General features: G+C 36.7%; 1 protein-coding gene across 3 annotated transcripts; it reads left to right on the top strand.

The window, feature by feature from the left end:
- The first annotated feature begins 37,089 nt into the window (after nt 1-37,089).
- LOC149837826 (DNA polymerase II subunit B4-like) lies at nt 37,090-69,723 on the top strand. Of its 3 annotated transcripts, XM_090006211.1 has the most exons (4): nt 37,104-37,305; nt 37,382-37,500; nt 68,807-68,874; nt 69,399-69,723. In XM_090006211.1, the coding sequence occupies exons 1-4, from the start codon at nt 37,148-37,150 to the stop codon at nt 69,447-69,449; spliced, it is 396 nt and encodes a 131-aa protein (XP_089862337.1). In that variant the 5' UTR covers nt 37,104-37,147; the 3' UTR covers nt 69,450-69,723. The 3 variants fall into 3 exon arrangements, with proteins under 3 accessions (XP_089862336.1, XP_089862337.1, XP_089862338.1); XM_090006210.1 differs by lacking the exon at nt 68,807-68,874 and having other exon boundaries at nt 37,090-37,305; XM_090006212.1 differs by lacking the exons at nt 68,807-68,874; nt 69,399-69,723 and adding an exon at nt 49,213-49,612.
- Nucleotides 69,724-72,089: the final 2,366 nt, after the last annotated feature.

Below are 72,089 nucleotides of genomic sequence, written 5' to 3'. Positions count from 1 at the left end.
TTTTTCTCTTTTTCCAAATTTTTAATTTTTCCACACTTTTACTTTCTTTTTGTTGAGCACTATATCAAATTTTTAGTTTTCGTGACCTATGTAATGAGATTTAGGTCAGTGACTCCCAGGTCAGACGACCTTAAAACACCAGATACAAAGTATCCCTCGGACTTGATTGCTTGAGTCACTAAACCTTCCATTTTTATAGTTTTATGTATAGCTTGGTTCTTGTCATGTGCAATTGCTAGTATTACAACACTAGTATGGGCTGCCTCCCATAAAGCGCTAAGTTTTATTTACTCAGCCAGATAGATCTTTGGTTTCCCTTCATCATTCATGAGATCAACGGATGCGAAGTCATGCTCAATCAGGAGGTCTAAGAAAAATGGTTTCATCTATGACCCTATCCACAACATTTTCTCTAACTCTACCTCTCTGGACCTTGCATTGGCTTTCTAGTTTGCTAAGAACGAGCTTAGTTTCCACGTGAAGACTATTCTCACATGATGGTGAGACATAAATCGAATTTCTCTTCATGCAAGCATCGAATGGTGGATCAGATTGCTTCCATTTAACGTCTGTCACATGGAAGCATTCGTCATTTTCTCTTGCTCTCGTGGCAACATAAAAAATGTTTATCAACAGTCGCTTATTTTCAAAAGAAACATCCATCTTTCCAGTACGACAATCAATACGAGTGTTAGCAGTGGCCAAGAATGGTCTGCCAAGAATGATGGGGGTCTGGTGAGTGACATCAGTGCCCTTCATATACAGAACGAGAAAATCAACAGGAAAATAAAAGTCCTCGACCTTGACTAATGTGTCTTCCAAGATTTCTCGAGGGAGCTTGTAGACATGTCGGCCAACTGTAAGATGGTCATTGTAGGCTTTAAATTCCCAATCTCAAAAGTGTCATAAAGGGAACCCGGAAATGTATTCACACTTGCCCCAAGATCAAGCAATGCATGCTCGATGGTCATGTTCCCCTATGACACAAGAGATGATCGATGCCCTAGGATCCTTCAGTTTAGGTGGGAATTGGTGTCAAAACACAAAGCTCACCTGCTCAGTCAAGAAGATCTTGGGTAGCAATCTTGACTTTCTTTTTTATGTACAAAGTTCCTTCAGAAACTTTGCACATGCAGACACTTATTGGATGTCATCCAGCAGGGGGGGTTTATGTGAACATGCTTGAATATTTCAAGCATTTCGTGCATTCTAGCCCCCTACTTGCCAAAATAATTCAATTTTTTTAAAGCCTGAGGAAAAGGGGTTGTAAGAATATACTAAGGAGAAGGCATAGGTCGTGGGCCCTGTTCGCTTTCTTTGGCCTAGTGGGAGAGATCGACTAGTCAATAGGTCTGTCATTGGGCTCTTCAGTCTTCTTCTGACTAAGGTGAAGTTTATCCCCACTTTGAAGGGTCATAACAGAGTTGGTCTACTCTTGATGAGACTATGTGAGATGCAGGCCATGGTGCATGGGTTTTTTACCCAACGGGTTGACAACAGGCTGACTAGAAAGGCTTCCTTCATTGTGCCTGCTCAAGACCTCAACCAAATGTCCCATCCGAGTCTCTAGCTTTACTATTGACTGTGTATGGGAACTAAGGTTGACCTTGATGTCTACAAAGGCCTCAAAAAGCTTCTCTTGAAAGGTCTAGCTTGGTGTGGGATCTTGGGGAGAAGGCAAGTTAAGTTGGGGAAGTGTTTGTGAGAATATGGAGCGTGGGTAACCTTGTGGGAAGTTACTCGGTCTAGCCTGCATCTAGGAAGGCATATGAGATGGGGCTTGTGGATTGCTCCACACAAAGTTGGGGTGGTTTCGCCATCCCGAGTTATAGATGGGTGCATACGGATCATGCACCGGTCTGGCAAAACTTTGGGCAGCATTCACTTGCTCCTCAACAAATTCAGGATAGAGTGGCATTGCCGGATAGTTAGAAACATAATATGTCGGGCTAGCGCATAGCTGACACACTTTCTCCATGTAATTTAATGAAGTTGGGTTGGCCAGTAATTGATCAACTTTTTGGGTCAACTGGTTCACTTTGATTTGCAATTCATGTTAGGACCCAACTTCAAAAATCCTTCCCTTTTTAGGTCCACCAGGAACAAATGTGGCCCTATCAAGTCGCGAGGACAGGGCATGGTGCATAGAATTTTCACACAATATTTTGAATAGGGCTCATGCCTCATCCTCGCTCTTGAGCATGAACATGCCCCCACATAAAGAATCAATTATTTGCCTGTCTTTCTTAGTCAGGTCATCATAAAAGTACTGCACCAGTTGCCAACAGGGCACCTGGTGGTGGGGACACTTTCGAAGAAGATTTTTCATCCTCTCCTAAGTCTCATGAAAATTTTCCCCCTCAATCTGTGAAAAGCTGGTGATGACTTTTTTATACTGATTTGTCTTACCAATCACAAAGTATTTCTTGAGAAACTCTCTCTACATGTATTCCCAAGTGGTAATTTAAGTTGTATCTAAGGCCTTCAGCCAATGCTTGGCTTTGTCCTTAAGGGAGAATGGGAACAACATCAACCTCAATGCGTCATACTCGAAATTGTTTATCCACACCGTAGAGCAAATCTCGAGGAACTCATTGATATGACGGTAAGGGTCTTCATTGCTAAGGCCATAGAAGTATGGTAACATTTAGATTATACTGGCCTTGATCTCAAACTCATTGGCTCATACAACAGGTCTAGTGATGCAGGAGGCAGGAGTGCATTCATTGGGAATAAAATACTCACTCAGGGGACGGGTCAATTGTTGATCCTTAGCCATGGGGTCGAATCGACGGGCTCTCCTAATAATAGACTTGGGGTCCTCAACTGACTCAACAAGCTTGGGGTCAAGTGAGTGTTGCCCTTGCATACACCTCAGGGTAGACCGGTGTAGCAACCATCCTAAAGCAGGGCTTTTTACCTACCTAATGTGCAAACATGATCAAACCACAAAGTGAGTAAAATAATATAAAGTAGAAAAACAGTAAACACGCACCACACACTTACACCCAAATAGATATTTTACAGAAAAGCAAACTATGGGCACGATACCAATCGTGCACAGTCAAAAGCAAACTAGCAGTCCTAGTTAATGACAGAAAAAATAAACTAACAATCCTAAATATTATGCAAAAAAAAACTAACAATCCTAAATAAAACACGAACACATAGAGGCAATAAAGTGAATACTCGTTTCTTTCGTCGTTCCCCGGCAATGGCGCCAAAAATTTGGTGTAAGTTTTATAAAATAGATTTTTAAAACAATATTTTTAATAAAAACAGTGTGAAAGTCAGACACCAAAAACTAAAAACTGGCTCGCACGAGTGGTGGAGTCTGGGTCGATCTCAGGGAACGGGAGAAACACTTTGTATTCCATAGAAAACTAATCTACTTTTTATTGCCTTAAAAAATAATATAATTAATTAATTAACTAAGAGTGCGGCCCTATGCGGAGGGCTTAAACAAATAAAAATAATTAAGTGTCCTTATTACAAACCCAAAATGAATAAATGAATAAATCCTAAGCTAAAAAAAAAAGAAAAGGGTCTTCAATGCTTAAGCTTCTAGTCCCTTTTGATGCCTCTGCTTTATTTGATATTTTTTTGCTTATTGTTATTGGCCCTTCGCAGAGGGCTTCCTGAAAGACGCTCTGAAGGGCTTGAAGGGCCTTTTCAGGACCTCAGAGGGCTCTTTGAGGGTACTTTCGAGGGCTCACCGCATGTTTAACTGCTTCCCTGCAAAACAAAAACACAAAACACAGAGAAACTAAGCAAAAATCTAATGTTAGTTTAGGCAAAAATCATAAAACAAGAATCTAATTAACCTATAGCAAGTAATTACATGTAACAAACTACTTTACTAAAAGACAAAACAACAAAACTAACTAACTAACAATCAAGAGACTAACTAATGTAACAACCTATTTACAATCTAACTAATAACACGAGAAAATACACTAACCGAATATCAAGAATCAGCTAAAACTAATATATTAACTAAAATAACTAGCTAACAACTTATTGTACAAAATTTAAAGTTGACTAAAAAAATTAATTAACAAGCAATCAAGAATAAAGCTAATCGGCTATTCAAGATTCAAAAGATTAACAAGAAGCTAACTAACTACTAACTAATTTTTAACCTTAATTAATTAACAATACTAATGTGTTGTACGGACGTTTACAAACTACTTTAACAAATTAAATAAGAGACAAATAACAAACATTAAACAATAAAAACTAACCTATATAATTCATCATGAATAAAAAATAATGAATAGCAACAACCTGCTATTACTAATCTAACACAATTGAATCTATTGGCAAGATAAAAAAAAATAAAACCAACTAAAACTAATACACTAACATGAATTAATTTAATTCAAACTACCTAATAAATTCTGGAAATAACTAAACTAAACTTATTCTATCTATTCTAATTAAATAGCTATGCATTAAAAGGAAACAAGAAACCGATTAATAATTTAACAAACTATTCTAACCAAAATCTAAACTAATGAATGGTTGCTGGAAGTAATAATTAATTATGACAAATTCAGAAATATAATAAAGAAATTGCTATGCTATCTAATATAACTAATTGGCAATGAATTAAAATAAACAAGAATCGGCAACTATGTATTAATTAACGACTGTGTAAAACAAACATCAAAAAATTCTGAACTAAAACCAAGTAACGTGAATCAAGTTAAAACTAAACTAAATGACTGAATTAAAAACTAGCGTTAAACTATAAAAACTATGATTAATCTAAAACAGCAAAATAAAAAATTAACTATTCAAGAACACGATAATTACACTAAGACTAAATCGACCAATTTATTTTAATCTAAACTAATTTTTAATCAATCTAATTAACCTAATGACATCAAACTAACTATCAGACTAATCTAATTAACAACATTATCATGACTGAATTTAACAAATAAACAAAATACTAACTATTCCTAAATTGGCTAACATGTAATATTCTATTTAATTAAATCTAAACAAATACCGAATTTTAAAACCTAATCTAAACTGAGTCTAACCTAGATCTGACATGAACTGAATTAAAAATCACTAGAAAAAAAATACTCTATGCTAAATCTATCGATTTGAATAAAATAATATTATTCTATGCAAAAATCAAGAAAATCGGCTAAACTAAATTAAGCTATCTTTTTTTTGTATTTTTAGATGATAAAAATAAAACTCAACTCAACTATACACAATGAATATGCAATGAATAAATGAAACTATATGCAATGATATGATGTATGTATTTTATAAAGAAAATAAAACTAATATAACTATGAAACTACGGAGAGACGGGGGAGAAGAAATGTACCTTCTGATCCGTTTCTGACAGAGGGGTTGAGAAGAAGAAAGTGGTCTTACCTTTGAGCTGCACTTGCCTCCGTCGAGAGGGGGTAAGAAGAATCGGTGCCATAAAAAGGTATGAAGCAAGACGAAAATGGAGGAGAAAGGAAGAGAACGAGGGAGAACCGATTGGGAATGAGGAGGAAGAAGAGAAGAGAAGAGAAGAGAAGAGGAAGAAGAGGCTTGCATTTTCTCAAGAGGGAAAAACATGTTTCATGGCTGAAACAATACTATTTATACTAGAAAATTAGGTTTACACATTTTTTTCAAAAAACTAATTAAATTTTCAAAAATTTCAAAATAATACTTCTAAAAAAACATGTTTCACAAAAAGGGCTCTTCTAAACCAAATAAAATACTAACTAGACACTCATAAACTAATTAGTCTAATAATTAAAAAGTTTTAAATAAAACTAAACACTGAAAAATATAGGGTAGAGATTGAAATATGTGATTTTTCTTTTATTTTTAATTTCAAAGCAACTTCTTAAAAACACTGGTAAAAATGAGTTTTTAATGCAAATTTTCACTGGATCATGCATAAAATAGTATAAATAAAATGCAAAAATTATTCATGATCAAGTACCATAGCCATCTCGATGGCCTGGTTGAGGTTCTGAATTTGACCCGTCAAAACTTGAGACCTCAGCCCAAGTCGCAACCCATGCATGTACTTCTTTGCAGGAGCCTCCTCAATAGTGTTAGGGCAATACTTTTCCAAGTGTTGAAACCGAGTGGTATACTCAGTCACCTTCCTGTTGAAGATCTAAGAACTCATGCATCTTGTGATCTATAGCAAACTGCGGGAAGTAGGTGTCCAAGAACACATCAGAAAATTGCACCCAAGTAAGCGCATGTCGCTGCGCTGGTGTAAAGCGCACCTCTCAAACCGGCTCCCACCAACTCTTGGCATCACTCTGAAGATGGTAGGTGTCAAAGGCAACCTGCCTCTCTGCAGGAACCTAGAGGATGTCAAAGATCTCGCCAATGGCACAAATCCATTCCTCGGCTGCGTCAGGGTCCTCCTTCTCAGTAAAGGCTGGAGGACTCAGTTTCATGAAACACTTATAAGATACTCCATGGTTCGCAGCATTTGGTGCCCTATTTCCATCAGGGTGATGATTGTTCTCACTGCCATTGAGCCCATTATTCGCGAGGTTTTGGCAAGTAGCGATCAATGTGGTGAGGGTTTTCAAGAGAAAATCCCTCTGTGCAGTCCATCCTGCAGGCTATCTTATGCCATCTATAAGAAATTTAATTTGATATGAATTTATATGTTCGCACAAACAATTTTTTTCTACTAATATCCCTATTTGGCATCTAAGTTCAGAATTTGCACAAATCATAAAAATTTAAACATTTCAGGAATAATTTTATAGCAATACATAAAAATAAAACGGAACACACTCAACAGGTGATGTATGTCAGTTGGACGAGTTTAAGCCAAATTTTCTCTTCTGCTTTGATACAAAGTTGTAACACCCCAAAATTTTTATCCCAAAAATCAAGTAAAATTTTTTTTAATTGTTTTATAAATTGTAGTGAAAATTTGAACGGGATAAAAGCTTTGGCGTATTACAGATCTATCACATCCTTTTCAAATAAACTTTAAATTTAAAATTGAAAATTCACAAATAAATAAATATCCATTACAAACTTTGGATTAAACAATATCAAAGTCTTCGAGCACTTGTGAATGCTCGTAATCCAAAACACAATCCAAAAAGGGAAAAGAACTAGCTCGGTTCCCGCTACAACCTCCTGCCATCAGGTGGTCCATTATTCGCTACCTAAAAAATATTTAATAATAACAGGGTCAAACTAATAAGTCCTCAGTGGGAAAGTGTTATTCAATACACATAAATTAAAATATGCATGCAAACGATTATTCCACTACTCACACGTCCAAACATCAATTAACATGCTAAGGATACATACGATGCAATGCTTTATAAGACTTTCAATCATTTATTTACATAACTCTTTCAATCAAAAGCAATCACTTAACCATAAACATTTAAATATGCATGAGCAGTTAAAAATGCACGCACTTACCATTGCGAAGTTTGAAGTGTATGCATGAGTGACTTTTTATCTTTAATTAGGTTTTTTTTTTAAATGATGCATGTTATGCCTAACTAAATGCACAATCACTTTAGGTTTAAGTTCTTAGTCTTGTAGGTACTAACACAGGCTTAAACTTAGATCAGAGCCATGATGTGGGGGTGTTTTCATACAATTGTGGCTTTGGTCTGGCCAGACATCTTTTACCAGTTGTACAGGTCAGGGACGAGCGTATCGAGAGAGCGCTCCCAACACCGTCATTCTGATGCATCAGTTTTTCACTTATAAGTTTTTATCTTCTATGCTACAATCTAATATAGAGGGTTTCTTTATCTTCGTGGTTGGGAAGGAGCAAATTTTTGTGCTCAAAACAGTGTCAACGAAGCCAAAAGTACCACTTCCCTCTCCTTGCAAGCATCGTATTTTAGTGACACATGATTACACTTTTCAAATTCATTAATTCCATGCAACACATACATATAAATCTAATTTAAGGATTTAGCCTCTTTCGGTCTCATGAATGCACATTCTTAAAATTGCATACTTGTATCATTGCATAATGATTTTCTTACATTTTTTGCTTAAGCATACATTCGTCATAAGGCATTGATCATAACAATTAGATGCATCCAACCATTCATATTATCATGCATATGTCATTCGTTTCAATATCAATATTCATAAACAATTAAACCATTTGTATTCGATCACAAATCAAACTCTTTTCGTCTAGTTCATTAGCGAATGGCAACAAAGGCCAATTAGTGCATGAGCACTTCATTCAATTCATACCTCATATTAGGCATTCAATCCTACATAAAAATTATCTTAATAATTCATATGCAGTGTTATACAATTCACAAAATAATACTCAAAAGCCTTAGAGACATCGCAAGTATTTGCTAACCGGGCCTTTGGCCAGTTTAGAACCTGTTAGACCTTAATTAAGTCCAAATGTTACAACTGTCACAGAGAAGTGTATATTCTACAAATAGAGCTGAAATTTTGAAACATTGCAAAAATTCCATCAGATTTTTTATGTCACAAAGCGTTCATCAAAATTTCTTCGTATGAGGGAGATATAACCGATTTAGTGAATGCCTATACTTTTTTTGTTCCAACTATCACAGTTTTGAGCTCAATCCGATAACAGATCTCAAAATTTCATAGATTGTATAAAATTTTGTTAGCTTTCCAATGCAATAAACTGTTCATAAAAATTTCTCTGGACGAGGGAGATACGAATGATTTACCGGTCGGTGTTAGGCCAAAAATATGTAATAGCGGATAATATGCATTCGGGTAAGCAAAAATAGGTCACCCAAATTCATATTTCCAAAAGTTTTCAACAACAAACCACTCAATATCATGTCAAAACCCCCAATATATGATTTTTACATAATTTATCATAGACAAATCCCATTTTCGCAACCGTTAGGCAGAAAAATCAATCTGTCTTCCCGAATAGTATTTTCTCATAAATATTTTTGATGTTTTCTCAATTTCAAGCATAGAGGTATAATTTTTTTCCATGACAAAAATAACAAAATCTTAACTAATAGCATGCAACATTCATGAGAACATTCAATCAAGAAATCTAATTAAATTTTTTGCAAGAAACAACATATGACCCTATTGTATCTTGAAAACAGTTTTTTTTTCTGAAAAACTCATAACACCCAACATATATTAAAATTTTGTTCATTTTTGTTTCAAGTAAAATGTTTCTTCTAGGGATTGAACCGATTTTCCTCTGAGAAAATCATATCAAACCCCTCTTCACAAACTCAATTCAAGATTTACGAAGACAATTTATTCGAACAAATCTAATACTTCGAATCCGGGCTAATCAGCTAAGCCCGATTTGCCCGTATTCGAACTCAATAGTCATTTCATATATTTTTTATAGGGTTTAAATCATGGTTTTCTTCACATGTATATGCATGTGTACGACTCTAATTCAGAGTGTATGCACACATATTGGTTACTGAAATCCAATTTTTAAATAGGTTCTAAGAAAACTGATTTTTGCAAAAACTAATTTTTGAGAGGGGTTTTCTTCATAAAACCCTCTCTATTCTAATTTTGATGAACCCAACACCGAATCTTCGCATGGGAGGTTTGATATAAGGTTCACCTAATTAAAAATTAGAATAAACTCATGCCTACAAGTTTCGATCTATGTGTAAAGAATTGTGAAAACACTCCTCTTAGCATAAAAATAAAATCTTCCCAAGCGAACCAGTCTGTCCGCTTTGTGTGGTAGCTATGGCTAGAGGCTCAGCCCTCTCCTCTAACATATGTAGGTTCACCCCTTGGTTGTGCAAGAGAAAAACCACAAAAAAGATAGAAGAAAAGAAGAAGAAAGAGGAGGAAAGAAGGGGAATTGAGAGAAAGAACAAAGAAATTTCAAAAAAGTCTAAATAGGGCTAAATAGAGGGGGTGTGATCCCCTCCACCCTTTTTGTAGTTGTGGGGACTAGATCAAGGGGCTGAGGCTAATCTGAGCCCTTGATCTAACCCCTTCTAACTTTCCTTTCTTCTAATTTTCTCAAGTTCATTTTTTTCCTTTTTTTCATTTTTCTTATAATTTTTTTTTTCTATCTAATGACTTAGGTCGGTACTATATTATGTATTGTATATAATGTATATAGTGTATAGCTTAAAATAAAAAAAACCCAAATGTTGGTCGACACCCCTATATGGGACCTTACCTTTCCATAATGCTTATTGTCAAACTTGTTTGTCAAGCAAGTTTGACTTAGTCATTTGTTTTTGTTTTTGTTTTCTTTTCTCACTTTCCTTTTCTCTTTTCCTTTCTTCCTTCCTTCTTAATATCCAACCCATCCTAGAAAGTTCTAGGATAGCCCCCCCCCCCCCCTTGGGGGGGGAGGCCTTCCCATAGGTAAATAGCAAGTTTTGACTTGCTTCTTAAAATATGTTTTTTGGTAACTTTTAAAATCTTTCAATTTAAAGCTTTAATTTAACTTTTTTTTAAGTAAACAAAGAGGTGCCACATAGGATGGGATGGCCCACCTATGAACCTCTATCATTTTATGCAATGTGGTTAAATTCAAATTTTCATTCCACCCTTTTTCTTATTTTATAAATTGGTTTTATTTAGTATTTGGATTTCAAATTTTTTAAAACTATATTTTATGTTTAAATGAAATGACTCTAAATATAATCCAAATTATTTTCAAATGCATATGAAATTCTTTTAAACACTAATTTGTCTAGCTTATTTAAATTTTTTTTCAAAAAATGTTATTTTCTAAAAAATGCATTTCAGAAATGATTTCTACTAGGATCGACAGGACCCATTATCATTTTGAGTATTATGATTTTTCTAAGTCCTAATCTAAGACCCCATCACACGTATTATTATCATCCAAATTTTCATTTATAAGCATGTTCACGAAGATTTACGAAAATTTTCTCAAAAAATCACGAGCATTACACCGATAATGTCCCACGCGTTGCTCCCCCGACCTTTATTCTCGTCTTATTACCAACGTCAATTAAGAAAGCAGAGCAACCTAAAGTGAAGCGACGAATAATGGAACACAAGGAGGTGGTGTCATACAAGTGCAGTGTATGTCAATAACTTGGCCATAACATGCGAAAACATGATTAAGATGTTGTGTGAGTATTTGATGCATTTTGAAAGTAGTCAATGACATGCTTCTTTACAGTTTAAATAATGTTTTTTCAATTAAATGCTTTATTTTCCATTGTATGCAAAGTATAATGATTGCTATTTATGTAATAACCATGAATTTTACCAGAAAAATAAACTTAAAATTTATGTCATTAAGCTGATACAGGGACATTTTGTTGGTGTTTATTCGTACTTGGATCTCGGACATCCTATTTGGATATTCAATATTCCAATTAATTTTTTTTTTATTTGGATCCATAATAGTGGTCTAGATCCATGTATGGTAATTTGGATCCATAGCTCCAAATCAGAGTATGATAAAAACTTCGGACCCTTAGATCTGAATCTCTTAAATGGTTTATGAACAAAACGGATTTTGGATCCAGTATAATTATATAAACTCCAGGATAAAGTAATCGGATCCATAATTATTCAAGTTGGATCCTTCTCTGGAATTTTTAAATATTAGTGTAAATAGAAGAAGATTCAGATCTGTGGATGGATCCGAATAGGCACAAAACTTGGAATCAAGATGGCGAAAAGGTCGCGGGTCGCAACCGATCCAAAGTCGCACATACATGTGCGTTAAAATGAAAGCACAATAAAAAAAAAGAACATAAGGTTAAAAGAGAGGATTAAAATGAAAGCACAATAAAAAAAAAAGAACATAAGGTTAAAAGAGAGGATTATGCAAACCCAAAAAAGGGTTTGCTTTTGAGTTAAACGAGAGAGGGTTTTCACGTAGCCACTGGAGAATTGGGGTAACTGACCCCCCCAACTTCCCCACGATTTCCTCCCTGACTCTCTCTCTCACTGACCCTCCTACTCACCATAAGACACTCACCCCCTTCCTCTCGTTATCCCTTTCCTCTCGTTAATACCTTCTCTCCCTTTTTCATTCTCTCTTCACTCTGCCCTGGTTTTCTCTCTCTCACGCTTGTTCCTTCTCTGACCATCTTGCGCCCACCGTGGAAGCATCGGCATGGGAAAGTTTCGATCACCAATAACTTTCGGTCGTCGGCAGTCATGGCTCCACCGAAAAAGGTAGGATTCTGCACCTTTTCTTGTTGGGTATAGATTGAGTTCGGTGGTGTATCTTGGGTCGGTCAAGAAAGAAACCCCGATCTTTGCATGTTCCAAGCTTCTAAGGGGATTCTTTTGATCTCTACAAAAGGGACAGATTTCGACTGCAATGAGGGTCGAAAAAAAAATAAAAAAGGGATTCTTCTGATTTTGGGTTCTAGAAAGCGGAGGGAGAGTTTGATTTTCCTTTTTTATATTTGCGCTTTTCCTGTTCCTAAACAAAGCCTAAGGCTCGACCATTGTAGTTTGTTCAACACACTGGTTTAACATCCTTGCTTGTTTTCAAACAAAGCCTAGGCTCAATGTTGTGGCCTGTACGACACGGTCTGGTTCAATGTCCCTGCTTTTAGTCTTTGGACCAGTTCATTGAATAGCCATACCAACTCTTTGCTAAGATGCTCAAGAAAACGAGGTTGGCTCCCATTGGGGTTAAATTTGACATGTTTATTGACTGATATTGACCCTTCTATGATGCTCAAATCTAAATCTGTGTTGTGTGGTTGTGTTAGATAATTTTTTTTTTATTTTGTTTGTTTATATGCATCGACAGTTAGAATCTATTGTTGAATTCAATTGCTAAATTGGCAATTAGTATTCCTTCTAATTTTGTACATTTGAAGGAGTTATCCAAATTTGAGAAAAATTTGTTGAATGTGATTTCATCGATTGGAAACTATCAGTTCTACATTCTTAATACAAAACTAATTTGTTTCACTGTATTTTTGCATTAGTAGAAATCATGGTCTTCATGAAGTGGGTGATACTTAAGTTGATGTCGTAACATTCTCTCCTTGTAACTAGAAAATGTATATAAAACTGAGTTTGATGTCCAAACATGCTCATTCCTTGCCACTAGGAAATGCATATTCAGAATAGAGCTCAACACACTTCCTAAATGTCTTATAACATTTTGTGCCATCTCCACAAGTGGTAGATGTAGGAAGGCCAACTATTCATACAGATATAGAGGGAACAGTAAAACTTTAGAATCTTATTCTCAAAGTACATATAAGATAATTCATTGAAAAAAAATTAGCATAAATACATATCATTCAGATTATCAATTCCAACTGGCATATGGACAGAAAGTTGTACAATCTGCAGATCTCTCACAACTACAACTCTGCCATGGATTCTTCGTCCCTAGTGGACTCTTCATAAGATGCATATGGTTCAATAATGGCTTCATAGACTTTAATCCCCTTTAGATAAACCTCCTGGCTAAGGAACTGCAATTGCATCAAAGATGAATTGGCATCAGGACTACAATATCTGGCGGACTGAAGCTAGAATGAGTCCACATGCAAATATGCATTAAGATAAACCAGAGATACATTATCCAAAGCCAAATATGATAACGTGAACATAGTCATACCTCATTGTGGTCATGCAGCAGTATTGGAGTGTTTGCCATGGGAGAGAAACCAATAGCTGGTATTCCCCTCACGCGAAAATAACGAGCATCTGTTGCTGCTGGAAATATCTCAGGTTTGGTGAGTTTTCCGTCAACCTTCTTCACAGCTCTATCCAGTAGCATCCACCATGGGTTGGAACTGTCTGTTTTAGTAATTGCAGGATTCCCAAACTTGTCATGAACTGGAGTTTTCTGCTTGAATTGTCTGAGCTAAGAAAATATGATTAGCACTATCATACACCTAACTTTAAAGTTTATATCATCCTTTTTCCAAGACTGAGTAGCTAGTTTGCATTTTATGCAACTACCAATCCAACAACCGCAGAAGGTTAGCAGCACACAGAAGTATTCCAGAACATAATATCAACTTGACCACTAGAATTTATAGGTTTAGGCATCACGGGTGTTTATGAAAAAAAATATATATGGCATTGTAATTTTGTTTGAAATAGAGTTTTTTGCATGTTATGTTCGTGCCTATATAAATTGTAACGAGTATGCTAATCTTTTGTTGCTGAATATAAAGTGCTTGTACAGAAAAAAATTCTTTCACAGAATATGTCTTAATCTAATTAGCTTTTTTTGAATAAAGTAATATTTGGTTCAACTTTATCTCTCATGTCGTTTGAAGGTAAATTGTGGTACAGAGTTTAATAAACTGTGTGCTTGTTAAAGAATCGGTTCTGAAAATTTATGCTCAAGTAGTATTGGTTAATACTCACATGTTTAAGTTACCTCAAATTTCAGAAATGCTAATACTTAGACTACCATGTCCTAAGTAGTTTTGAAGTTGCAATATTCAGGCCATACATGTTCTAATTGGTCTCTATGGCTTAATCATTGTAAGTTCTATAATGGAAATGATAATTGTTCATAGAACAACATTCCAGCCATAGAACTTGTGCAGTAGTACACTTATAATTTAATTTAATAAGGGTTATGCATTTAGCAAGAAGTCACTATATACCAGCATACTTGAAACTTTTATTTATTCCTGGATGGTAAATTGGGATAAGATCATTTAAACAATATTTAGAACAATTAGGTATCACAGTGAGTGGAGATACTAGAGTGACATTTTTATGTTCTTTCAACGTTCTGAGATTGTGATGAACTAAAATTCTGAAATGTGTAGATATGAGATAATTGAACTCATATTGTGATTGTTACATGAGAATTATGCATGTTACTATTATTATTGTTGCATAATAAGCTTTACTTGATTAATTTTAATTGTTGCATAATACGCTTTACTTGATTAATTTTAATTGTTGCATAATCTGCTTATCTGCTTAGATATATGTCAGTTATTTTTGTTGCATAGTCTGCATTATGTGCATCTGTATATGCTGTAAATCACACTTGACACCCACATCACATACTAGATTCATGATATACCTACATTAAAAGTTATAGATTTCCTACTTAGATAGTTATAGTCTAATTCCTATAATTTTTACCATTTTCAGGTAAAGAGTAAAGTTATGAGCGACTGCGGGATGAGGCATCAGATCGAGATTTTGGATTTACTGTTCCAGGGATCGCTTGGGTTTATTGTAATCCAATTGTTCATATCATTTAAAAACTCTGGCGTTCATTTTCATTGATAATGAAATGAAATAGATATTTTGGGTTTTCTCTCCAGTGTAATGTTCCGAAATACTTAACCCTATATTGGTTGTTGTTTCCGTTGTTATAAAAAGAAAAAAAATGTAAAAAAAAATCACATAAATTTGGGTTAAAATTTTGGGACGTTACAGTTATGGTATCAGAGCCTGGGAATACTAAATCAAAGATCACGGTCGTGCCACACCCTGCAAGCGCTCTGTAAGTATATTTTGACATACTCTTTAAATTTTATGTTGTACTATTGTGTAATTATGTATATGAAAACCTAAAAAATTTCCAGGGACTACACTGGATCGACTTGATGATGAGATCCAAGTTAACCTATATTTATTAAAAAGTTAATGTGAACATCTAGATATGAGCAACTAGATTTAAAGATATGTGATGATACGCTCACTTGAGTTGGATAGAGAAGCTCATGTGGCATGGGAGTAGGTTGAGGACACTTAGTAGTTGAGGGTCAGTTGAAGTTTGGTGTAGAGTTCCGGAAAGGTAATGTCGCTATGCTTGAGGATGTGGTTTTCCCAAGCTAGTTTGTGTCAACTCTTGTGAGAATTGAAGACCTTGGCCTAAACCCAGTGACTACTTGCGTATCTTACCTTCTCGAAGACGATTGATGAATCATAATGATGATCGAAACTGTTACACAAAGCATGTTGAAAACGATGTTGTTTTGATAAGAATCGTTTGACGAGACTCTGAGTTAGTGTTTTCCCTTTTCCAACTTTGTTGGTGATGTTAGTGACCCTATCATTGATGAAGGGTGCCTTTCTGGATAATCTTTCGGACAGAAGGCGAAAGCCTTGTCTATATCAGTTGAACATTTGAGTTCCTCGTTGGAGGATGTTGTAGATCCCTCAGTTGTTCTTAGTGATGAGAACATTCAGATATACACTTAGCAAGTGGTTTTGGTGTTGTCGGTGATGGTAGTCGACTCCTGAGAGGGTCATAGTTGGGGACTACATAACACCGGACTTCAGGGTGTTATTGCTTTTGAGAGAGCATTGTGGGAATTCTTGTTTCCCAACCACAGTCGAAAGGGATTGTGGTGAGTTGAGTTGGCTCAGGTGGTGATTCTTGGTAGTGTCAGCGTTGTCATTAGCATGGTGATGCTCTAATGATTCTATTAGAGTGGTGATTCTCTCACAATGCCGCTAGGGTGGTGATTCTCTAACAATGCCATTAGAGTGGTGATTCTCTAATGAAGGTTGTTAGAGTGGTGATTCTCTAGCAATGTCGTTAGAGTGGTGATTCTCTGACGATGCCGTTAGGGTGGTGATTCCCTAATGATGCCATTAGAGTGGTGATTCCCTAATGAAGATTGTTAGAGTGGTGATTCTCCAGCAATGCCGTTAGAGTGGTGATTCTCTGACGATGCCGCTAGGGTGGTGATTCCCTAATGATGCCATTAGAGTGGTGATTCTCTAATGAAGGTTGTTGCAGTGGTGACTCTCCAGTAATGCCGTTAGAGTGGTGATTCTCTGACGATGCCGTTAGGGTGGTGATTCCCTAACGATGCCATTAGAGTGGTGATTCTCTAATGAAGGTTGTTGGAGTGGTGACTCTCCATCAATGCCGTTAGAGTGGTGATTTTTTGACGATGCCGTTAGGATGGTGATTCCCTATCCGATGTCATTAGAGTGGTAATTCTCTAATGAAGGTTGTTGGAGTGGTGACTCTCCAGCAATGCCGTTAGGGTGGTGATTCTCTAACGATGCCATTAGGGTGTTGATTCCCTAATGATGTCGTTGAAGTGGTGATTCTTTGATAATGTCGTTAGAGTGGTGATTCTCTAACGATGTCATTAGGGTAATGATTCCCTAATGATGCTATTGAAGTGGTGATTCTTCGACGATGCCATTAAGGTGGTGATTCCCTAATGATGTTGTTAAAGTGGTGATTCTTCGACAATGCCGTTAGAGTGGTGATTCTCTAACGATGTCATTAGGGTGATGATTCCCTAATGATGTTGTTGAAGTGGTGATTCTTCGACGATGCCATTAGGGTGGTGATTCTCTAATGATGTTGTTGAAGTGGTGATTCTTCGACAATGTTGTTAGGGTGGTGATTCTCTAACGATGTCATTAGAGTGGTGAGTCTCTAATAAAGTGATGGAAGTGGTGAGGCTTCAACGAGACAGTTAGGGTAGTGAGTCTCTAACGATGTCATTCGAGTGGTGGCTCTTTATCTCGATGTCGGGGTGGTGATTCTCTGTATGGTGTGTTAGAGTTGTGATTCTCTAACGAAGGTCGTCTTAAATGGTGATCTTTTGACGATAGTGGCCTTATGTGGTGTCGCTTGGGGTTGTTCAAAGAAAATGTATATAGATTGTGTTACTGCATAATTAAATTGTGATGTGGCATTTGCTTGAATTATGCGTAGTGTGCCTGATGACTTTTGAAAGATTGCTATGATTACTTAGTGAGCATGGTTGTAACGCCTATTGATTAATTATTAAATTATTACATCTTTTTGTCCTGATAGATGGCATGGGAGGCCAGGTGCAACGATATCATGGACATTGTGAACAACCTTGCTGAGGTTGTGCAACAACAGTTGGTTATGATGCAACAAGTGGGTGGGAACCTCCAACAGGTGGCCTAAGATAGGCAGAACATAGGCACAGTCACCTACAAGTACTTTATGGAAATGGATCCTTCTGCTTTTAAGGGCAAGACGAACCCTGAAGCTGCGGAGACATGGATACGCGAGATAGAACATATTTTTCGTGTTCTAAATGTTTCAGAGGAGCACAAGGTGAACTTCGGTACTTATCATTTGAAGGACCACGCTGAGAAGTGGTGGGATACAATCTATGTGGTTAAGTTCCAAAACAGGAACGTTACTTGGAACGAGTTTGTGGAGGTTTTTAACTCTGCATACTTCCCTAAGCATGAACGTAGTAAGAAGATCCAAGAATTTCTAGACCTACAACAAGGGACAACAACTCTGGCAGACTACATCACTAAGTTTCGTTGTCTAGAACGATATTGCCCAAATGTATACACCATGGAAGATGATCGAGCAATGAAGTTTGCTCATGGATTGAAGCCAGCTCTGAGGACTAAGGTGTTTACTCGAGGACCAAAATCACTCGGTGAGGCCAGTGAAGTAGGCGACCCTCTTGGAAGAAGACTGGGTCAAAGAGAAAATGAACCAGTGGAATAAATTTGAGCAACAGACCAAGGTTTATGTGAGTACTAATGAGAAGAATCCTAGTGAAAAAGAGTTCACACCAGCTACTGAAAAGCAAAAGCGCCAGAAAGGCTACCAGGATCGCCCGCAACGAAGGCAATCACAACAACCAAATGTTCAGCAAAAGTGTCGATGATGCAATGAAGATCATCCCTTCGGAGTTTGCCCTCTCTATACAGACAAGTGTTTCAAATGTGAGCAACCAGGACATATTGCTAAGTTTTGCCCAAAGAAGTCTACCGGAGATTTATTTTAAGCTGACACGATCCCTTGAAAGAGAAAATATCTCAGTCTATTTGTTTAGTCCATGTAACGAATTTCGAGGACGAAATTTCTTTTTAGGGGGAAAGGATGTAATAACCATGAATTTTACCAAATAAATAAACTTTAAATTTATGTCATTAAGCTAATACAGGGATATTTTATTGGTGTTTATTCCTACTTGGATCTTTAATATTCCAATTAGAAATTTTTTTATTTGGATCCATAATAGTGGTCTAGATCCATGTATGGTAATTTGGATCCATAGCTCCAAATCAGAGTATGATGAAAACTTCAGACCCTTAGATCTGAATCTCTTAAATGGTTTATGAACAAAACGGATCCTAGATCCAGTATAATTATGTAAACTCTAGGATAAAGTAATCAGATCCATAATTATTCAAGTTGGATCCTTCTTTGGAATTTTTAAATATTAGTGTAAATAGAAGAAGATCCGGATATGCGGATGGATCCGGATAGGCACAAAACTTGGAATCAAGATGGTGTATGGGTCGCGGATCACAGCCAATCCAAAGTTGCACATACATGTGTGTTAAAATGAAAGCACGATAAAAAAAAAAGAACATAAGGTTAAAAGAGAGGATTATGCAAACCCTAAAAAGGGTTTCCTCTTGAGTTAAACGAGAGAGGGTTTTCACGCAGCCGCTAGAGAATTGGGGTAACCGACCCCCAACTTCCCCATGATTTCCTCCTTGATCCTCTCTTACACTGACCCTCACGCTCACCATAAGACCCTCATCCCCTTCCTCTCGTTATCCCTTTCCTCTGGTTAATACCTTCTCTCCCTTTTTCGTTCTCTCTTCACTCTGCCCTGGTTTTCGCTCTCTCATGCTCGTTCCCTCTCTGACCATCTTGCGCTCACCGTGGAAGCATCGACATGGGAAAGTTCTGATCACCAATAGCTTTCGGTGGTCGGCAGTCATGGCTCCACCGAAAAAGGTAGGATTTTGCACCTTTTCTTGTTGGGTATAGATTGAGTTTGGTGGTGTATCTTGGGTCGGTCAAGAAAGAAACCCCGATATTTGCATGTTCCAAGCTTCTAAGGGGATTCTTTTGATCTCTACAAAAGGGCCAGATTTCGACTGCAATGAGGGTCGAAAAAAAATATATAAAAGGGATTCTTCTGATTTTGGGTTCTAGAAAGTGGAGGGAGAGTTTGATTTTTTTTTTTTATATTTGCGCTTTTCCTGTTCCTAAACAAAGCCAAAGGCTCGACCATTGTAGCTTGTTTAACACGCTGGTTTAACGTCCTTGCTTGTTTCCAAACAAAGCCTAGGCTCAATGTTGTGGCCTGTACGACACGGTCTGGTTCAATGTCCCTGCTTTTAGTCTTTGGACCTGTTCATTGAATAGCCATACCAACTGTTTGCTACAATGCTCAAGAAAATGAGGTTGACTCCCATTGGGGTTAAATTTGACATGTTTATTGACTGATATTGACCCTTCTATGATGCTCAAATCTAAATCTGTGTTGTGTGGTTGTGTTAGACAAAAAAAAATTATTTTGTTTGTTTATATGCATCGACAGTTAGAATCTATTATTGAATTCAATTGCTAAATTGGCAATTAGTATTCCTTTTAATTTTGTACATTTGAAGGAGTTATCCAAATTTGAGAAAAATCTGTTGAATGTGATTTCAGCGATTGGAAACTATCAGTTCTACATTCTTAATACAAAACTAATTTGTTTCACTGTATTTTTGCATTAGTAGAAATCATGGTCTTCATGAAGTGGGTGATACTTAAGTTGATGTCGTAACATTCTCTCCTTGTAACTAGAAAATGTATATAAAACTGAGTTTGATGTCCAAACATGCTCATTCCTTGCAACTAGGAAATGCATATTCAGAATAGAGCTCAACACACTTCCTGAATGTCTTATAACATCTTGTGCCATCTCCACAAGTGGTAGATGTAGGAAGGCCAACTATTCATACAGATATAGAGGGAACAGTAAAACTTTAGAATCTTATTCTCAAAGTACATATAAGATAATTCATTAAAAAAAATCAGCATAAATACATACCATTCAGATTATCAATTCCAACTGGCATATGGACAGAAAGTTGTACAATCTGCAGATCTCTCACAACTACAACTCTGCCATGGATTCTTCGTCCCTAGTGGACTCTTCATAAGATGCATATGGTTCAATAATGGCTTCATAGACTTTAATCCCCTTTAGATAAACCTCCTGGCTAAGGAACTGCAATTGCATCAAAGATGAATTGGCATCAGGCCTACAATATCTGGCGGACTGAAGCTAGAATGAGTCCACATGCAAATATGCATTAAGATAAACCAGAGATACATTATCCAAAGCCAAAGATGATAACGTGAACATAGTCATACCTCATTGTGGTCATGCAGCAGTATTGGAGTGTTTGCCATGGGAGATAAACCAATAGCTGGTATTCCCCTCACGCGAAAATAACGAGCATCTGTTGCTGCTGGAAATATCTCAGGTTTGGTGAGTTTTCCGTCAACCTTCTTCACAGCTCTATCCAGTAGCATCCACCATGGGTTGGAACTGTCTGTTTTAGTAATTGCAGGATTCCCAAACTTGTCATGAACTGGAGTTTTCTGCTTGAATTGTCTGAGCTAAGAAAATATGATTAGCACTATCATACACCTAACTTTAAAGTTTATATCATCCTTTTTCCAAGACTGAGTAGCTAGTTTGCATTTTATGCAACTACCAATCCAACAGCCGCAGAAGGTTAGCAGCACACAGAAGTATTCCAGAACATAATATCAACTTGACCACTAGAATTTATAGGTTTAGGCATCATGGGTGTTTATGAAAAAAAATATATATGGCATTGTAATTTTATTTGAAATAGAGTTTTTTGCATGTTATGTTCGTGCCTATATAAATTGTAACGATTATGCTAATCTTTTGTTGTTGAATATAAAGTGCTTGTACAGAAAAAAAATTCTTTCACAGAATATGTCTTAATCTAATTAGCTTTTCCTGACTAAAGTAATATTTGGTTCAACTTTATCTCTTATGTCGTTTGAAGGTAAATTGTGGTACAGTGTTTAATAAACTGTGTGCTTGATAAAGAATCGGTTCTGAAAATTTATGCTCAAGTAGTATTGGTTAATACTCACATGTTTAAGTTACCTCAAATTTCAGAAATGCTAATACTTAGACTACCATGCCCTAAGTAGTTCTGAAGTTGCAATATTCAGGCCATACATGTTCTAATTGGTCTCTATGGCTTAATCAATGTAAGTTCTATAATAGAAATGGTAATTGTTCATAGAACAACATTCCAGCCATAGAACCTGTGCAGTAGTACACTTGCAATTTAATTTAATAAGGGTTATGCATTTAGCAAGAGGTCACTATATACCAGTATACTTGAAAATTTTATTTATTCCTGGATGGTAAATCGGGATAAGATAATTTAAACAATATTTGGAACAATTAGGTATCACAGTGAGTGGAGATACTAGAGTGAAATTTTTATGTTCTTTTAACGTTCTGAGCTTGTGATGAACTGAAATTCTGAAATGTGTAGATATGAGATAATTGAACTCATATTGTTATTGTTACATGAGAATTATGCATGTTATTGTTATTATTGTTGCATAATATGCTTTACTTGATTAATTTTAATTATTGCATAATCTGCTTATCTACTTAGATTTATGTCAGTTATTGTTGTTGCATAGTCTGCATTATGTGCATCTGTATATGTTGTAAATCACACTTGACACCCACATCACATACTTGATTCATGATATACCTGCATTAAAAGTTACAGATTTCCTACTTAGACAGTTGTAGTCTAATTCCTATAATCTTTACCATTTTCAGGTAATGAGTAGAGTTATGAGCGTTGCGGAATGAGGCATCGGATCGAGATTTTGGATTTACTATTCCAGGGATCGCTTGGGTTTATTATAATTCAATTGTTCATATCATTTAAAAACTCTGACTTTCATTTTCATTGATAATGAAATGAAATAGATGTTTTGGGTTTTCTCTTCACTGTAATGTTCTGAAATACTTAACCCTATATTGGTTCTTGTTTTCGTTGTTATAAAAAGAAAAAAAATGTAAAAAAAAATCACATAAATTTGGGTTAAAATTTCAGAGCGTTACAATTTAAATCATAGCTAGCTCACAATGTCTAAACGTAATGCAAGCAAATGAGTCAACGACTAGTCATCTGATACAATTATAAGAGTTGACACTAAAGTGGTTGTTTTGATAATGCCAAAATATAGTGAAGTGCTGCTATTTTCTGAGGAAACTTTGTTGGTCAGTGAAGTATGTTACAAGTTTTTTTTAGGTGTGTTTATTTGTTCTAATCATATGGGGATTATTTTGAAAATAAGATGAGTATATTTACCTATTTGATACAACACCTAGAAGATTCATAGTGGGACTTAGTTGTTTTCACAGCAAAAAAATGACGACACGACCTGTCGAAGACCATTTATATGACTTTGTATTTCTTTGTGAGTCTATAAAGCAATATTTCTCTTCTAATAGAAACTAATCGATAAACATTAAAATTCACAACGAATGCTCGAGACTCCCCTACATCGAGATGAGGAATACACATGCTTGGAGCCCGTGTGTTGTATTCTATGAATGTGATAAGGTATACACTTACATAATATAAAATTTGAACTACATAACTACCTTAAAATCAATTTATGTTGTAAATCTTGATTCTTGTAAACTAGGATAATTATCACTAGGTTCTTTGTGAGATGAATATAGAAGCAAATGAGTTAATGTTGTACGATTCGATGGGAACTACAAAATACATTGATAAAAATATCGTAAACATGGTATGTAATGTTATTACATATTCAATCGTATACTTCTTTTGTTCAAGTACTCATTTAGTTTAATGTTGTGTTGTAGGTTCATTTTTTAGTAGGATGAATTGGTTACGATATTTATGCAAAATGGTTGACCAGTGTTATACAAGACATTCTTAAGCAATCAGATTGGTAATACATATTTGTTAACTTATTTTATACATATTTGTTCACTTGGTATATGAATGTTACAGGTATGATTATAGAATATATATCATTTTGTATATACAATACTTGGGATTAGGCGAACCATTAAACTTCACACAAGTATACTATGTTGTTGATCATGTTTTTTTTTTATATGATATTTGTCGCACGTATACTGAGTGACCTTTTTTTCGGAACATGTAATTGTAGTTAATCATCGAATGATAAAGTTATATAAACGTTAAAGGAAGATCATTAGTGATGAGTGAAAGAAAATGAGAATTGAGCTTGCAACAACCTCCATCTCTGCACGGGTTTTGATTTTAACCTCCATCCCTGTTTCATGTACTCCATCCCCGGTTCAAATAGGGCAAGGCGAGGCGGTAACCCATTTTTCCTTGGTCCATTGTCATCCCTAAAGAAGGATTGGGTACAGTGCGGGGCAATGCAGAGATCGGGCGAGAGAAAGCATAAGTCTATCCCCGCCTTCATCCCTGCACGGGTTTTGGTTTTAACCTCCATCCCTGATTCAAATGGGGTTAGGCATGGTGGGGCCCCATTTCCCGTAGGTCCACTGCCATCCCTAGTTAGGCCAAGGAGTGCCTTCCCATCACCAACAGCACATTGGCAGCTCGCCAGTTGGTAAAACCCTTTATGTCACTCCTGCCTGCGGTGAAGTACACCCAGCTTCAACTTTGTGGCAAAAGATGCCCTATCTAACTAGTTTTTTTTTTTTTTGATAATCCAAGGAAACACCCCCTCATCTCTGAGTCAGGACCAGGTGCCATCACATGACACACTTTGAGTGTGTCCCTGCACCTATGCAAAATTTTGAAATATTTGCGAAAGTTTGATATTGTAAAATTGCGACGAGTATCACACATCCTATTGTAAAAATACCTTTAAGTGTTGCAGAAGTCAATTTGCGAAATTTCAAAAGAGTATCACACAACATATTGCAAAATTATAAAAAATTTGCAAAAGTTCGATATTGCAAAATTTCTTATTTGCATCGCACGAGTATTGCAAATTTTTTTTTTCTTATAAAATTTTGTACGAGCATAGTATAAAAGTAAAGTTAGGGTTTCATAAAAACTAAGGTTTTTGTGGTCTCCAACCAATGAAAAATTATGATAATTTTTCAAGGCCAAGCATCAACGGTAAGAAGATCATTGTCACTTCATCGGTGGAAAATCATCTACGGTGAGTTTTTTCGGTAAGCGCATCTTGTAGTATGGGTGGGATAGAAAACCAAAAGTCCATAAGTTATCATATGAAAACTCATTCTCGTCATGAAAAATGATGATGTAGAATCGATGGGAGGAGTATCTGCTCTAACGAACTGTGATAGTTGGATATATGTGTTGGACGATGATGATATATAATCGATGGTATACTGTATTTTCTCTCCATCAACACAAAGTTGACATATCTTATAGTCATTGTTTGATCACATGGTATGGGTGAGCTAAAAAAAATCAAGAGAACACAGAATGTAACGATGATATACTATGTTTTCTCCCTATTAAAGTTGTAGTCATATATCGCATTCTTAAGGCCCAATAGATGGATGTACCTCTGCATATATTCTATCTCTCCATCAAAGAAGCACTGAGAAGCGATATTCTTATGAAAAAATGGAATGTATGAGTGATTTAATTTTATGAAAGAATAGAATAAATGCAATATACTATCATTCATTCATTTTGTGAAATAATGTCATGAATGCAATGTATGAGCGACTTCATTTTGTAAAATAATAGAATGAATGCAATATATGAGAAACTTTATTTTGTAAAACAATGAAATGAATGAAATGTATGAGCATCTTAATTTTGTGAAAGAATGACACTTTGTTTGTCAACCCCTTTTTGCATCTGAATGTTGTATTTTTGTAACCCTAGGGTTCTTGCAGTCTCTAATCCTTTCGACGATCTTTCGGCAATGATATGCATTGTTTATTTAGCAGGTGATTGATTTGTTTATAAGAATCAATTGTGTATAATATGTATATAACAGGGAATGAACATATGTTTGTAACTAGTATTTTTTTGCATCAGGAAGGAATTTTGCAAGGTACGTGTAAATTTCTATTCATTTTTTTTAAATCAGAAAGAAAATTTGTAAGGTATGTGTGAAATTTTGTTCATTCTTTTTAAATCAGAAAGAAATTTTGTAAGGTACATATGAATTTTTGTTCATTATTTTTAAATGAGAAAGGAATTTCATAAGGTACATGTGAAATTCATAACTTTGCATAGTAAAAAATCTGCATAGTCATCTACTTTTATAGTAAAAAATTTGCTTAGTCATTCACATAAATTAAAAATTTTATATGTAATTTTTTACATCCATAGTCAACATATAATACCCTGTCCACATTCATAGTTTAAAATCAACATAGTCATCCACATAAATTTTTTTCATTGTTCATTCTATCAAAATTACAAAGTCATTATTATACACACAACAATCAACAAACAATATTCATCAGAGCTCCTGTAAACTTTCATCACCATCTGACACCTCATTCTTTGATGTTGTCTCTACATCCACAAGCGCAAGTGCATCATCCGACTTAGACAGATGGAGGGCAGGATTTTGAGTAGGTGGGGGTGGAGACCTTGTCCCCCACCCCTGCCCCCGCCCCAGTCCACTGCCATCAACAAAGCAGTGGATTAAAGACGACCACATTCCGTCGCTACTCCGTCGCTAATCGGCTTAGCGACAACGAGGCGACGGAAAGCTTACGTTGCGAATTTTTCGACCCTAACTGGCGACGGAATACATCCATCGCCAGTTTCATCGCAACTAGCAACAGAATAACGAACGACGGATTTACATCTGTCGCGAAGTCGTTGCTAGATTTATATGCATAGCGACGGAATAATCCGTCGCAAACACGAAAAAAAAATTATTTGAAAATTAAATATCGAGAACGGTGTAATTTATATTTCCTGTAAATAAAAAACAAAGTACACATAAAATTTCATATAAAAGGAATCTACAACAATTAATTGTTCCACCTCAAAATTAACAAGTTTAATTATTTACAATTCAACAATTACAATTTCAAAACAAAAAAAATAGAACTTCTTCAACACAGTTCTCTAATCATCGCCAAGATTTTGTGCGTCTTCTTGTTCATTGCCTTGATCTGGCTCTTCAGCTCCGCTACGTTGATTATCGCTAGTAGCCTACACAAGAAAAGAACAGTCAATATTGATAAACAAAATATTATGAAATAAATTATACACTATATGTGATTCTATCATGTGCTCATATGTGTTCTAAGGCAGTAAAAAAACTTTATATGTGATTCTATCATGTTCATATGTTCTCTAAGGCAGGCAAAAAACTCTATATTTGATTCTATCATGAATGATATGTGTTTTAAGGCAGTAAAAAAACTTTATATGCGATTATATCATGCTCATATGTGTTCTAAGGTAGCTAGAAAAACTCTATATGTGATTATACAATGCTCATATGTGCTCTAAGGCAGGCAAAAAGCTATATATGTGATTCGATCATGCTCATATGTGTGCTAAGGCAGTCAAAAAATTGAATATGTGATTATAGCATGCTCATATGTGTTCTAAGGCAGTCAGAAAAACTCTATATGTGATTTTATCATGCTCATATGTGCTCTAAGGCAGGCAAAGCAAAAAACTTTATATGTGATTCTATCATGAATGATATATGTTCTAAGGAAGTAAAAAAACTTTATATGTGATTTTGGCATGCTCATATGTGTTTTAAAGTAGTCAAAAAACTGAATATGTGATTATAACATGCTCATATGTGTTCTAAGGCAGTCACTGCCGAAACAGGCAGGGGGTCGACCCCCTGCCGGAAAGGCTGGAGGTTAACCCCATGCAGAAACAACAGGGGGTCGACCCCCTGCCGGAAAACGCGTGGGGGCCGACCCCCTCGTTTACCTGTCTCCGGGCAGCGACGAACGGCGGGGCCTGCGGATGACGGACGGTGGGACCGACGAACGGCGGGAGCGGGCGAACGGCAGGAACGGGCGAATGGCGAACGATGAACGGCGGGAGCGGGAGCAACGAAAGAAGAAAAGGAAAAGCTGTCCAGATGCAAAATCCGTCGCTAAGTAGCGACGGATTGTGCGACGGGATATCGTCCGTCGCTATTTTCGTAAATTTCATTCATTATAGCGATGAATGGTTTTCGCTCGTTAATCCGTCGCTAACTAGCGACGGAAGTATTCCGTCGCTAAAGTCCGTCGTTAACAACGTATTTTCTTGTAGTATTACCGCTCTTGAGTTGATACAAAAACTAATATATATCACGCAAATAATAGCCATATTAACTTTGGATCCAAATCCAACCAGTATCCAACATATATTTACATCAAATAAATAAATACTGCAGATTAAGAGATAAATTGACCTCTGTGCAGCAGTGTTGAAGTAAATATGTTCGATGTGGGAGGATTCTCATGGTACAGTGCCTACAGGCTGATTCACATATGATCATATGGGTATGGACCATTTCCAACCTGACCCAGCTGACCCATTCGTAGAGTTGGTTGTATGATTTTGTTATTCTGTAGATATTGCAACGCTGCCTTTTGGGCTGTGCTTTTGCCCCAATCTGATCTATCACAAATCTCAGTATCATGATTTTTTTCACCAGCAGAACGTCTCGTAATAATTTAAAAATTAATAATTTGTTAATAAAATCTCTAGAAAACATCAACAAAGATGAAAGGCCAAAAATACATAAATATAAGATATATCAAAGTAAAAGGTGAGTTTATTGTGTTAATTAACATCATGATATTTTCAAAATAAGAAGTAATATTTGGAAATATGACACTCATTCTTTTTTTCAAAATGTCCCCCATATATTAAGTAGATGGCAACATTTATGCGAGAGGAATGAGTCCCGTGTGGGACGAGTCTGATTTGAATCACTACTGGGCCATAAATGGTAGTTGACCCAGGACTGATTCGGCAGTAACAGGATTGTTTCCTTATGAGGCCCTATTATAAGGTATGGGTCCTGTATCAAGTTGGTTCTAGGTTGGGATCCAAGTAAAACTTCCCTAGTCCCTACCATAGGCTGCGGCATGAAAAGTGGAAAACTACCAGTCTCATGCACAAACCTTACATGTCATGTGGCTCATACAAGAGAACAGGTTGGTCTGTCTGGTCCACTTTAGTAGTACCATTAATCCCCTACCTGTCTCAACATCTCTGCTGATAACCGAAAGTGCAGTTGACTATGAAAAGACGCATGAAGGCAACTTGGGAGTAAAATGGAAATTAAGAATTGACACACCAAATTGAATAGGTAGGTTCCACCATCTACTAGGGGTGTCAATGGGTCGGGTATGACCCGGACTCATACCAAATCTGTTAGGGTTGTTGGACTCTGGTAACAAAACAATGGGTCTGATTAACTATTCAAGTCGGACCCATGAGATCTGAAAAGCATACAGACCATCGTATGGTTTATGAAATATTCGGACTCGAGTATGGTTTTTCTTATAGAGGATCTCATCGACCTAGGTCTGAATCCAGTACCAGCACTCTTAATCGGATCCAGGTTCGAACCCACTCACTTCTGGCGAAAGTCCAACTTGTTGACACCCCTACCATCTCTAACCTAAGCACCAAATGTATTTCTCTGAAAGGGCATCCTAGAACAGTTTTGTGGCCACAGGCAAGGCTTGTATATTGATAAAAAAAAAAAAGAGATGCAGTTCGAGGTAAAGCCAACTTTACAAAACTTTTGCCTTAGTATTGGTGGACAGAAATTTGGCCCTCTCCACAATGTTCAGTAATTATGATAAAGCCAAACAGACAGCTTGCAACAGCAATGGCGCCCATTGGTTTATGTGGTGGGCGTTACCATCAAAGGTTTCAGCCTTTCAGGAAGCCAAGATATGTACCGTATCTTACAGACATAAAAAAAAAAATCAACTCTGTTCAGGACAATGGTGGATCACAGAGGGGACACCACATCTACTGCATGGAAGGGTAAGGAGTTAGATGAGGATTCATTGATGAGTGTCTGCCAACGACTAAAATGTCACACCCAACTCTCTCTCCCTCTGGCAAAAAATAAATTGTCCACCTCATTGATTTAGGGGCTGGTTCAGGCAAAGTGTTGAAGGCGGCCATTGCAAACATGGGGTCGTGTTGCTTCCCCCATTGGTTAGAAGCATCTCATTTATTACAAACTTTCCTTTGTTAAGAGCTATCTCATCTTGTAGGGGCAACTAGTTAATGCCAACAAGTTGATGGTATGTCAGGAGTTTAGTATTCATGGTGGGCATCGGGCTGGCCGTTTAGTGCTCGGTCTGTCGGGTTTTAAGTGTGGAGATGGCTCGGTCCATTTACTAATGTGCTGGGCTTTGACCCAGTTTTTAACGGGCTCGGGTTTGAAGAACAGCCTATGACCCTGAACATTGGCCCAATGGGCCAATGTTAAGACCTCAAACCCAACTCATTAGTGCAACTAATTAGGTAAATAATAAATAATTAACAAGTTCTCATGTACCCAGCTAATTATCTTTCTAGTTTTCATAAAATTAATGCAATTAATTAGGTAAATAATAATAATTATCAAGTTAATATGTAATTAATTAATTTTATATTATTAAAATTAATCAATAGCTCAGGCTGGTCGAGCTGGCTTGGTAGCCTGCAGCCTAATCCGGACCCAGCACACGTAAAACCCAGCCCAGTAGCTAATGGGTCCATGCCTAAAACCTTGACCCAAACCCGACTCATGATGGGCTGGGTCAGCTTGGCCCATCGGGCCACTGGGCCCATTGCCCAACCTAATCATGGATGTTCATCTTTTGCCATCGGACAGAAGCTCAGTGTATCCCTGGTGGGCAAGAGAGAGCTGAAGTTTCAACTTTTAAGCTGATGAACTTGATGAGCAAGGTGGGCTCAGTAAGGGCTTGGGTGTTGTTGACCCCACCTAGGGTTTAGCTTGCAGGGGCAGGCTCATTAAGTGATCCGGTTCTTGGTGAGGGTTCCTTGTCATAAAAAAAAAAGAAGAAACATGCATGCAGGTACAGCTGTGATACAGCCCGGGCACAATTAGGTGTGACCGTGTGAATTTGATTTAGGTTAATTGTATAAGAGCACTTGAGCCATACTGGTTCTGTTTTGGGACTTGGTGGTTCGGATTTAAGATTGCCCGGGACTGGCTTAAATGGATTCAAGTGGATTATGGTCTGATCACCTTAATTTGTTGTACCTCTAGGATTAGGGCTAGTGTCTTAATTTCAAGAAAAACAATAATTTGTTGTCGATATTATTTTGAAAATGCTGTGATACTGTTGCTATATTTTCAGAAACTGGTCAAATCTTGAAAACAGCATTATTTTCAAATTATCACCTTTTTTTTGGATAGTCAAAGAAAAAAAACCCATCATCAATCGCACATTGGCTGGCCTTCAATTGGTAAAACCCTTGAGGTCCCTCCTTTCCACCCAAGAGTGCACCCAGCTACGACCTTGCTGCAAGAGACGCCACCCATGGGGTTTCCAACTTGTGATGTCTCATCAACTTGGTGACATTCACAAGTCCCCCTACCAGATGAAGGATGAACACGGTCTGAGATTTTCAAATGCACCTTACACTTGCCCATACAAATATTTCAGATAAAACAGGACAAGTTGGGAAATTCATTGTGTTAGTTGAATATCCCAAAGTTTTTTGGAAGAAGTATCCCAACTTATTACATTTGTCTGGATTTGTAGCTCCATCTAATCAAACCTTGATTGCAAAGATGGATTAGGTGAAAGCTTCCTTTCCCACCCGGTTCCATGTACCTCTTTTTGACCCGTTTTGATCAGGGTCCATCTTGTTTAAGTCATATATATATATATATATATATATATATATATATAGAGAGAGAGAGAGAGAGAGAGAGAGAGGGCTGAGACCAGACTCAATGTCACCAATGAATGCTCTTTATTCGCCACCTCACTCACTTGCGAGTAGGGGTGGCAATCGGGTCGGGTGGACGAGTTGGCGAGTCAGCATACCTCAACACGAACTCGACCCGTTTATTAAATGGGTCGGCTGTGGCAAACACGAACCCAACCCATTTATTAAACGGGTAACCCAACACGACACGGTTAACCCGTTTAATAAACGGGTCGGTCGGGTAAACAAGTTGGTGGGTCAGGTTCGGGTAAACAGGTTGCCGGGTCGGGTTCGAGTAAACGGTTAAACGGGTTGGCGGGCGGGTCAGGGTCTGGTAAACGGGTTGGCGGGTCGGTTCGGGTAAACAGGTTGGCGGGTTGGGTTAACCCGTTTATTAAACGGGTTGGCGGGTTGGCATACCCCTAACATGAACCTGACCCTTTTAATAAACGGGTTAGGCGGGTCAACCTGTTTATGACATGAACCCATTTAAGCTAAAACCCGAACTCAGATAAGAAGCGGGTTGGCGGCTTGTGTCAGATTTTGCCACCCCTACTTGCGAGCGGGCACAAATCCCTTGTCTCACTGGCCTACTAAAGAGTACACCCAGCTTTGACATTGGTGCAGCAAAGGACTCACATCCTTTGAATTTCAAATTCCCCACGGCCCATCAGATTGGTGATGTTCACTACTCACTCCTACACGGGTACAAACCTGGCCATTCTTAGGGCGGATAAGTTAACACCACATGAATGTGGGTAGACTTGGATGAACTCCACTGGTCTATTTTATTCAGGTATCATTACTAGGGGTGTCAAGGGGCCTGGTTTACCTGACTGAACCTGAATCAAACCTTATAGAGTCTGTGATGATGATAAATAAGGAGATTCGATTAAGACTCGGATTTGGACCCAAAGGTCCGATTAATACATGGACCCAGATATAGTTTGTGAAATTTTATACCAGACCCGACCCGAGTTCTTATTAAGACCTACAAATTTTTAATGTAAAAATAATAAAAAATATGGTTTTATCAGGTATGGTGCGGGTTTGGTTCGTGTAGTTCTTATCGGGTCCGGGTATGGTTTTTCTTATAGTGGACCTGATTAAACTGGGGTTTGAACTTGATACCATACCTGAAAGTCTGGTTCAAGTCTGGTTCCACCTAGGTCTGAACCAAACCCTACCCATCGACACCCCTTTTTGCACACTGCTATTAATGGAGAATTACCAAAAGTATTCTCATGTCCTGCTGCTCATATGTCCATGTGACATAGGTAAAGAGGGATTTAGGGTTTAATGTGAACATTGCAGATGTCCTGACTATTTGGCCTTAGCTTGTTATCTATATCATTAACATAGACGCATAGACATGCTGCATGATGGATTATCACACCCTTTTGATATGTCATAACTTTAATAGCTTTTGTGTTGTATTATTATATTTTTACATTATATAATTCTAAAAATAAATATTTTATAAATTAAACATTAAGAATATATTAAATATCATATGCTAAACATTGAGTGTTATTGTGTCCTTGTTGGATTTTTGTCTGGCCATGCATAATTTTTAAATGAAATTTATAGATAATTAAATGAATAAATTTATCTTATGTTCATGAACAATTTCGTATTATTGCATTTAATTGTGGCTTGTACAAGATTATACTGTGTTGCTAACTGGTTATTTGCAAGATGAGCTTATCTGAAAATTAAATATAAATTATGTTAATTTGACATGAGAGAGCTTCAGCCTCATGACTTTTAGATGCATTGTCTTTGATGTCTTACGTGTCGGTTTAGGCATAAATCTTGAGTGAGTTTGGGTGATTCAATGTGTCTTTTTTTTGCATTTTCAATAGTAGGGTCTTTTGAAGAAAAGGCCTTCAGGATATAGATTTACTCATGGTGCAAGTATGAAAAAAACACACTCGAGAACAAGGCAAAAAACTTAAGAGCATGCAACACACATGCTTGCAGGAGACCCCTGTTGTCTCTCTACGTGAGTTAGACATTTTTAGTGTGATAAGGGCAAGTAGCCCTCTAGAAAAATGATAGTTAAAAACCACACTCATTGGTGACCTTCAAGTTGGAATTGGCTAAGCGAACTTTGGTTTTGAACAATTAACGTCTTAATTATTGGTTCACATGTCCACATATTGGGTAAACAATATTTTTTTCAGTATTTGTTACGGTATCCAGCATGAGCGCACCATGCAAGCCAAACCTATGGTACATCTTTCAATGTGAGTTATATTAATATATAATAATAATTAAGTTTGTTGTGTCAAAATCATGATTTGCCAAACAATTTTTTTAAATTAAGTTTTTGGGGACATACTTGTAAAAATTAAAATTCTTAGATATTATTTTGGAACCTTTAAAATCTTTTTTTTAAAGAGTCCTAATTTTATTAATTAATGAGAGTTAGCTTGGTCTAAAAAAGTGTGGTTGGAGATAAGGTCAACTGAGACTCCTGTTTTAACAGGAGAAAGGGTCCCAACACTATAAATATTGGTCTTGCCCTTTGGGAAAATCCTTCTGGGTAACCTAGTGCAATTGAGCTAAGAGGCAAGCCCAAAGGTCTGCCCCCATTTAGTTTGTTCTCAAACCAAAGGTGGACACAAAACCATGACCCGAGTTCAATCTTGACAGTGACTTGAGATAAAAGTAAGTTGGTTATTGTCTTATGTTTTCCTCTTCTTTCATCAACATGTGTAGTGAAGCTTTCATCTCTATTGAGTTTATTTAGTTAGATAGCCATTTTAAATTTTATAATTATCAGTTATGCATGTAATCGAGTAAGCTATTGCTCACCTCAATTCAGAGTCTTGGTGTTATTGGCAATACATGCATGTGCCTCTTGCAATTTGTTTACTCATGTATACAATAACCAAATCATATTTTTTGTCCATAAATAGTTATATTCCTGACAACTTTCTTTTTTTTAAATGCATGGTGTTATAATGTTATTTTGTTTTATAGTTATACATATGGTGGTTAAGTTTCTTTTTTTTAAAGGCAAGCTGGGGTTAGGGAGACCCCTACCAGTTATCTCTTAAGCCTCATGTGGCAAAGGGATTCGAACCCGGGCCTTCAACTTGGCACAAGACTCCGCTTACCACATGGGATACCACATACGGTAGTTAAGTTGTTACAAGGCATAAACATGAATATGTGGGACATGAATTGCAGTATCTTCACATGGACATCGATCATGCCATGCCCATCCATGTATCATGTGTCACTGCGTGAATAAGTGAAATGCGATATTTTGTTTTAGTAAATTTTTTTATTGATTCTTATGAATTATGTTAAAGTCAAGTTATCTTATGGTTGCTATTCATATTTGAAAACATGGTGAGTTTTAGTTAGAACTAAAAGGAAATATTACCGTCATATCATTATATCATTATTTTTTTTATTCCAACAATCATATATATGGCTTCATTAAAACACACAGAGATAATTTTTATTATATGCGGTGTGTTGGTTCAATGCATGAAGTTGGGATGTTCACATCTCTTGTTATGTTAATAATATGTATTATTTATATAAATTAATTTTTAATGACATGTATATTATTCAAATATTTCAATATAATCACTATATTTAAGTTATATAAGTTATTTATTAATCATAACCTATCGTATTTTCCAACATTGGTATCAACTCTTACATTAATAACCTATTGATAATTGTTTTAGATACGTCATGACATACAATAGTAGTAACTTGCTCGGTTTACCAAAAGAGAATAAGTTGAATGAAGAAAATTTTCTTCCGTGACATTATAAGATTCAGTTTTTCTTCAACTTTAAAGATTTGGAATAGGTCTCGGGCACTTTTGCTTTTATTTTCCTGTGCTTATCCTAAATAATAAGACTCACATTTGGTGGAACAAGTGAAAAAAAGATGATCATATGGTTCTTTATATCATTCTGATCGTTTCATATCATCCTTTGAGCATTATAAAACTAGTAAGAAACTTTTGGATGCTCTCAAGTCCATATATAAAAGAGTTACTACCTTTAAAGTTGTTAATCTTCACAAAAAAATGCTTTAGCATAAAAATGAGTGAGGATATAAAAATTAGAGATCATACTCTTGAATTCAATAAGATTGTGGATGATCTAGCCCTTGCTGAAAAACCTATCGATGAGGATATGTAGGTTACCTAAATTTTTTTTTTGACAATTTATTTTTATTTCATAAATTATATTGGGGACCTGCATATTATTCATATTTTTTTTTCTGCAATAGGTTAAAAAGTGAATAAGAGACACGTAAGGCAAACAAGTCAAATCATGTGCTTCTTATCGTAGGTGAAACGGTAAAAAAACTCAATTCTGTGAAGCCACCTACTTTGAACAAAAAGGGCCAAAATAATAAAAGGTTTAAGAAATCTTGGGAGCAGCCCAAAAGATTAATGTTTCTGTGAAAAATAATATTAAGTGTTATGCTAGCTAGAAGATAGGGCGTTATAAGTCTGAATGTTGAAGCTATAGAAAGCCTCATAATCTTAAGGGCAACTTTAAGGCACCTACAGTGGTTTTCTTTTTTTATTAGAGACTAGCATGTCTAGAAACGGTTGGTGGCTAGATTTTGGATGCACATGTCACATTGCAAATCACAAATTACAAAGATGATCTTTATTAGTTTTCAGCATATACGGGAAACATTATTATTATATGGGCTTGAGGTCTTAGGAGTTGGTACATATCTTGCATAGAAAGAATGTGAACATTAAATTTAAAAACATTATTGCAATACTTCATGTGAAATTTTGCAAGCTACCAACTTTCACAACACTTAAACAAATTTTTGCAATGGGCCTTGTTATACAGGTTTGCAATTTCGCAATTAGCCAACTTTCCTAAATTTTAAGAGTTTTTGCAACTTATCATGAGTTTTTTATATTTTTTTTTTAAAATTTCATAATAGTTTTTGAAATATTGCAACCTCCAGTGCGATTTTGTTGACGAGTTACATGAGCACGTGATGCGTGAAAATCGAATATTCGTATTTGCGAGGAATAAAAGCATCCAAAAAATAATTAAAAACATGCGGTATTTTCCATTCGGCTACGAAGACTGATATCCTAAAAAAGAATAAAAGACTAAACAAAAGGTACATTTGAGGGGCAAAAGAGTGATTTTCTCAAGACTAGTTAATGCTAACTTGGGGTGAAAAGCGATAGGCCACAGCGGTCTCTAAATGATGAGAAATTTAAAAACCACTAAAAAGTTTGTCGTTCGTTTATATTTGATCCAAAGCTTTGGTGGATATTTAAATTGTCCTGTGTACTAAAAATGAAATCACCCATTTTTATAGTATAAGTAGCCGATAAAAACATAAATATCGTAATAATCTCGCAATTTAATGCAAATATTACGATATTTATCCGTTTAAATAATCGACCTAAAATATCACAAATTTTAGCGATATTTTCAACTTACATTCGTTAAAAATGGAGGTAGCGAGAGAGGAGGAGCGAGGGAAGTGAGGTTTGGAGAGAAGCGCGGCAATGGAGGTAGAGGAGCTGCCGAGGGCAAACGTGAAGAGGATCGTTAAGGAGAAAATCTCCCAACTCGGGCAGGGCCAAGAAGACCTGTCCGTACAAAATGAGGCTCTACTCGCCTTCTCCGAGAGCGCCAGGATCTTCATCCACTACCTCTCCGCTACGTAAATCCTCCCCCTCTGCCTCTTCCTTCCTTATTGTTCTTCTTCAATTGGGTTTTTGTTGGGTACCCGTTTGCAGGGCCAATGACATATGCAAGGAATCGAAGCGGCAGACCATCAACGCGGAGGACGTCTTCAAAGCGCTCGAGGAGATCGAGTTTCAGGAGTTCGTTGGCCCCCTTAGGGCTTCTTTGAGCGGTAAATGGTGTTTCTTTCATTACCCATTTTCTTTTTCGTGTGTTTATGCGTTTTTCATGCTCAGAATCTGGTTTTAATCACCACCCACTTGGGCAATTTGATTATGGTTGCTCGGAAACTGGTTTTAATGACTACCCTTTTGGGCAATTTGGTTGTGGTTGCTCAGAAACGGATTTTAATCACTACCCTTTTGGGAAATTCGCTCATGGATGAAGTTGTAAGAATTCGATCATCTGCCGATGCTTGTCTTGTGAAATTTTCGCGTGTGCTCTTATTCTGCTGGTTTTTAAAGGGATGATAGAGATCCCAGTAGAGATTGTGCCCGCTTACCTTGTTCAGTAGACTGAAACCGATCGTTTGAAAAGTGAATATAGAATAGAAAGTGTTTGTTCCTATTGACTGAAATGGAATAATAGGCAAAGGATGCAAAATCAAGATGATTTCCAATTGCTTGGATCCACATTGACTGAATCTAAACAATATAGCTTAATGAAACACAGTCGTTTTTTAACTCAAACTCCATCCTCTCAAGCAATAGAATATGTAGTGAGTGGCCAAAGTCTAATTTACTGTTAATGCATCATTGGCTGTGAAATTAATGCGTGATGATGTTTTTCTTTAATAAAAGGACTTTGGAAAGCAGGAAGTTAAGTTGGAGATGTTGTCTTTTACTGGGTATCAGGACCTTTGAGGTGCAACTGAACCCTGTATTAGTATGTCAACATCTTTGAATAGGTTTTGCTTACACATGCATATAAAAAGAGATTATGTTCATCGGCAAAATTTTCCGAACTGGATCCTGTTGTTCTCAATATGTGCACATAATCCCTGGGAAATTCCTGACCTAGGTGATTTTGCACCAAATGCCTCATGGTAATGCGTGATAATACTTATCATTCAGAATTAAGTTATGCTGCAAGGGAATATACTTTGGGGTGAAGCGTAGAGCATCTGGTAGATGCATGACAGTCAACTTTTGTTTCCATTTTTATTTAATACTTTTTTCCTTGTTCATTGTTTATTAATTGCAACCCATGGGTAGATGTGATATTGTCATGGCATTGGCAACGATCCCATTTGTGTCTTATATGATTCATAACCTTTTTCGAAGATCAGTTTTTGTTTTTTGTGAATAACAATACTGTTATTGGTATTAGTGAAAAGAAAACACAAGTGCACAAGAACAATGCCACTAAGGGCTACAACGTGTGCACACACACAAAAGCCTCTAATAAGCAAAATACAATAATCCACAAGGGCCTAAAACATAACACTCACAATAGGAACAAGAGAGCACAATAAAAATAAATAGAATTTATATTCAAAATGCTTAAGAAAAGCATTTACAAGAGAGGGGCTGAAAGCAGCTCAATAGAGTTGTTGGGGATCTCCCAACGGCTATAATTATAGCTGTTGGGGGGAGCCCCAACAGCTCTATTGGCTGTTTACAAAAATGCCCTTTCACATTAGTGAAAGGGACAACAAACAGAAAAATTAAAAGAATAAAGCTGCCCCTAATTGGCAGCTCCTATTACATATGAATAAAACGATGAAAATGATCCTGGTGGGCATTACTAATATACAATCATAGAAACATAATACATACATATAAATGTATATAATATATGCATATATTTTAACAATTAGTAATGATACTAATGTTATTACCACTAGCAATATTTATGCTAATATTAATAAAGAAATATTAGTGTAAAAAGAAGTGCACAAATATACACAGTATTCAAGGAGAAAAATAGCAAAAAGGGTACTTGAATGTGAGGGTAAAAGTGCATAAGACTACGGCTTGGAGATTTATTTTCTTGTCATGCCAAATCCCAACCCAACATAATATTGGCTAGAAATGGGAGCCTCTTCAAACAGACAATACTAACCCATATCTCAGGGATGCTTGATCAGAACCTCATCATGGATCCTACACTGATTACAAAACCATTCAACATGACAACCACATGAGAATTCGTACAAAGGTATATCCAAATGAACAGCACTTCGACACACAAGGGACCTATGGATGGCATGAAGTATATACCAGCGAGTAGTTTCCGTTTTGCATTTTTGCAAGTTAATTATGCCATGTGTTGAAAACAGTGTTCTCACAAGGCGCCAGCCTGAGGCGCAAAAAAAAACCCTATGGATGGCATGAATCATTCAGTTTCTTAGTTACTTTTATTAATCAGTTTCACTTTCTTAGTTACTTTTATATGTTATATTTATTTAGTTTCTTTATTTATTTACTTTTTATTAGTTTCTTTAATTTTTATATGTTAATCTCATATATTTTAACTTTTATAGGTTAATCTCATATTTTTAGTACTTATTTGAGATTTTCTATTGATGAAATGGAAAAGTGCTACTGGAGTGCTGTGCGATCGTAATATGCCATTGCGGTTGAAGGGAAATTTTTATAGGACGACTATTAGACCCGCTTTACTATATGGTACGGAATGTTGGGCTGCCAAGAGACATCATATTCAAAAAATGAGTGTAGCTGAGATGCGGATGCTTAGATGGATGTGTGGAAATACAATAAAAGATAAGATTCGGAACGAAGAGATACGTAAGAAGGTAGGTGTTGCACCCATTGAAAATAAGATGCGAGAGAATCGTTTACGGTGGTTTGGACATATTCGGCGAAGGCCTAATGATGCTCCAGTTAGAAGGTTGGAGAAATGGGAAAATATATTAGTTAAAAGAGGTCGGGGTAGGCCTAGGAAGACTTGGATGGAGATGATAGGAAAGGATATGAATGCTTTGAACCTCACCGAGGACATGGCGTTGGATAGAAATGATTGGAGGAAAAGGATTCATGTGGAAGACCCAAAATGAATTTCTTTTTTGGTTCATATCGCTGACCCCAATTGTTTTGGGATGAAGGCGTAGTTGTTGTTATTGTTGTTATTATTTGAGATTTTCTATTGATTATTGATTGTTGCTTTACAGGACATTATATTTTTCAATTATATAATTAGTTTTTCAGTTATGTAATCAGTTTCTTAGTTACTTTTATATGTTAATCTCATATTTTTTAGTACTTATTTGAGATTTTCTATTTCTTATTAGTTGTTACTTCATCAATAAAGCATTTCTTTATTTATTTGTATTTTTAGATATTTTTTTATTTTTTTAAAGTTTTCAAAAAAAAAATTTGTGGCTTACACTTTATGCCTCGCCTCAGTTTTTGGTGGAGCGCCTTGCTACGCCTCAACGCTTTTCACAACACTGGTTGAAATGTATTACTTTAACTCTCTACCCTCTTGTTAATGTGGAATCTTATCTCATCCCTTGTTCATTTAAACTTAGTCGCCAATGGCAATATCATTCTAGGCAATATCTTGGCAGCTGCTGATGTGATAGATTTTACTATGAATCTCAAAAGTGTCATTATCTTTAAAATGAAAAAGAACATATTCAGAAACACACAAAATTATAAGGAAAACTTGTATATTAGTAAAGTTTTTGCAGTAATGTGGAAAATGTTATAATTTATAACTATTACCAAAATGTAGAAAATAAATAGGAGATAATAAAAACACATAGTTAAAGTAAATAACATTATCAAAGGTGTCCTTAGTTGTCAAAGGTGGCATCTAGGAGGCCTAGGTGACCTAGGCGCAGCCCCACCGCCTTGGCGACCAGGTTTGGGCGGTGGGGCCCTATATTACTTTTTTTTTTGAAGACATATCATTTGTTTTCTTCTTCGAGGAGGAGAGAAGAAAAAGAATAATAAGTCATGTTATTTGTTAATTGCTTGTATTATGTCTATTATTGAGAAGAAGAAGAATACATATTATTTGTCAATTGCTTGTATTATGTCTATTGTTGAGAAGAAGAAGAAGAAGAAGAAGAAGAAGACATTATTTGTCTATTGCTTATATTTTTTTGTATACATGATTTTATTTTTGGTTAAAATGTTGCCATTGCGGTTGAAGGGAAAGTTTTATAGGACGACTATTAGGCCCGCTTTACTATATGGTACAAAATGTTGGGCTGCCAAGAGACATCATATTCAAAAAATGAGTGTAGCTGAGATGCGTATGCTAAGATGGATGTGTGGAAACACAATAAAAGATAAGATTCAGAACGAGGAGATATGTAAGAAGGTAGGCGTTGCACCCATTGAAAATAAGATGAGAGAAAATCGTTTACGGTGGTTTGGACATATTCGGCGAAGGCCTAATGATGCTCCAGTTAGAAGGATGGAGAAATGGGAAAATATATTAGTTAAAAGAGGTCGGGGTAGGCCTAGGAAGACATGGATGGAGGTGATAGGAAATGATATGAATGCTTTGAACCTCACCGAGGACATGGCATTGGATAGAAATGATTGGAGGAGAAGGATTCATGTGGAAGACCCAAAATGATTTTCTTTTTTGGTTCATATCGCCGACCCCAATTGTTTTGGGATGAAGGCGTAGTTGTTGTTTGATTTTATTTTTTGTGTATTCATGTGGAAGACCCAGAATGATTTTCTTTTTTGGTTCATATCGCCGACCCCAATTGTTTTGGGATGAAGGCGTAGTTGTTGTTTGATTTTATTTTTTGTGTATTGTTCTTCACATTGTTAGTTGTATTGTTTGTTTATTCAATTATTAATTTATTCTTAATTTGTTTGAGCAAGTTAAGGTTATGTAATATAATTGCTTTAGAGTGTTCAACAACATATTATTTGTCTATTGCTTATTGTTGATTGATTTTATGTTGTATACATGTTTCTTATTATGTTTTTTATGTTTTTTTAATTGTTTTTATTTGGGGTAGTGCCTAGGCCTTTTTAGGGGCTCACCGCCTAGGCTCTGCCTAGCCCTTATGACAACTAAGAAGGTGTCACAGAAAATATTATAAAAATTTTTTGATATTAAATGAAGTAATCATGATCATAAAAGGAAATAGATAAAATTAATGTTAAAATGTTGCCTGTGACACTGCTTTGACTATGTCCATGAAGTTGTTAGAAAGTGACTTGGAATACATTGGGTTCAATAATGAACCCATACTTATGCACGTGAAGTGCAAATATACCCATTGAAGGGAAACAACATAAGCACATAATGTGCTAACACATAAAACCCATAAAAAGGGAAAAATATGACATAAAGTCATAAGTTGCATATCATTGAAGAATAATGGAGAAGGGGTAAAAACCCCATTACAATGGAGCATAAGCTTCCTCAAGAATACAAAATACAAAGGGGAAATCCCCTATTTATAAGCATGAAAAGGGACCACCTTGGGGGCTCTCAAAGGGGACGTTGGAGAGCCCCCAACGGTCACATTTGTGACCGTTGGGGGCTCCCAACGTCACTTTTGGGAGGCCCCCAATGTGGTACGAAATCCAAAAATATAAAAAACAAAAAATAAAAATAAAACAAAAATTACAATGCATATTCCAATTGGAATATGCGTAAAATGCTAATTTACAAGAATACCCTTGAGGGTATTTTAGGAAGATAAAATATATATATTTATATATATATATATAAATAGAGATATGTATACTTATATATATATATATATGTATACGTATCTTTTTATATATATATATATAAATATATATATGTACATTTAAGGATCAACATATTTTAACAGAAGTGTCCTGGTGTGCACGATTGTCATGTTGTGTCGACACAGGCTACACGAAGTGTCTGTGTCACATATTACACTTACTAATATGAAGTTTTGAAACCATTCACTTTATTGATCATAATAATTGAAAACGCATAGCGACTCATAAATGCAATGCATGTTTTTATTCTAAATTAGCATAACCGTTGGATCAACAAGATGCAATGGCCTATATAAGGAGGGTAGGTGCAAGTGGTGCTTTCTATATATATTGCCATACTTTAGTCTTTATATTTATTTTTATTTTTATCCTTTTTATGATAACTAGGGGCCTGTTGGAAGCTTCCAACGGCTCTGTGAGGTCTCTCTTGCCTATATAAAGAGGATCTCTCCCTTTTCTTGTACTATGCTTGTCTCAAGCATTTCTCACTAAAGTACATTTATATTTTTTACGAGTTCTTCTTGCCCTTAAGTGACTTTGTGATTGTGTTTTGTATTGATCCATAAGTGGTCGTTTGAGTGTTCACATTCTTGTGTGTTTGTAAGCCCATAAGAGGCATCTATTTGTGCACTTTTGTTTCATTACATGGTATTAGATCCTTGGAGCTCTTGAATTGTATTTTGTGTATTCAAAGATCGTGTGGTGGTTTGTGATTTCGAGGGAGCGTTTGATCGTTGCTCTGGGCCATCAACAATTTTCATCCTATTCTTCTCTTTCTCTCCTCTTTTCTTCTATGGCTGACAAAGAAGTTATGATCGTTGTTCTCATCAAATTTGATGGGACCAACTACAACATGTGGGCCACTGCCGTGACAAGGATCCTAGTGGGAAAGGAGTTATGGCAATACGTTGATGGTTTCACACTGGAATCTCAACCTATTCTCACCAAGACCACTATGGGAGAAGATTGTGTGATTAAAGAAGAAACCCTTAAAGGGAGTGAGAGAGAAAAAGCTCTCTTGGACTATAAGAAAACCTACAAGGAATGGGAGGTTGGACATGCCAACATTTTAGAATTTGTGTCAAGCACCTTGTGCCAACATTTTAGAATTTGAAAGAGCCGATGAAGCATGGTTCTTTATCAAGCAAACTCACATGCAAAAGAAGTTGCACACAAGTGGGATTTGCGTGATCGCATTCATAATTGTAAACAAGGGAATAAGAATGTTAGAGAGTATTATGGAACTCTCAAAAGGATATGAGACCAAATAGCTAAAATGAAGCCTATTTGGGACACACCCAATGATGCTCTTCTAAGGAAAAACCAACTCCTTGAAGAGCAATTCTTTTAATTTATGAAGGGCCTAAGACTCGAATATAAACAAGTATATGGGTCACAATCATCCATCGCAAGAAGATTCCACCCTTACATGAGGTCTTAGCTGAAGTTTGTATTAGAAGAAATTAGATTAATTACCATGTCTATACCTGTCACATGGACTTGCCAAATAGGCCGCCTCAATCGTGTCAACGCGACGCAGGTGCGGCGCTCAGTACCGTCAATAAACCCTGGGTGCGATCAACCCACACCTCAGGTTATCTTTGTCTAAAATGGACTCGGTCACGAGTTGGGTTTGAGCTCGACCCGAGCCTGGACCAACCTTGCTCGAACCTGACTCATGTCGGGTACTGAGCCTGACCCGACTCGTTAGCTCATAAGGGATCCGCACAACGGACCGAGCTGAGCCTATGCTTGGTCTGAGCTCAACAGAGAGAGAGAGAGAGAGAGAGAGAGAGAGAGAGAGAGAGAGAGAGAGAGAGAGAGAGAGAGACTTCCCCTCCCCTCAATCAGGGAGAATGAGAAAGAGAGAGGGGAAGAGAGAGAGAGTCTTCCCCTTTCTCTCCCTCAATCGGGAAGAACAAGAAAGAGAGGAGAACGAGGGAGAGAGGACCTCCTCTGTCGTTGTTGAGAGAGAGAGAGAGAGAGAGAGAGAGGGAGAGAGAGAAGCGACTCGAGGCTCGATAAGGGTGGGGAAAGATGGGGCAGGTCAGGCCTACCGAACTTTATATATATACCCACCCGCACCCCCCACCCAAGTTTTTGTTAAAGTGCCGCATTGCCCAACCTACACCTAGACCTATGTGACATAGGTCTGAACCCAATGAAGCCAATGATAATGTGTTGCCCGTCTCTAGACTCGGTGCCAACACAAATGCTTATAAGCCTCCTCACTTCACCAAACCTAACTATGAGAGGCAACGCTATGATGGAAAAAACAAGATTGTGTCATAATTGTGGAGAACTGGGGTATATTAAGCCCGATTGCCCAAGATTAAAAGGAAGTGATGGGAAAAAGACGACAATCATAAATGCATCACAAGAGGACAAGAAAGGAACCAATGGAAATTCCAATTCCATTGGAACCATGACGTTGCCACAACTAGTGGAGGCGCTACAACCGCTTTTCAAAGGTTCATCTTCTTCCATAATGGGTGTCACAGTTCCCTCTTCTTCAAATCCCAATAAGATTTCTTGACTCTTGGATTTTGGTGCTTTTTTCCATATGACTTCCAATAACTCTTTACTTTTTTTATTGTGATATTAATTCAAGTAGATCTAATGTTTTCATCGCCGATGGCTCCTCTCTTGACATAAAATCAATTGAAAATTCTAAAAGCACTTAAAACTTTTCTATTCTTAAAATTAGATTTGTTTCAAAACATAACTTAAATCTTCTTGTCGTTTATCAAATTGCCGACAATGCTTGTAGTATCTCATTCTCATCGGATTGATGTTTGGTGCATATATAAATTATCTAATGTACCTCATTTGAAAAAGTTTTGTAATGAAGGTTTTGATTGCACTAACTGCATTCTTAGAAAGATGAAAGCTATTCCTTCTAAGGAGAGGCCTTTTTTTGCTTTTAAACCACTTGGATGTATGGGGTTCAACACCTATTGCCTGAAAGAGTGTTTTTGTTTATTATGTGATCTTTGTGGATGATTCTTCTCGTTATACATGGATTTATTTTCTTAAGCACAAATATGAAGTCTTTTAAAATTTCAAAACTTTTCACAATCTAGTCAAAAATTTATTTAAGACCCACATATCTATTATCGCTCAGATTCAGGGGGAAAATTTATGTCAAATGATTTCAAGAAGTATTTAGAAATCAATGGTATTGTACATCAAAGATTTTGCGCCAATACCCCTCAACAAAATGGATTGGCCGAAAGAAAACATAGGCATATAGTAGAAACTACTATAACTCTACTTATTTCAAAACACGTTCCAAAAGAATTTTGGGCCGAAGCATCGCTTATATAAACCAAATTCCTTCTATTAAACTTTAAAATATCTCACCTTTTGAAAAACTTTACAAAATCTCTCTTGATTATTCAATATTGAGGACCTTTGAGTGTAAATGCTTTGTTCTTTCAAACAAAAATGACAAATTATCACCAAGGGCAATACCTTGTGTTTTTTTCGGATATGCTGAAAACTAAAAAGGCTTTAGATGTTATGATTTCAAAAATGATAAACTTTATATTTTTAGGAATGTGACCTTTTTAGAAAAAGATTTTTTTTTGATCAAAATGTGCCTAGGAAAGTTAATGACTATTCGTTTTTTATAGAATTGCTTCCTAAAAGCAATGAAAATTCTTTGAGTTTTGATATTCTTGATGAAGAACATCAACTTAATATCCCTTGTGGTATAAATGATGATGTAAACAAAGATGAACCTTTAGTTATTCAATACAGTAGAAGAGGTAATGATAAACAACCTAGTGTTTTAGAAAGGTACTCTAACCTTGAAACACATAAACCTAATACCTTTAGAAGATCTAATAGAGTATCTAGACCACCAGAAAGATTTATGCCATATGAGTCATTTTCTTCTCAACATAGAGCATGCCTAGCCAAAAAAATCTCTATTTTGAACCCACCAGATACAATCAAGCTAAAAATTATCCCTAATGGATAGATGCCATGAATGATGAGTTAGAAGCCTTAGAAAAATCCAAAACTTAAAAAATAGAAGACCTATCTAAAGGAAAAAAGGACCATAGGTTGTATATGAGTATACAAAGTAAAAAGCAAAAGTGATGGAACCTTAGAAATATATAAGGCCAGGTTAGTAGCCAAGGGATTTTCCCAAGAATATGATATAGATTATAATGAAACCTGTGTCTGTAGCTATGATGACTTTTGTTAGATCCCTCATAGCAATAACTGCAATTAAGAGTTGACCCATTTATCAAATAGATGTCAAAAACACATTTTTAAATGGTGAATTAAAATAAGAAGATTATATGGATCCCCACCTAGATATGAGGTTTCGTCTAGTAAAGTTCTTAAGAAAAACTCTATATGCTTTGAAACATGCTCCTAAAGCTTGGTATGAGAGATTCAGTTCTATTATGATTAAGCTTGATTATAAATCTTGTTATTACTGACACTACTATGATTGCTAAGAAATCTGATGTAGGTGTTGTTATTTTACTTCTTTATGTTGATGACATGATCTTTACTCGAGGAGACAAACAAGGAGTTAGCTACATTAAAAGTATTCTTAAACAAAATTTTGAAATGACTGGCCTAAGATTTCTTAGATTCTTTTTGGAGATTGAGGTAGCATATTCTCTACGTTGTTATTTACTGACTCAATTCAAAATTTCCACTAAGATGATTGACAAGTCTGAAATTACTGATGAAAAGATGGTGGACACTCCTGAAGTAATTAATGCAAATATGAAGATAGATGATGAAACACCCTTAGATGACCCCACTCCCTATCGGTAGATGATTGAGGCTCTTTCCTATTTAACAATTACCCGACATGACATTTCTCATGTAGTGCATACACCAATCCAATTTTAGCACTCTCCTACTACTGGGCACATGAGTGTTATGAGAATTATTCGATATTTGCAAAATTCTATTTCTAAAGGACTTCTATTATCTTCCTCTCCTCTCCACTTGACTTAATTGCATATTCTGATTCTGAAGAGATCTCAATGATAGATGCTCAACTACTGCTTTTTGTATTTTTATAGGTGATTCGTTGACATCCTTGTAGTGTAAGAAGCAACAAAAAATGTCGCTATCGTCAATAGAAGCTGAGTATCGTTATATGGCTGCCACGACATCAGAAATCGTGCGGTTGAGAAAACTGGTGGAAGACATGGAAGGTGTATATGCAATCACCCTCAAAGCTATGTTGTGACAACAAAAGTGTCAATAACCGACAATTACACGTTTCATGAAAAAACCATGCATATCGAGATGGATTGTCACTATGTTCGTGAAGAATAACTAAAGAAAACTATTACACTGCCCTATGTAGCATCATAATTTCAGTTGGCCGACGTCTTCATGAAAGCACTTCTCTCCGGTTTTATTTCTTTACAAACTTTCGGTGATATCACCTTAAGTTTGAGAGGAGTGTTAAAGTTGTATACATATAAGTGTATATACATAAATATACCTATATAATGTATATGTATATATATACATATTTATATGTATTTTTATATTACTGTAATAGGTAATACCCATTAGGGGTATTTTAATCTTTTTAGTTTATGTAATAGGTTGTGCCCATAAGGGGCACTTTAGTCTTTTTGTATTTTGTATTTTTGTCCTTTTTATGATAACTAGGGGCCTTTTGGTCATTGACCAATAGAGCTGTTGGGAGCTCCCAACAGCTCTATTTATAGCCATTGGGATGCTCCCAACGGCTCTATGAGGTCTCTCTTGCCTATATTAAGGGGATCTCTCACCTTTCTTGTACTATGCTTGTCTCAAGCATTTCTCACTAAAATACATTTATATTTTTTATGAGTTTTTCTTGCCCTTAAGAGGCTCTATGATTGTGTTTTGTATTGACCCATAAGTGGTCATTTGTGTGTTGACATTCTTGTGTGTTTGTAAGCCCATTAGAGGCATCTATTTGTGCACTTTTGTTTCATTACAATTGCATCCCCTTAGCTGAACAGTTGCTGGAGCTATAATTTATCATAAGCAGCTTGATGCCTTACGATTAACCTTGCTAAGGCTTACAGCTGGATGAATTAGGTTTTCTTGGACAACACCCTCAAGTTGCTAGAGCCTCATGATAGTTGGAATTATGCATTTATGCGATCATTGTTTTTATTATCTGTTTCAACTTTTAAGTGATTTATCAGTGCTGGAGGACTGGAAGGAAAGAGAAAACATGATTGTTCTTTGAGGAGGATGGCCATCTATGGAATAGTATTGTTCTTCAACACATTTCGAAGTTCATGAGTTCTACTTGGCTTAGAGCTACTGTAGGCAACTGGAAGTTCAAATGTTGTAAGAAACAACTTAGATATGCATGGGTGGTTTTCCTTTGTATGGCATGGACTTTGTACTCTTGATTTAATTCAGGAGTTAAGAGTGATGACACCAGCATCTTTATAAGCAGGAAGACTCATGTTTGTTCTTCACATGTTCTGCAATTCCAGGTATTTGTAAACAAATCATTTGCAGGTTTAATGGAAGATGTGCCAAGATGGTTTCTCTTCATCATGATTGGCCATACACCAAGATTTTCTGGGACATGCATCTGCACAATATTCATAGCATACTTGGAAAATTTATGATGATGAGTCATGATTGAGGTATCCACTATTCCATTCATGCGTTAATAAGGTTTGGAATGCTTGAAAGGATTTTTTTCTGAAAATTGAATGTGCCAGTAGAATGAATACCAAATTTAACAAGGATTTGTTATCTGGCATTTCCACATAAGGAGAGTCAATTTTCCAGCTAGTTGCAAAACAAAAGATGGTCACAAACTGGCTATAGCTGTTAGGAGTCAATATGGTGGATCTCTCTTATAAGGTGTTTAGTCCTTTTGCTGCTCTTGTTCTAGAATCTCAATTAAGAAGGCAAAGATGTGATGTTTGACCACAATCACTCTTTTGCGTTGATTTCTAGTTGTCATAGGTGGTATTCCACAGAGAGTCCACATTAGAGGGACAGGTTTTCACTTGAGTTTTTTCTTGCATAACATATTTCAGATGTTCTTATCCAATGCCCATTAATCTCTTTGGTGTTTCATTGGTCATGAGAGAAATGAAATGCAAGTCACAATAGAATTCTAACTGTAAGATGAGAGGGGTTAGGTGGAGAGACATGTAAGAAAAACAATATCAGATTTAGATAAAACACCACAGTTGTCTTTCAGCAGGAGGAGAGAGAAGAAGGAAGAGAGAGAGGGAGATGCTAAAAAACGGCAGCCACATTTTAGATGGCTAGCTCTAATGCTATATTATGTAACATATAATACAAAAGGTTTAAAATACATACAAATAATAGAATTTCCATTACATGAAGAAAACAATCTAAACATGATTAAATGCATGGATCTGGATTCGATCTAGATCTGATGATGTCAAATCACATTTTATCACCCGCCCTCAAGTTGTGCATGGTCATGAACCATGGACAACTTGTTCTTTAAGAATCAAAATTGATGCTTTGTTAGGCCTTTGGTGAACAAATCTGCAACTTGGCTTTCTGTACGAATGTGACGAGGCTCAATCCCTTTGTCTTCAACCTTTCTGTCTGATAAAGTGTTGATCTATCTCAATATGTTTTGTGCGATCATGCTGTATAGGATTATAAGCAATGTTAATAGCACTCTAATTATCACACAACAAAAATGAGTGTGAGATTCCTTCTCCAAGATCTGCAAGAAGATGTTTGACCCATATAGCTTCAACTGTCTCCTATGTCACAGGGATTCGGCTAGCAGGGTGCTGCACCTGCGTCGACGCGACTCGACGCGGGTGCGGGTGCTGCACCGGGTGCGTTGACCGCACCCAGGGTCATTTTTGTCCATTTTTTTTGGATTTTTTTTAAAAAAAAAAATTTTGCCCTATGAAATGGGCTGCGGAATTTTAAAAAAATGCTTTGGGGGGGGGGGGCGGCGCTGCCCCCCTATAACCCTCCGCCAGGGGCGGCCCCCGTGGACGCCCGCCCGCTGACCGCGCAGCGGGACCCGCGGCGGGGGGAGCCCCCGGACCCCCCTTCCTGCAAGGGCAAAAACAATGAATCAGGCTCCACAACTCATCACTTTCATCTTTGGGGACAACCATATAAGATAAAAAAATGGTAAAAAGTAAGTTGGGCATAAATGTCATGGACCTTAACAGCTACCATACATTTTTGCCCCTGCCGCACCCCCGCACCCGGGTTTTTTGGAAGTGCCGAATCCCCGCACCCGCGCCTGCGCCCGTGCCCGCGCCCGCGCCCGCACCCGCACCCGCACCCGTGTGACATAGGCTGTCTCAACTGCCATAGACCTATATTCAACTTCAGTACTGGACCTTACAATGGCTCTTTGTTTTTTGTTACTCCATGACACCAAATTTTTTTGAATGAATATAAAATAACTAAAAACAGTTCGCCTCTCGTCTGGATCCCCTGCCCAATCCGCATCTGTATAAGTGATGATCTAATGTCCCTTATTGTCAATCCAATTTCTTTGATAAAGAAGACCGTTACCAATGGTTCATTTCAAAAATCTTAAAATTCTTTTCACGGCTTCAACATGACCAGTTCTTGGTTCATGCATGAATTGAGATACCTGATTAACAAAATATACGATGTCTGGCCTGGTAAAAATGAGATACTGAAGCATTCCAACAATACTCCGATATTTGGTCGGATCACTATATAAGTCTCAATCATTAGAACTCAATTTTTGATGCATAATACAAGGTGTGTTTAGGGGCTTACAATCTGACATCCCTGCCCTGCTTAAAAGATCAAGAGTATATTTATGTTAAGAGTTAAAACATCATCTCTTCTATCCACCTCAACCCCGAGAAAATACCTTAAGTCACCAAGATCTTTCATCTTGAAATTTTGCATCAATAATTCCTTCACGGTATGTATATGACTGTTAGAATTACCTGCAAGAATTATGTCATCAACATATATAAGTAATAACGTAGTAACATCCTTATCCTTGAAACTGAAGAGTGAATGATCAAGAGAGTATCTGTGAAAATCATAGTTTTGAATTTTGAGAGAAAAACTCTCAAACCAAGGGCGAGAGCCTTGCTTTAATCCATAAGGAGTTCTTTTCAATTTACAGACATAATCCTTGGGTTTTCCTTCAGCATATCAAGGGGGTTGCTCCATGAAAACTTCTTCCTTCAAATTTTCATGTAAGAAGGCATTTTTAACATTTAGCTGGCTTAATTGCCATCCATAATTAACAACCAAAGATATAACAATCCTTATTGTTCCCATCCTAACAACAGGACTGAAAGTTTCATCATAATCTAGCCCATATTCGTGTGTGAAACCACGTGTCATAAGTCTTGCTTTATATCTTTCATTACATCCACCAGGTTTATACTTAATCTTGTAAACCCATTTGTACCAAATAACATTTTTCTTATCTAGTCTAGAAACAATTTCCCAGGTTTGGCATTTATGAAGAGCTTCCATCTCCTCATTCATAGCCTTTATCCATTTATGCGATTTAATGGATTGATAGAAGTTGATAGGTTCATCATGCTTCTCTACTTGTGACATGAACAATTGAAAATCCATGGAAAAGTCATCATAACTAACCCATCTTTGAATAGGATGACGTATCCTTTTTGATCTTCTTAATGGAGGCTGACTCATATCCTGCTCGACATTGTCCGTGACATGATCTCTTGCTCTTCTAACATAAACTTGACCAGAAAATCTCTGAAATTCTGTAGACATTTCGTTTTCTGAAGAATGTGAAGGTTCAAGATTTTGTCTATTTAAACTCAATTCTTCACAAAATGGCTAACAAGATCTCATTTCACTCTCAAACAATTCTGTACTCAACCAGGGATCATAAACTTCAACATTTTGAGATGAGTTTTGCTCTTGGAATAATGACATGCTCTTAAAATTCTATTATTCAAAAACATTTTTGGAAATCTTGATATGCTTGGTTATCGGATCATAACATCTGTATCCCTTATATTCATCCACATCCAACAAATCTGCACTTCACTACTTTATCCTGAAATTTATTCCTCAGAGATTTGTCAATATGAACATAATAAACACAACCAAAGGTACGCAAATCATTATAATCAAGATGTTTTCTAAGAGTAAAATATGGAGACTTGTCTTCTAGAATTCCTATGGGCAGACAATTAATCACATATACTGCGGTATGAAAAGCTTTTGTCCAAAGATTAGTAGAAGTATTACTATCATTAAGCATACTCATGGCACTCTCTACGATATGATGGTGTTTCCGTTCAGCCACTCCATTCTATTGAGTATGTGGACATGACACACGCCTACTTATCCCATTATTTCAAAGAAAATCAAGAAAGTCTTTTGAAGAATATGAAAAATGTGCAAAAGGATCCGACCCGATCCATGTAAAGATTGTGTACAGTATACGTTATACCTCTTTTCCTTTTAATCGGGTCTGGATACACCAGACCCGGATCCATACCTGTGTAAAGTAAAGTTATAAATGAATTAATTTAGGTCACGATTTCATATAGAAATCGTGACCGCCGCAGACCCCTTCTTGCTTTCTTCTCTTCGTCTCTCCCTCTCTCTCTTTCTCAATGCAGGTACAGGTGGATTTCTGGATTTCTAACATGGTATCAGAGTCAGGTTTGTCTAAGGGCAAAAAAATGTTCCGGCAGGTGCGACGATCGGAGTTTTGAGGTTTTTCATTCCTCCCCTTTTCTACTCTTCTTCATTTTCTTTCTTCTCTCGTTCTTCCCTTCTTTTCTGAAAATTTCCCCACATCTCACATGGGCTTGCTTCTCTCTTGGATCTGAGATTCACGTGAATCCTGTTCACATGAACCCAGACTGTGAAAAATGAGTGGTTGTATTTCACGTGAATCGCTGAAATCAATTCACGTGAAACATCAGACCAATCGCGTGTCCCATTTCAGTTTTGTTTGATATTGTCTGCTTGACCCCTTTATTGCTATCATTTGTTCGATCTCCCTTTGTCCAATCCCCTCCACGCATCTATTTCTACATATTCAAATATACACCTACTGTGTAGTTTTCTTCTCGTTTCTCTTTTTGCTACTTGTTTGAAAATATATTTAACGTGGGAAAGTTTTTTTTACATCAATATCAGTTTTCTGGAGTGCATAGAAAAAGGTTCAGTCTCTCTATTCTCTGAATCTGACAGCCGAAGAAAAAAAAAAGGCTGAGCATTTCGTGAAGACTCTTGCACTTCGTGAACACTCTTGCTGAATTTCACTCTCTATGGATCCTTGTTCCTCTCACTCAAATATTTCTTTAAGTTTTCTCAACCAACTCGTTTCTGAAAAGTTGAATACCTCAAACTTCTTGATTTGGAAGAGACAAATCATTCCTTTTATAAGGAGCCAAGGTCTCTTAGATCACCTGGATGGAACCACCCCAGTCCCACCAGAATTTGTTCCGAGAGAAGAGAAAGCTGATCAAGGGGCGAGTTCGATCGTGTATGTCAAAAATATAGAATTTCGCAATTGGGAAAGGAAAGATCAATCAGTTGTTGCATACATCACCTCAACTCTGTCTCAAGAAGTCCTTGTTGTCATTCCCGACAATTGTACAACACTACAACTCTGGGAACGACTGGTTCAGACATATTCGCAGGTTTCTCAAGCAAGGATGGTATTTCTGAAAAGGGAATTTCAGTTGTTAAGAAAAGACTCCATGACCATCATGGAATATTTAAACAAAATAAAGATCATCACAGATCAGCTTGCAGTTATAGGATGTGTTGTAAGTGACAATGACATGGTGCAACAAACTCTGAGTGGATTGGGATCTGACTACAATATGATAGTCACTTCTCTATTTTGCCTTCCTGTTCTTCCTACCTTTAATGAGCTACGAGCCAAATTGATCCAGTATGAAATGACTCTGAAAGGATTCTCTGAAGAAACGCACCGGGGACGAGGAGGACAAGGGCGAAGTGGATACGGAGGGCGTGGTCTGCTTCCCACTCCAAACATGTTAACCCATGCGCAGGGACCAAGATCCATCCCTACTTGCTTCCTTTGTAACAAAAAGGGGCATATCAAGGCGAACTGTTGGCATAATCAGAGAATAAAGGAAAGGGTCCACAGACAGAAACCAAAAGAAGATTCACAAATACCAGAGACAGTGGAGAGATTAAAGATCTGCTGATATCTGCCTTGTCAGAGTTGAAATTGAAGCATAGTGGCGAAGGCACTTGGTTTGTCGACTCAGGGGCAATGACTCATGTGACAGGTGATGCAGGTAAAATTTTTAACCCTATTCCTTATTTTGGAAAAAGTAAGATTGTTACTGGAGATGGATCCCACCATCCTGTTTCTCATGTTGGAAAAACTGTCATTCCCATGTCATATTCCACTCTTACTCTTTCTGACGTTCTTCATGCTTCTGACATCAAGAAAAATATCGTCTCCATTTCCAAACTTATTGATGATAATAATGCTTCAGTTGAATTCACCCCCATCCTCTGTGTAGGTCAAAGACCTATGCACGAGGGAAACATTCGCTGAAGGAAAGAGACGAGGCAATATGTATGTCTTTGAAGAAGCTCTATGTCATGCTGTCCGCCCTGTTCATCTGAATTCGAACCCTTCATTAGAGTCATGTTCATCCTCTTATACTAGTGTTTTTAGTATTTCTGAATGTAATAAGTCATTCTTATGGCATAGTCGATTAGGACATTGTAGGAGTCATTTTATTGAAAAACTTGTCTCTAATAATCTCATTCCAAAAGAAAGTCTCAATGGGGATGAGAGCAGTCATAAGTGTTCCAGTTGTCTTTCATGCAAGTCATGTATTGCCTTTCCATTCCATTAATAAGAGAGCTTCAAAACCTTTTGAAATAATTTGTTCTAATGTATGGGGACCCGCCCCGATTGCCTCTGGATCTGGGAGCAGATACTATCTAATCTTTGTTGATGACTATTCTCGATACACTTGGATATATTTCATAAAAAATAAGTCGGAAGTTTTCTCTTTGTTTCAAAATTTTCTTTCCTTGGTCAAAAATCAATTTTCTGAGTCCATTAAATTTTTCTAATGTGATAGAGGTGGGGAATTCTCATCCCGTGATTTTATTTCTTTTCTCCGAAATAACGGAATAGGAAGAAGGGTGTCCTGCCCTCACACCCCTCAACAAAATGAGATTGTTGAACGAAAACATAGGCATATCATTGAAAGTGCCATGAGTATGCTTCATGACAGTAATCTTCCCATCAACCTATGAACAGAAGCTTTCCATTCTGCCGTACATGTGATAAATAGACTGCCTATGGTTGTTCTGGAAAATAAGTCTCCTTATCACTGGCTTTTTGGAGCTCATCCTAGTTATCATGATCTGCGTGTTTTTGAATGTGTTTGCTATGTGCATATTGATCAATCCCTGAGAAATAAGTTTCAGGACAAGGCCCAAAAATGTAGGTTTGTGGGATATGCAGATGACTACAAAGGATATAGGTGTTATGATCCCACCAACAAACGCATCAGAACCTAAAGAAATGTTGTCTTTGATGAACAAAATTTTGATCATGAAGCTGACACAACGAACATGCCAACTGAAGTTTACTATCCTTGGCTGAGTTCATAACTTTTTGTTGGTTCCAATGAAGCATGTTCCTCAGATTGCGTGCAACAAGAAGAAGAAATGTTTGAGAACCCTGGGACGTCGGGATCGCAGAATACAAAGGAAGTACTGGGCAGATACAAAGGCATTGTCTATTCTAGACAGAGACCGACAACATCAAGCCATTCAGATCATGTCTCAGTCGCCAATCCGACTCTTTCTCATACTCTTGAGGTCAAAAAATCAAACCACATATGACATCCTATTGACAGGTGGGTTAGCTATAACAACTTCTCCTTGGATCTTCAACTCTTTTTAACTGCCCTCAATAAGGAAGATGAGCCCGTTATGTACTATCAGGCAACCACTTCTACCAAATGGGTAGAAGTCATGAATGATGAAATGCAAGCCTTGCATGAATGTGGAACCTGGGAAGTTGTTCCCAGACCACCTGACAAAAATGTTATCGGATGTAAATGGGTCTACAAAATAAAGTACAAGCCAGATGAAACCATTGAACGATATAAGGCAAGGCTTGTGGCAAAAGGATTCACTCAAGAAGCAGGGCAAGACTATGATGAGACCTTTAGTCCGGTTGTAAAAATGAGAACAATTCAAATTATTATTTCTCTGGTTGTTGAACATGGATGGGAGTTGAGTCAGCTTGATGTGAAAAATGCATTCTTGCATGGAGATTTGAAGGAGAAAGTATACATGGAACAACCCCCTGGATATCAAGAACAAAATTGTAAAACCCATGTGTGCAGGTTAAACAGAACTATCTATGGTATAAAGCAAGCATCTCGCTCTTGGTTTGATAGCTTCTCGCTAGAGATTCAGAAACATGGATTTTCACGTTTCGTGCTGGACCACTCATTATTTATTTTTAAAAGTCAGACTGTGACCACTCTATTATTAATTTATGTCGATGATATTATCATCACAGGAAACTCTGTCGCCCACATTCAAGAAGTAAAACACTTACTAGGTCAGAGGTTCAAAATAAAAGATCTTGGAGTTCTACTTTATTTTCTTGGTGTAGAAGTTGATAACCAGGCTCATGGCTTGACACTCACTGCAAACCTCTAGGAACTCCGAGTGTGCTTCATCAAAAACTTAGCGCTAGTAATGAAAAAAGGCGGAAGCACCAATAGAGCAAAAGCACTCTTTAAGAGTGACCACAAGAGCCAAGAACACAAACACTAAAGGTGTACACACAAAACTCACAAAAGTAGAAAATGACTTAAAGTCATAAGTTGAATATTATTGAAGAAAGAAAGAGAAGGGTGAAAACCCCATGCAATTATAAGTGAGAGCCTCCTCTATTTATTGAGGAGGAGAGCTAAAAAGGAGACCATAAAGGGGGGCTCCCTTCTAGTCGTTGGGAGCCCCAACGGTCATAAATATGATCGTTGGGGCCCCAACGACTAGATGGGTGGGGCCCCTTATGGTCCAACAAAAAGAAAAAAAAGAAAAAAAAAGGAAAAGAAAAAAGGGAAAAAGAAAGAAAAGGGAAAAATACATGGTAAATTACCAAAACACCCTATCAGGTTTTTGGTTGTACAGAAAAAGAAAATAAATTATGTATATATACATATATGTATATATATACTTATATATATACGAATGTATATATAAGTATATGGATATATATATTAATATATACATAATTTAACACGCCCCCTCAAACTTTACGGGGAGGAGACCGAAAGTTTGCTAAGAAGAAACATAAATCGTGGAGTTGGGAGCGCCTTGGTGAAGAAGTCAGCCAGTTGATATTCTGAAGTAACATATGGTAATGTGATAGTTCCTCTGAGATATTCGTCTCGAACATAATGGCAATCTATTTCGATATGCTTGGTCCGCTCATGAAAAGTATGAGTGCTTGCAATGTATATCGCACTTTTGTTATCACAACAGAGCTTGGTGGGAGTGGAAATGAGGACGCCCATGTCACCAAGGAGACTTCTGAGCCATACGATTTCCATAGTTGTCATTGTCATGACCCGATATTCAGCTTCAGTGGATGATAGTGAGACCTTCTGCTGCTTCTTGCATCTCCACGAAATGAGAGATTCACCTAAAAAAATGCAAAGACCCGTAATTGAGATACGATAATTGGGATTTCCTCCCCAGTCAGCATCAGTAAAAGCAGTTAACTCAAGAGATGAGGAAGAGGATAAGAAGAGTCCCTTGGAGATGGTATTTTTGATGTATCACACAATTCTCATTACGTCCGCCATATGAACCGAAGTAGGTGCATGCTGAAACTGGCTTGCTGCATGAACCACATGAGCTATATCTGGACGTGTGATGGATAAATAGGTGAGGGATCCAATTAATTGACGGAAGGGGGTTGGATCCTCAAGAAGAACACCATTCTCAAGTCTCAGTTTTGCATTGATAACTTCGGGAGTCTCAACTTTCTTTTCATCAGATATTCTTGATTTGGTACAAATTTCTGCAGCTAATTTCATTTGAGATAGGATGTATCCTCGCGCGGAATAAGCCACTTCAATTCCTAAAAAATATCTCAAGTATCCAAGATCAGACATATCAAAAGTTTCTTTTAACATAGACTTTACATCATTTACCCCCTTTTTGTCATTCTATATCATCAACATATAGCAGAAGCATAACAATGGAGCCACCTGTCTTCTTAACAAAAAGAGCAGTGTCAGTATAGCAAGAAGTAAATCCTAAATTGATTAATACATTACTAAACTTGTCATACCAAGCTTTAGGAGCTTGCTTAAGTCCATATAAGGCCTTTTTTAATTTAAAAATTTTTTCATTTAAATTCATACCTGGAGGAGGTTCCATATAAACTTCTTCATTTAAATTTTCATTCAAAAAGGCATTTTTGACATCAAGTTGAAAAATTGGCCATTTTTTAACAGAGGCTATAGCAATAAGAGCTCGAACACTAGTCATTCGAGCAACTGGGGCAAAAGTTTCATCATAATCTACCCCGTACTCTTGGGCATATCCTTTGGCTACTAACCTAGCCTTATATCTTTCTAATGAACCATCACTCTTAGTTTTTACTTTAAAAACCCATCTACATCCAATGAGTTTCTTGCCATTGGGTGAATCAATGATTTCCCAAGTTTTTGCCCTTTTAAGAGCATTAAGTTCTAGTTCCATAGCTTCATTTCAATGAGCATATTGTTTAGCATCATTGTAATGAGATGGTTCATGAAAGGAGTGAAGAGCAAGTAGACATGCTCGAAAGTTTGGAGAAAAAGAATCATAAGATACAAATCTATTTGGTACTTTGGAAATACGATTTGATCTTCTTTGAGAGGTTTCTTCGATCGACTCACTTTGAGAGAATTTTTCAAGGGCACAAGGTGGATTTCTTTCATTCCTTCTAGAGTAGACTTGTATTTGTCTTGAAACATTTTCTCCTAAATTTTGATCATCATTTGGATGTTCAAAATGATCTTCAATGAGAGGTTCACTAGGATCAATATGACCATCTATGATGTTTTCTTGAGGCAACAAGTCAAATAAAAAGGAATAATCAATATTTTCATTTGGTTGGTGCGAAAAACCATTTTCTTCTTCTAGGAAAGTGACATCTTTTGAGATATAAAGTTTGTTTTGAGTATGTCAAAACATCTATAACCTTTTTGTTTTTCGCCATATCCTAAAAAAATACATTCAATAGCCCTAGGAGAAAGTTTATCATTTTTGTGAGTTAGAACAAAGCATTTACATCCAAAAATTCTTAGTCTTTTATAATCGGGAGACATATTGTAAAGTTTTTCAAATGGAGAAAGATTTTTCAAAGAAGATGAAGGGGTTCTATTGATAAGGTATGTTGAGGTTAGAACCGCTTCGGCCCAAAAGGATTTTGGAATATTTTTTGAAATTAATAACGTTCTTGTGGTTTCTATTATGTGTCTATGCTTTCTTTCCGCAAGACCATTTTGTTGCGGAGTGTTGGGACAAGAACGTTGATGACAAATTCCATTTTCTTTTAAATAACTTTGAAATTCATTGAACATGTATTCGCCTCCCGAATCGGACCTAAGAATTGATAGGTTTCCCAAAAATTGATTTTTAACTATCGCATGGAATTCTTTAAAGAAGGAGAAAACTTCGGATTTGCGACTTAGGAAGTAAATCCATGTAAATCGAGTGAAGTCATTAATAAAGACCATATAGTACGAAAATCCTCCTTTAGACAAAATAGGGGAAGGTCCCCACACATCGGAATGAACAAGTTCAAAAGGCCGAGTGGTGAAATAACTTCTTTGAGGAAATGGAGTAGCTTTAGATTTCCCAAAAATGCAATCTTTACAAGTCATGTGATTGTCTTTATAAGTATTGTTCAAAAAAGGAAAAAGAAACATTTTTACAAAATTTGGATGACCAAATCTTTCATGCCAAATTCCAATACTTTTGTTCTTTACAAGATTGCAAGATGACTTAGATGGAAGAGTAAAAAAATCCATAAAATAGAGATCACCCCTTCTATGGCCTTGCCCAATCAGCTTCCCTGACTGGAGATCCTGCACGGTGCAATCTTTAGGTGAGAAAGAGACTTGACATCCATGATCGGTGATTTGGGAAACGGAAAAAAGATTTAGATTAATTTTTGGAACGATTATTACTTTAGGAACGAAAAAGTTTTGAGAATTTTTAAAATCAAGTGTTCCAATACTTTCAATTTTCAAAGATGTTCCATCGGCCGTTGAAACATAAGAGGATATGGGTTCAGAAAAAACATTTGAAAGAGAGTTTTTATGAGATGTCATATGAAAAGAAGCATCGGAGTCTAGTATTCACATACCTGGAGAAGGGTGAAAACCCCATGCAATTACAAGTGAGAGCCTCCTCTATTTATAGAGGAGGAGAGCTAAAAAGGAGACCATAAAGGGGGGCTCCCTTCTAGTCGTTGGGAGCCCCAACGGTCATAAATATGATCGTTGGGGCCCCAACGACTAGATGGGTGGGGCCCCTTATGGTCCAACAAAAAGAAAAAAAAGAAATAAAAAAAGGAAAAGAAAAAACGGAAAAAGAAAGAAAAGGGAAAAATACAAAAAGGAAAAAATGCATGGTAAATTACCAAAACACCCATATCGGGTTTTTGGTTGTACAGAAAAAGAAAATAAATTATGTATATATACATATATGTATATATATACTTATATATATATACAAATGTATATATATAAGTATATGTATATATATATATATATATATATATTAATATATACATAATTTAACAGTATGAAGCAAGCATCTCGCTCTTGGTTTGATAGCTTCTCGCTAGAGATTCAGAAACATGGATTTTCACGTTTCGTGCTGGACCACTCATTATTTATTTTTAAAAGTCAGACTGTGACCACTCTATTATTAATTTAGGTCGATGATATTATCATCACAGGAAACTCTGCAGCCCACATTCAAGAAGTAAAAGACTTACTAGGTCAGAGGTTCAAAATAAAAGATCTTAGAGTTCTACTTTATTTTCTTGGTGTAGAAGTTGATAACCAGGCTCATGGCTTGACACTCACTCAGTATAAGTACACCGTAGACGTTCTCAGCAAGGCAGGCATGAAAGACTGCAAACCTCTAGGAACTCCGAGTGTGCTTCATCAAAAACTTAGCGCTGATGATGGAGATCTGTGTGATGACCCCACCAGGTATCGAAGAGTAATAAGAATGTTACAGTACCTCACATTCACTAGACCTGACATCGTTTATTCAGTCAATCAAGTGTCTCAATTTATGCATGCGCCACGTACTGGACATATGGAAGCTGTCAAGAGGATCCTTAGATATCTGAAAGGGACTATTGGGGATGGATTGATATATTCACCACAGTCATATGGAAAAGATGAGCACGAACTTACTGTATATTGTGATGCAGACTGGGCAGGAGATCCTGACGAACGAAGATCTACATCAGGATATTGTGTCTTCATTGAAAAAAATTTAGTCTCTTGGAGCAGTAGAAAACAAAAGGCTATCGCTAGATCAAGCACTGAGGCTGAGTATAGATCCATGGCTGCTGCTACTGCCGAAGTCACATGGATCAGGCATCTACTAACTGAAGTAGGAGAAAAGATCTCTCACACTACCTTGCTATGTGACAACCAAAGTGCTATGAACATGTCATTCAATCCAGTACATCACAGTCGTGCTAAGCACATTGAGATTGACCAACACTTTGTGAGACAAAAGGTTGAAGAAAAAGAGATTGAGCCTGAATTCATCTATACTGAAAGACAAGTTGCAGACATATTTACCAAAGGGTTAACAAATGATCGTTTTTGGATGCTTAAAGACAAGTTGTTCATGGTCCAAAACCATGATCAACTTGAGGGGGGGTGAAAAAGGTGCAAAAGGATCCGACCCAGGATTCGACTCGGGATTCGACCCGATCCATGTAAAGATTGTGTACAGTATACATTATACCTCTTTTCCTTTTAATCAGGTCTGGATACACCAGACCCGGATCCATACCTGTGTAAAGTAAAGTTATAAATGAATTAATTTAGGTCACGATTTCATATAGAAATCGTGACCGCCGCAGACCCCTTCTTGCTTTCTTCTCTTGGTCTCTCTCTTTCTCAATGCAGGTACAGGTGGATTTCTAGCAGAATATTCACCTCCACCATCACATTGAAAATACACAACATTGTAATAGAAACAATTTTTAACAAGTGCACAGAAATCTTGAAATAATATAAAAACTTTGGACTTATGTTTCATGAAGTATATCTAGGTGAAACGAGAATAACTGTCAACATAATATTGACTTTTAGATGAAGAACATACAGGAGTTGGTCCTCATACATCAGAGTACACAATTTCAAAAGCTTTTGAGGCTCTTTCATTAATAAGATTAAAAGGAAGAACATGAATCTTACATAACTGAAAACTTGAACATTTTTTAGCATCTAAAACAAAATGTAGATAGGACTCTGAAATCAAATTTTCTGACACAAGTTTCTTAATGAAATCATGACTACATTGACCCAACCGACTGTGCCACAAATTTGGCTTATTACATTGAGAAAGACTAAAGACATCTGTATGACAAGACTTGAGACTATGAATTGCCGGTTCCAAAAAAGGTGACTTCAAGGTAGAAGAAGAATGAGATGTTGGATCCTCCTTGAAGATATGCATGTTTCCTCATCGCTCTCTCTCAGCGAACGTCTCTTTCGTTTGAAGATCCTTAACATACACATTAGAGAGAGTAAATTCGACAGAAGAATTTGTATCATCAACAAGTTTGGATACAAAAACACTATTCTTTTTAATATTAGGAGCAAAAAGAACATTGAACAGGTTAAGAGATGTATTAGACAAAGGAATTTGTGCACTTCCAATATAGGAAATGTGATGATGTGCTCTATCTATAGTGACTATACTACCTTTTTTGAAAAAAGGAGATAAATTCGAGAGCTTACTAACATTTTTTGTAACATGAGTGGCCGCTCCAGAATCCACATACCATTGTCCTTGTTCATTCTTCTTAATACTCATTTGAGATAAAGCTGCCAGCAAAAGTTGTTGCATATCTCTAGAAGATCTTTGTCCATCAGATTCTCTTTTGTTTCCTGCTTTATTATTCTTTCCTTTGTTTTGAGGATTAAACCAACAATCAACTTTCACATGTCCTTTCTTATTACACTGAAAATATGTAGGCACTTTTTTCTGATTTTCTGCATTGAAAAATCCTGGCGTGCTCAGAGTAGGAAGAATACTATGATCTCCTTGACCAAAGCGACCTCGACCTCTACCACTTTGAAGACTGTTGCCTCCACGCCCAAAACCATGAGATATATATGATGCTAAGACATTATGTGTATCTGCATATTCACTACCTTCCATCAGGTGTTTTATGCTTATTTCATACTGAAGAAGTTTAGCTTGAAGATCCTCAAAGCTAGGTAACACAGGTAAAACCGATAAGGAACCGGAGGGAACATGATATTTTGGACCAGTCCATTGAGAGTTTGTTGCACTTTTTCCTTGTCAGAGACTGCACTTCCAATAATAGCTAACTGATCTGTAACTGATTTTACCTTGTATAAAAATTTCATGACTGACATTGAGTCCTCTTTAAGGGTCTCAAATTCCTTTTTTAGAAATAAAACTCTTGCCTCTAAAATATGAGAATAGGTTTGCGCAAGTCTGTTTCATAATTGACCAGCAGTACAATCATCTGGTATTGATATCAATACTTCCTGAGATAGGGTGGAAGTAATAAATGCAACTAATGCCTGATCGCGCTTCATCCATGTGAATTCAGAATTTGAAATATTGTTAACCGATGCATCTCCTTTTTCATTCTTTTATTCTTGTGGAATGAACTGTGGTGAGACTGAAATCGATCCATCCAGATGCCCAAACAGATCTTGGCTCCTTATAAAAGGAACAATTTGCCTGTTCCAGGTCAGAAAATTAGAATGATTAAGCTTTTCGGAAACAAGCTGACTCAAAAGTTTGAAGAAAGGCCAGCTAGAGGAATCCATTTAAAATAGATGAAAAGATAAAGGAGAAAACAAAAAGAAGAATAGAATAAAATTCAGCCAAGAGCAAATATGTAGCAGCAAATCAGATTAGGCAAAAAGTGGGAAATAAGATATAATATAAAATGTGCCCCCCACTTTTTTTTTATAATAAAAAAGGCACTATTCCGGACTCAGTCCGATCATAATAAGATGCTGCCAATATGTTTATGTCGACTGAAAATATGTGAAATAATGAAGAGAAATATCGGAACCAAAATATCAAGATTAACGATAATCATTCAAGATTCCAGAAAATAAAATCTGGACAAAAATCGAACCCAGAAAAATTTCAGATTAGGATATATTAGAACCAGAAATTTTCAGATTGGGATATTAGAAGCAAACAATCACTATTTTGATGTCAAATATATTTACCTTTTTTTTAACAGCTCAACGTCAAAATAAAAAAGCACGATATTGGATGAATAAAACCAAAGAAAAATCAGCTGTCAGTAAAAGAAAACTGACAGTAGAAGGAAAGAGGAAAAGGAAGAAAGATTAGAAGAGAATAAAGAGAAGAGGAGATTCTGACTGGAAGAAAACAAGATTTGTTCTAAATGGGCATACCTTTTGGAAGAAAACCGAAGTCCCGCTTTGATACCATGTAAGAAAAACAATATCAGATTTAGATAAAACACCACAGTTGTCTTTCAGCAGGAAGAGGAGAGAGAGGGAGATGCTAAAAAATGGCAGCCACATTTTAGATGGCTAGCCCTAATGCTATATTATGTAACATATAATACAAAAAGTTTTAAATACATACAAATAACAGAATTGCCATTACATAAAGAAAACAATCTAAACATGATTAGACACACGGATCTGGATCCGATCCAGATCCGGTGACGTCAAATCACATTTTATCAAGACATTGTAGAAGGGAGAGAGAGCAGATTGGATGGAGGAAATTCTGGTGACAGTCACAGCAACAGATATCACTTACTCAACTAGGTGTCGCATTTGGAAAACACTCGGAGAATCACAGATTTTCAGGCAGGGGACCTTTCAAGTTTCTTATGGGGTTGACATTGGCAACAGTCAAGACTCAAGATTGGTGAGTCTCAACTCTGTTGATGATTTACAGGCTTACCTAAACCATGGAGTTCACATTACATCAGATGATTGAACAAGCTACCAAAGCAGGTGGAGACTTCATTTAGTTATGATTTCTTTGTGAACTTTGCTTCCATGTTGGTTAAATGTCTTCAGTCAAGGAGATCTCTATGGAGTATTAGAGGCATTATTACTACTGTGTTTGAGCTTCACATTTTCTTTGAACCACCTTTCATTTCAAAATTGTTGGATTTTTTTATGGAGACGAAATGGATCAAAGTGGAATATGGGAGAACGAGAAGAGTTAAATGAGTTAGGGACCTCCCAGTGAGCAAGGGAAATAGACAACTTTGTGTATACTTCACTAAGATCTTGTGAGAAAACAAGATTCTTTAACTTATCAGGAGATTTCCTTGCTGAGATTATGTCAGTAACCATTGTAAAGCCACCATGTAGAAATTTTTATTGAAGTTTGGACATTAATAAGACAATGTATATAATTGGTAGTACTAGACCCCAGCTACAATGTTTCAGGAATGATTTCAAGGAAATAGTACCTTAGGGATTATCTGTCTGCTGTTACTAATGTTAGAAGTGATTCATTTAATCAGTAAGAGAACTTATTTTAAGTTTTAACTAAGTGCTTCAGATGAATGTTAATGGATCACCTCTTTATGACTTAAATACTACATATTTTTTGTTTTTCATGACAATCAGTTTCAAAAGGTTTCACATTTTTTCTTCCTCTTCTAAGTTGAAGGAAGAACGTTTTTGCCCAGGTATGTTTTTCTTTGTCCTTCAAAAAGTTACATATTGTTCTTAAAATACAGCTTGCTGGACGCATTTGATTCCCCTAAAAAGCGGCCTCGTCAACCATTTCTCTTGCTAACAAAATTGTCATTGTAAACTTTTGGTGATCTGAGGGCTCCAGCCATGGTAAAATTTCTTGGGGACAAAAGTCTACAACCTAATTGAGCTTTATAAATGAACTCCAGGCATATAGAGTGAAACCAAGCTTCACTTTCGACTAATGTTGTCCATACCGGACCACATCATATGATACGTATCGATGCAATAGATCGATACGATACACATCTGTATCTCGATACTGGTGTGTATCGTAGGTATCGCATGTATCATACGATACAGCCCACATCGTACGATTCAGTGCCTGCAGACTTAAAAATGGGCAAAATTGTGCTTTTATGTTTTTGGGTTTTAAAGTGCTTTTGAGGGCCGAAACCCTCATTCGTATAGAACATACTGGAGAACTTCACATGCACCCTAGGAGCCGTGAGACCGTTTTGGGGTCAATCTTTGCGCTGGGGAGAGGGCTTTCGTGATTTCGTCAAGTAAGAGTGCATTTTCATCATTTTTTCACCCAAAGAAGTGGGTTAAGGGGAAAAATGCATTTTTACCATTTTTCCACTCAAGAAAATGGGTTAAGGTAAAAAAATATTTATTATGAGTAAAATTACAAAGTTATTTTCTAAAAAAATTCTGCCTTGGGGGGCGCTGCCCCCTTACAACTCCTGCCAACTTACTATGAAGTTGGATCCACGAAAATTAAATATTTATATCAAGGTAGAAATCATACTCCACACTCCAACAAAGATGACATCAGATGATCTGGCATGGCAATGGGGCACTCAAGTAATGAGTGAAAAGTTAAAACCGATTGAAAATCAAGTGCAACTATTGCCATAATATTTTTGTTTATGTAAAATAAAAGTACGAGTCTTGTGGCATGTTCTTAATTACAAGATATTTAATATTTTGCATTATTCTTATGAGATAGTTGATGTTTGATGATGTCTTATGCAGCTCAGACATAAATGCTTCGTATGTGATTTTATGGTTGGATTTTGTGCATTTCATCATTGTTTTGTGTGTTATGAGTTCTTAGAATTTTTGCTATTTTTTATTTTCTTTTTAGAAATTTTATTTTTTTTTCAAATTTTATGATTTTTTATGTTATGATACAATACCTTTTTTATTTTGGGCCCTACCGATACGGGTTACGATACGATGCTTACAACCTTGCTTTCGACCATGAAGATGGACCAGGACCAAATTTGAACAAAGAAAAGGGACTTCAGCATGTAAGCCTCAGGTTCAAATCCAGCCTGGATTTTATCGAAGATAATCTGGCCTGATATGGACATTGGTTGGACTCATATCAGGCCATCCATTATCTGACCAAATTCAGCTGTAACATGGCCAAGGGTTGCTAATCCCAAAAATAGGTTGTTGCTTTGACCTCAGGCTACCGCAAAAATAGAGATAAATAGTTCTAAATTTCTAATTCATATTTCAAGATATGGTAGTATTAATCAGGATTATGATTCAGTTTTAATCATGGTAACATGAGTGACCTGATCCAAATTCAGCTCATAGTTAGGCAGATTGGATTAGATTTGGTAAGATATGAACTGATAATGTCATTACTAGTTTTGTTTGGTCTGTTTATGTACTACTGCAATGTGTAAATATTTCCAATTCTGCAAGTATGACTACTCCACAACCAAAATTTAAGCATTAGTGTTTTAAATTTCCTTCTTAAACACGAGAAAATTGGATTGTTTTATTCTAGGCACGGGCTTGAGAGATACGAATCAAGGTTGCAGCAGCAAAATCAGTTATCCGCACTCTTTATTTTGGGTATCTGACAAAACTTTTAAGCGCAAAATATTCTTACATTCTAAAGTGCTATCTACCAAACACAAGATTTTGCAACCATTGGAAATAGATTGAAGTTCAATCATTATGTAACCAGCAGTTGATTCACATGAGTAAAGGCATGTTCAACAACTTGTGATATTACCAATGACATCGCAATTCAATTTACTGGCCTACTGTTTTTCCTTCATAAACATGTAGTCTAGAAGTCGTTAGGCCTATTCTTGATAGCCTTACATCGATAAATTTTTATAGAAAATTACTAGTGGCTTTTTCTATTTTAGAAAGGAAGCATGAAAAAAATTCTCTTGCTCTGGTTTTTTGTCAATAAGAAAAATATTATTTTTCTTTTCGATAAGCCACTCTTGCTCTGCTTTTACCTTCTGTTGGTGGCATTCTCTGTTCAGGTTAAACAGTGACATACTTGAGAAAAATTTATATTGGTCTGATTTCCTGACGAATTGTTAATCTGAAAGAGATATACTAATCTGCTTATTTTTCTTCAGCTTTCAGGAAGAAAAAAGCTGAAAAGTCTGATAAGAAAGTTAAAGAAGTGAACAGGAAAAGGAAAACGGGAGAGGAATCCTTGTACAATAATGGCAATGTTGTTGGTGGTGAAGATGGGGGTGGAAGCAATGCCGATAAATATGGCAACAAAAATGAGGATGCTTCTGACAATGATGACTTATAGAGGCTAGAAATTGGAGGATCCAAAAGACTCTTCTACAATTATGGAACTTCCTAGAATACTTATGGCCTGAAATAGAAATGTCTTTTTGATGTTACCATACTAATGAATCATCCAGTGGCTCTTTATGCTTGGTTTGTAACCTTTTTGGCGGCCAAAGTAGCTCACATGCCTTACAGTCTGTGTTATGCTATACGTAGGGCTGTCAATGGGTCCAGTTTGTATCGAGTTCCTGACCTGAACCCGAATTCCCCAGTATGGGTATAAAAAGTACCGAGCGATATTCGGGCTGGGTTTGGGTCATGATTTTTGCTGGGTAACCAATCCGTCCCAGTTTTTTTCCAGGGTATCTGACCCAAGTATTATATATATATATATACTTTTAAAATTTTGCAGGTCCCTGTTTGGGATTCTATTTTCATGACCAGACAAAACTCGAACCTGGTTACTAGTTGTATGGGTGGGTTTGCACCAACCCTGACCCGACCCAACCTGTTGAGAGCCCTAGCTGTACGTTTCAACCAGCTCTCAGTTCGCCTCCGTACTGTTGAAACCTAGAACAGGATCTGAACGCAGGAATGCAATCATAGTGCAAATGGGCCAACTGAATTTAATGCTACAATAAAATTTGCTATGAGAAAACCGGACTGCTAAAAGCCCTGTGAACTCCGCCTCCCTGGCCAGTGGGGTCTGAAAATCTTCACTCAGTCTGACTTGGGCCAGGTTTTCCAGTCTAATGTACTAAAAATAAGAGACTATTATATGGGGTAATGTTTGCTATTCACATGAGATCCAAACTTCTAGTGAAAAACTTTAATTTTTTCTTCTTTTTTAGTGCACATCTGACCCTTCAGATGTGATTTACATATTTGATTTAATAAAAACTAGCCTTTGGATTTCGAGGGTTAAAAGATCAACAGCTTATAATGTACTGGATTTTATACCTCAAAAAAATGCGGTCCGATCGATTCCTTCTATTCTGACCAGGCTGAACACATCCATGATGTCAGATTTGGTTAAAATGACCTCCTGGGAATTTTAAATTCAACTAAGAGGATTGGAAACCACAAGGTTAGCCAATATTTTCTCATAATACATGAGTGTTTTGACTTGGCAAAATGATGGTCGCACCTCAACAAGGTTGTATGCCTCAGTTATTCCTGTGGTAACTGAAAAATGATAATATAGAACATGTGTTCATAGACTTCCTCGGGAAAAACTAAGGGCACATTTGGAAGCAAAAAAAACTCGTAGGAAAAGAAAATTGTCTATTAGAAGTTTTGATATGTTGACTTTTCTAAATGAAAAGTTTTTGTTTGTTTGTGTAGTATGAGAAAAAACAGAGTAGGAAAATGTTTAAAAAATAAGAGAGAGAGAGAGAGAGAGAGAGAGAGAGAGAGAGAGAGAGAGAGAGAGATCTGAAAATGGTGGTGGGCTGTTCTTAAAGAAAGGTTGTTCAACTAGATAGAAAGAGAGGTGGTCAACCATGCCCAAGAGAGAGAGATCTGCAAATGGTGGCGGGCAAGAGGAAGATGAGGATGGAAGAAGCTCTTCTTATGGCAACCCCATGGAATGAGGTGTGTTGTGGGTGAATGGTTGCCCTAATGCAAAGAGAATTTTTTACAAGCAAAATTCCTCCACACAAAAATGCAAGTAGGAAATAAAAATGGCAACTTTTTCAATTGTTCTAAACGAGAGATTTTTGAAAAGATTTTTTTTTTTAAAGTTTGACTTTTTATAAGAAAAAATCCTCCACCCACTGATGTGGAAGATTTTTTCTTATAAAAAATCAAACTTTTTTAAAAAAATTCTTTTCAAAAATCTCTCATTTAGAACAATTAAAAAAGTTACCATTTTTTTTTCCTATTTGCATTTTTTTTACTTTTTAGGACCTTTTTATCCTTCGAACGAGCGAACCTCCTGAGGTTTGCATAATATATAGGTACGTTGTCCCGATCTCGCAACCTCACTAAAAAATACATTCGCACGATGATTTTGTGGACTGCGGTAAGTTTGCATAACCAAATTTGTGAACCTCCTATAACTTAAAGCTACGTACCTTTGCAAATATTCTACGAAATTAGCATATATAGATGACATTTATGAGTTACCATACGAATCTCCTTTAACTAACTGACATTCACAAATTAATGTTTGTGACACTTTGATCAATCTTTGCAAATAAGGTACTATCTTTGTATATATAGTATGAAATTCACGAGCTACCATACAAATATTTGTTAAGCAAATGATTCTCAAAGAGGTTTACAAATGTGGCGACATTCACATATATTTTTTGTGAATGTCACTGTCTGTATATGCAAAAGTTCTGACTCATTTGCGGAGTTCTCGAACATGCACAAATTTGATGAATGACTTGCCTATGGATTTTACTAATTTTTGTGAATGTAAGTACGAACATTAAAAGCGATGATCATTAATATAAAAGTGATAATTATTATAAACTAAGGTTTTTGGTGATCCTCATCATGCTTCCCCCCCATTTTTC

The sequence above is a fragment of the Nuphar pumila genome, chromosome 5 (genome assembly GCF_984573655.1).
Source record: "Nuphar pumila chromosome 5, dmNupPumi1.hap1.1, whole genome shotgun sequence".
In the NCBI taxonomy this organism is placed as follows: domain Eukaryota; kingdom Viridiplantae; phylum Streptophyta; class Magnoliopsida; order Nymphaeales; family Nymphaeaceae; genus Nuphar; species Nuphar pumila.
Note: the sequence above shows the minus strand (reverse complement) of the source record. Positions and strands in the feature narration are given on the sequence as shown.

What these genes read in the sequence shown, in the direction of transcription:
- LOC149837826 (XM_090006210.1), top strand. Translation starts at nt 37,148, where the DNA reads ATGGAGGTAGAGGAGCTGCCGAGGGCAAACGTGAAGAGGATCGTTAAG. An exon ending in ATCCACTACCTCTCCGCTAC is followed by an intron (nt 37,306 to 37,381) that starts GTAAATCCTCCC and finishes ACCCGTTTGCAG; the next exon opens with GGCCAATGACATATGCAAGG. An exon ending in CCTTAGGGCTTCTTTGAGCG is followed by an intron (nt 37,501 to 69,398) that starts GTAAATGGTGTT and finishes ATTTTTCTTCAG; the next exon opens with CTTTCAGGAAGAAAAAAGCT.